Source organism: Pseudorasbora parva, chromosome 22, assembly GCF_024679245.1.
Source record: "Pseudorasbora parva isolate DD20220531a chromosome 22, ASM2467924v1, whole genome shotgun sequence".
NCBI classification, from domain to species: domain Eukaryota; kingdom Metazoa; phylum Chordata; class Actinopteri; order Cypriniformes; family Gobionidae; genus Pseudorasbora; species Pseudorasbora parva.
The window spans coordinates 14,649,865-14,721,953 of record NC_090193.1 but is presented as its reverse complement, the minus strand read 5'-3'; the positions used below and the strand labels follow the sequence as shown (position 1 = coordinate 14,721,953).

The 72,089-nt window shown below is 41.3% G+C and overlaps 1 protein-coding gene across 2 annotated transcripts; it reads right to left on the bottom strand.

Moving 5' to 3' along the window:
- Positions 1–39,264: 39,264 nt before the first annotated feature.
- slc1a8a (solute carrier family 1 member 8a) lies at positions 39,265–53,812 on the bottom strand. 2 transcript variants are annotated; one of them, XM_067431897.1, is made up of 11 exons: positions 53,544–53,812; positions 50,277–50,356; positions 49,943–50,158; positions 48,145–48,187; positions 47,122–47,329; positions 46,933–47,032; positions 44,570–44,803; positions 44,279–44,473; positions 42,740–42,874; positions 41,528–41,624; positions 39,265–39,429 (listed from the first exon to the last, which is right to left on the bottom strand). In XM_067431897.1, the coding sequence occupies exons 1-11, from the start codon at positions 53,796–53,798 to the stop codon at positions 39,265–39,267; spliced, it is 1,728 nt and encodes a 575-aa protein (XP_067287998.1). In that variant the 5' UTR covers positions 53,799–53,812. The 2 variants fall into 2 exon arrangements, with proteins under 2 accessions (XP_067287998.1, XP_067287999.1); XM_067431898.1 differs by having other exon boundaries at positions 41,531–41,624.
- Between the last annotated feature and the right edge of the window lie 18,277 nt (positions 53,813–72,089).

Below are 72,089 nucleotides of genomic sequence, written 5' to 3'. Positions count from 1 at the left end.
ACATCTGTCACAAAAAGAGCTTTTTCTGTAAAAAAATGTGTGCCAGCACCAAAGCATGTACACCTACACTCAAACATTTCCCCATGTTCCCCGGCCCCCTGCACTCAGGTGGCTGGAAACACTATCCTCACAGCCAACGAGCCCATACCCAAACGCGCTAATCTGAATAAAAGCACAAAACTTTTAATAAAAGGGGCGGTGGAAGCCGTACACCCCTCACAGAGCGAGTCAGGCTTTTACAGTCGTTACTTCCTTGTACCAAAGAAGGACGGCGGTCTCAGACCCATTCTAGACCTCAAACATTTGAACAAAGCCCTGATGAAGTGCCCGTTCAGAACGTTGAAAATAAAACAAATCCTCGTGCACATTCACCCGGGAGTTTGGTTTTTCACTGTGGATCTAGAGGATGCCTATTTCCACATACAGATATCCCCTCATCACAGGCCATTCTTGAGATTCGCCTTCGAGGGGTAAAATATACCAATACAAAGTGCTACCCTTTGGTCTATCTCTGGCTCCCCGCACATACACGAAGTGCATGGAAGCGGCGCTAACACCACTGAGGCTTTGGGGAATGAGAACCGAGTGGGTTCACTCAGGCTCGGTGCAATCGCTCCGCTCAAACACTTTCAGAGGGTGTTGGGTCTCATGGCCTCGGTGGCACCAGTTCTCAGACTAGGTCTGTTACATATGCGTCCTCTACAGCGCTGGCTAAAACGCCGCATTCCAGTTCATGCATGGCTCTCGGGCTGATTGGAAATCAAGGTAGATCACAGCTGTATGCTGGCTCTGGCTCCTTGGAAAAATCCCGTCTGGTATCAGACGGACATGAGCTTGGGCACTGTTACGAAGTGGAAAGTTACAGATGCATCCAACCTAGGTTGGGGAGCCCTTCACAAGGGCAGGCCAATCTCCGGTCTCTGGTCAGACTCGGAGAAGAGCCTTCACATAAACTGTCTGGAGATGAAACGGTCACGTTATCACTAAGGGCTTTCCTTCCGTACATAAAGCACCACCATGTCCTAGTCCGAACGGACAGCAAGTCAGTGGTAGCATATATAAATCGCCAGGGCGGTCTGAGATCGAGCGATCTACACACAATGGCAGAAAAGGTCCTAATATGGGCAGCTGAGAGCGACTCACGTGCCAGGCATCCTGAATTTGGGTCCAGACATGCTGTCCAGAGGCAAAGTGTCCCCAGTAGAGTGGTTTCTTCACCCACAGACAATTCAAACTATTTGGGACAGGTTTGGAGAGGCAAAAGTGGATCTTTTCGCCTCACAAGACAATGCTCAATGCCTAACATATTTCTCCAAGCACAGGGATGTGTTGGCCCACGAATGGCCCAACCTCCCTCTTTATGCCTTTCCCCCAGTCTCAATGTTACCTCAGGTCATAAGAGAGAATCAGGGAGAGCAAATGCGCTGTGCTTTTAGCCCCGCTGTGGAGGGATCAACCATGGTTTTCACTGCTGAGTCAGATGTCAGATACAGCTCCGTGCCTGATCCCACTGAGGAGAGACCTCCTCATGCAGGCGAAATGGCAGATCTGGCATCCCCGTCCCGATTTATGGGCGCTTCATGTCTGGCCCATCAATGGGTACATGAGAACCTCTCTGAAAATGTATTTGTGGCAAGGGGGGCGTGGTTCAGCGAGGTCTGCAGCGGGAGAGAGAGCCGCGGGACGAGCGGTAAGTGAGTGGGTTGGAAGCAGATTAATAACACCTGTCTCTTGTTCCAGTAATGGGCACGGAGAGGGTACAAAACACCGGTGGAACCGCAGACGAGGGAAAGAGAGAGATCGGACGGTTGATGCGAAACCCCAGAGACTGAGAGACCGGAAGCCGGAAGTACCGACCCGGAAGTGATAGTGGCTTATGTGAAACCACACTGTTGTGTGTGTGACTTGTGTTTTGAGTTAAAGTACGAAATAAAGTACAAACGCATCAACCGTCTAGCCGACCCCGGTGTCCTCTTCCTTCCTTATCATATCGAACTTGTTACACTGGTGCCGAAACCCGGGAAGGAAGTAGGACAGCGCCGCCATGCAAACGCCCTCCGCCTCGCCGTTTGCGGATATCATGACCTCCCTCGCGGCCCTCCACCAGGATCAACATCAGGCCATGCTGGACCTTCGGGCAGACCAAGAGCGCCGCTTCGCGGCCATAGTCCAAGGCCAGCAAGAGGACCGCGAGGGGTTCCGGAGCTGGATCGACCGGGAGGTTCGCGCCGAAGCCGCCGGGCTGACCAGCGCACCGGTCCACGTGCCCCTGCATAAGATGGGGCCACAAGATGATCCGGAGGCCTTTATTGATCTTTTTCAGAAAGCCGCGGAGGCCTGCGGGTGGCCCCGGGCACAGTGGCCGGTGCGCCTGATACCACTACTCACGGGAGAAGCCCAGGCAACCGCCCAACAACTGCCGGTGGCGAACCTCCTGGACTACGAAGACCTAAAGAGGGCCATTATTCAGCGGGTCGGTCGGACCTCAGAACAACACCGCCAAAGAGTCCGCTCGTTGGAGTGGGGCGAGGCCGGCCGACCCTTTGCAAAGGCCCAACAGCTCCGGGACTCGTGCCGCAAATGGCTACTGGCCGGTGGAAGCGACGTGGACCACATCGTTGATCTGGTGGTACTGGAGCAATTCATCGCTCGGCTACCAAATAAGACTGCCGAGTGGGTCCAGTGCCACCGGCCCACGTCACTGACGACGGCCATCAATCTGGCGGAGGACCACCTGGTGGCGTGCCCGGGGGTCGGCGAGCCCCTGCTAACCTCTCCCTCTCTCTCTCCTCCCTCTGTCTCTCCCTCTCGCCCTGTCCCTCTCCCTAGGTCCCGCCTTCCGGGGCCCCCTCGCATTCCCCCCAGAGGCCGGGGTGGAATAGGCCCGGGGCACTTCGGGAGTTCGAGGGCCCCGCCCAGGGGGGCGGGGCTGCTGGGGTCGGGCGGAGATAACGGATCCGGTTCCACCCCCTCTCCGCGCTTATTTTCCAACCCACTCCCCGCCGCAGATGTAACCAAACCTCGATCCATCAAAGCCTGATGCAGCCTGGGGCATTGGATACCGGCCGCGCGGTTAAGGTGCGGTGTGTGCACGGGGATGTGGTGGAGTATCCGCTGGTCCCAGTCACGATACAGTTTAGGGGAGAAAAGCATAGGATTGAGGTGGCGGTTAGTCCCCACCTCCGGCATCCGCTAATTCTGGGGACGAATTGGCCCGCCTTCTCGGCTTTATTGGGGTCGTTATGCGCGAATGCCGCTTGGGAAAACAAGGCTAGGATCGGGGCGGCGCGAGTGCAGCTTGGGGAGACTGACACGGGACCCTTGGGAACAGCTCCAGAGGAACCGAGCGGGGTCGAGAGACTGATTCTCTTGGACCGCGATGACTTCCCTCTGGAGCAGTCTCAAGATGAGACCCTAAAAAATGCCTTTCAGCAGGTCCGCTCTATCGACGGTCAGTCTCTCCAACCCGCCTTGCCCGTCACGTATCCTTATTTTGCCATAATTAAGGATCGGTTGTATCGAGTGACCCAAGACACTCAGACAAAAGTAGATACAACTCAGTTATTAGTACCAAAGAGCCGCCGGGAAATGCTTTTCCAGGCGGCTCACTCTAACCCGATGGCGGGCCACCTGGGACAGGCGGCCACACTGAATCGCTTAATGACCCGATTTTTTTGGCCAGGCATTCATGACAATGTGCGCAGGTGGTCCTGCTAGAAACTTGGGAGGAGGGGCCTTCTTTGGCGAAGAATGAAATTCAATATGTGCTGGAATTGCGAACAAAACTCCACACCTTGGGGCGGCTATCTAGGGAGAATTTGTTGCAAGCCCAGGACCGCCAGAGCCGGTCATATAACAGGGGTACGAAGCTACGCAAATTCACACCGGGAGAGAAAGTGCTTGTGTTACTCCCTACCTCGAGCTCTAAATTAATGTCGAAGTGGCAGGGGCCGTTTGAGGTCGCACGACAAATTGGAGACCTCGATTATGAAGTGATACGATCCGATAGGAACGGGGCACGTCAAATATACCACCTCAACCTCCTTAAAAAATGGAATGAGGTGGAATCAGTGTTGTTGGCAATGGTGATTGGGGGAGAGGATGATCTCGGGCCAGAGGCGAGCATCAAAGCACAATCGGTCGCGCTGGCCCCGGGGGGAGATCATCTCTCACCGTTCCAACTCACTGATTTGTCAAAATTACAGGCGGAGTTCGCCGACGTGTTCTCGCCCCTACCGGGACGTACCAACTTGATTCAGCACCATATCGAGACCGAGCTGGGCGTGGTAGTTCACAGCCGGCCGTATCGCTTGCCTGAACACAAAAAAGGTGGTTCAGGACGAATTAGGTGCAATGCTCGATATGGGAGTAATAGAGGAGTCCAACAGTGACTGGGCGAGCCCGATAGTTTTGGTCCCTAAGACTGACGGCTCGGTCAGGTTCTGTGTGGACTATCGCAAGGTGAATGCAGTGTCGAAATTCGACGCTTATCCAATGCCGCGGGTTGACGAGTTGCTTGATCGGCTGGGCACGGCTCGATTTTATTCGACATTGGACTTAACAAAGGGCTATTGGCAGATCCCCTTGTCTCCATTGTCCAAAGAAAAGACAGCTTTCACCATGCCGTTTGGATTGCACCAATTTGTCACGCTTCCTTTCGGGTTGTTCGGGGCGCCCGCTACCTTTCAGCGCCTCATGGACAGGATCTTGCGTCCCCATGCCGCATATGCTGCTGCCTATCTGGATGATATCGTGATTTACAGTCACGATTGGCAGCGGCATATGCAGCATGTCAGGGCGGTCCTGAGGTCGCTGAGAGGAGCGGGGCTCACGGCCAACCCGAAGAAGTGTGCGATTGGGCGGGTGGAAGTAAGGTATCTGGGCTTCCACTTGGGTCATGGACAGGTGCGTCCCCAAATTGATAAGACCGCCGCGATTGCAACCTGTCCGAGACCCAAGACCAAAAAGGAGGTAAGGCAGTTCTTGGGGCTGGCGGGATATTATAGACGGTTTATACCAAATTATTCGGACCTCACCAGCCCTTTGACTGACCTTACTAGAAAGGGGCTACCAGATACGGTCCAATGGACGGAGCGTGCCAGCAGGCCTTCACCCAAGTTAAGGCTGCTCTATGTGGTGGGCCGCTTTTACACTCCCCTGACTTTTCTCTCCCTTTCTTGTTGCAGACTGACGCGTCGGACAGGGGGCTGGGCGCAGTCCTAGCCCAGGAGGTGGAGGGGGGAGAGCAGCCGGTGCTGTACATTAGCCGTAAGCTCTCAAAGAAAGAGGCTAAGTACAGCACCATAGAAAAAGAGTGCCTGGCCATCAGGTGGGCCGTTCTCACCCTCCGCTACTACCTCCTGGGGCGGGAGTTCACCCTCTGTTCGGACCACGTGCCTCTCCAATGGCTCCACCGCATCTAGCTCTATCTGCATATCGCATACCGCGTATCTAGCTCTTCAGCCGTTTAAGTTCCAGGTGGTCCACAGGCCGGGTGCTCAGATGGCTGTGGCCGACTTCCTCTCCAGAAATGGGGGGGGGGGGGGCTGCAGGCCGGACGGCTCCCCGGCCTGAGTCGGGCGGTGGGGGTATGTGGCAAGGGGGGCGTGGTTCAGCGAGGTCTGCAGCGGGAGAGAGAGCCGCGGGACGAGCGGTAAGGGAGTGGGTTGGAAGCAGATTAATAACACCTGTCTCTTGTTCCAGTAATGGGCGCGGAGAGGGTACAAAACACCGGTGGAACCGCAGACGAGGGAGAGAGAGAGAGAGAGAGATCGGACGGTTGATGCGAACATAGATATCCATAATAAAGGCTAGATGTCTTGTGCGCGCTGTTGGCCAATGGAGGTCGCCGTCCGCAACTGGCGGCCATCTTGTCACAGGCAGCTCGCTCACTCGTAACAGTGTGTTTTAATGGTGCATGTACTTTTAAATAGCCATAAATTGCTAAATTTTCAACCGATTTTCAAACTGTTTCGATTGTTATAAACGTCAGAGATGTAGTTATGACACTACATACTTATGAATAATTATAACCATGGACTTCAATATGAAAGTAACATTGAACAGAACAGACAGGTGCAATAAAAAAGGTATTTATGTTAAATCAATATATAGGCTACTAAAACTGTGTACCGAATGGCAACATGAGAAATTAATTAATTATTAATTATTAATTAATTATATATATACACAAACACACACATATACAGCTCTGAATGTTTTTTCCAGAGCTAGCTATTGCTTATATATATATATATATATATATATATATATATATATATATATATATATATATATATATATATATATATATATATATATATATATATACATATACATTTACATTTACATTTAATCATTTAGCAGACGCTTTTATCCAAAGCGACTTACAAAAAAGGGTAGAGCAATAGAAGCAACGAAACAAACAAAGCCAACAACCTGTAAGAGCTGTAAGAAATCTCAATTAATTAGCACAGTACACAACTGTTTTTTTTTTTTTTTTTTAATAGCTAGCTACAACAAATACTCACGTACGGAAAATACAGAACACTGGATTTGGATAGCTATGATAACAACCCATTAGGACTAAGGCTGATGCCCCAACTGTTGTCGTTAATGCGGATTCAGTGGCCCAATGGGTTGGTTTTGTATGGCATTCTAGCTAAACGCGCAGCAATAGCCATCGACAGCAAAAACTCACGTACGCAAAATACAGAACACTGGATTTTGGTAGCTATGATAACTATGTAACATACCCGCCTGAAGGCACAAATCCAGATGAGAGACGTAGATATGATCAGTAAGTGCTATTCTGTATTGGTCAAGTGCAATAGGAAAAGTGCAATTGGAAAAGATGTGTCTTAAGATGTTTTTTAAAAATGGCTACAGACTCGGCAGCACGAATTGAGATCGGCAGGTCATTCCACCAGGTGGGAACGGTCCAGGAAAATGTCCGTGAGAGCGATTTCATGCCTCTTTGGGAAGGAACCACGAGGCGCCGCTCATTTGCAGAACGCAAGCTTCTGGAGGGTGTGTAAGTCTGAACAATTGAGTTTAGGTATAATGGTGCAGAACCAGTGGTTGTTTTGTAGGCGAGAACTAGAGCCTTGAATTTGATGCGAGCAGCCATTGGCAACCAGTGCAGTTTGATGAAGAGAGGCGTAACATGCGTTCTCTTCGGCTCATTAAAGACCACTCTCGCCGCTGCATTCTGGATCAGCTGCAAGGGTTTGATAGTGCATGCTGGAAGCCCAGCCAGAAGAGCATTACAATAATCCAGTCTGGAGAGAACAAGAGCTTGAACCAGGAGTTGTGCAGCCTGTTCTGATAGGAAGGGTCTAATCTTTCTAATGTTGTATAAAGCAAATCTGCAGGACCGGGCTGTTGCAGTAATGTGGTCAGTAAAGTTTAACTGGTCATCAATCACAACTCCAAGGTTTCTTGCTGTCCTTGATTGAGTTATGGTCGATGAACCAAGCTGAATGGAGAAATTTTGATGAAGTGCTGGGTTGGTTGAGAAAACAAGTAATTCTGTCTTTGCAAGATTGAGTTTAAGATGATGCTCTTTCATCCAGTCAGAAATGTCTGTCAGACAGGCAGCGATACGAACACTGACTGTAGGATCATCTGGTTGAAATGAGAAGTAGAGTTGAGTGTCATCCGCATAGCAGTGATAGGAGAAGCCGTGTTTCTGAATGACAGAACCTAATGATGACATGTAGATGGAGAAGAGAAGTGGTCCAAGGACTGAGCCCTGTGGAACCCCAGTAGCTAGATTATGAGACTTAGACACTTCACCTCTCCATGACACCCTGTAGGACCTACCAGAGAGGTAAGACCTGAACCACTGGAGGGCAGTTCCTGAGATACCCATCGTCTTAAGTGTTGACAGGAGGATCTGGTGGTTAACTGTGTCAAAAGCAGCAGACAGATCCAGCAGAATGAGCACTGAGGATTTGGAAGCTGCTTTTGCCAGTCTCAGTGCCTCAGTTACCGAGAGCAAGGCAGTCTCAGTCGAATGGCCGCTTTTGAAGCCGGATTGGTTGTTGTCTAGGAGGTTGTCCCTTTTAAGAAACATAGAGAGTTGATTGAATACAACTCGCTCAAGGTCTTTGCAATGAAAGGCAGAAGGGATACCGGTCGGTAGTTTTCTAAAAGTGCTGGATTCAGAGAGGGTTTCTTAAGCAGTGGGGTTACCCGAGCCTGCTTAAATGCTGTGGGAAAGGTTCCCGTATGAAGAGAAGTGTTGACAATGTGAGTGAGTGCAGGAGTGATTGAAGAAGAAATGGCCTGAAGGAGGTGAGTGGGTATAGGATCAAGTGGACAGGTAGTAGGGTGATTGGAAAGGATGAGTTTAGAAATATCTGCCTCGGAGAGCGTAGAGAAGGATGGAAGCGTGTTCGTGTTAGTTGTTGAGATGTGCTTGTCAGTTTGTGATGAGGAGAACTGTTTGCTGATGAGGGATGTTTTGTTTGTAAAAAATGATGCAAAGTCATCAGCTGTAAGAGTTGATGAAGGAGGGGGAGGAGGAGGACAAAGGAGAGAGGAGAATATTTTAAAGAGTTTGCGAGAGTCAGAGCATTTGTTGATTTTGTTGTGGTAGTATGTTGTTTTAGCAGTGGAGACATTTGTAGAGAAAGAAGAGAGAAGCGACTGATACAAGGTAAGGTCAGTATAGTTTTTAGATTTCTGCCATTTCCTCTCTGCCGCCCTGAGTCCAGAGCGATGTTCACGGAGAACTTCAGACAGCCAGGGGGCAGATGGGGTGGGGCGGGCTGGTCTGGATGAGAGGGGGCAAAAACTGTCTAAGGAGGATGTTAGAGTGGAGCAAAGAGTGTTGGTAGCACTGTTAGTGTCCAGTGCTGAGAACTGAGCAGGTGGAGGGAGTGAAGATGAAACCATAGTGGATAGGCGAGAGGGAGAGAGGGAGCGTAGATTACGCCGAAAGGTAATCTGTGTAGGAGTGCGTGTTGTATCAGGAGTCAGTATGAGGTTAAGAGTGATGAGAAAGTGGTCTGAGGTGTGTAATGGAGTAACTAAAGTGTTGTCCGTGGAGCAGTTGCGTGTGTATACAAGGTCTAATTGGTTACCTGATCTGTGAGTAGCCGTAGTAGATACTAACTTAAGGTCAAATGAAGTCAGTAGAGTGCTGAAGTCTGCAGCTAGGTGTTTATCAAGATGGATGTTGAAGTCACCCAGCAGAATCAGTGGAGTGCCATCCTCAGGGAAGCTAGAAAGTAACACATCCAACTCCTCCACAAAGTTACCGAGGTGACCTGGAGGACAATAGACCACTACCACATGGATTTTAACTGGGTGAGTAACAGTGATTGAGTGCGATTCAAATGAACTGGCCGGTAGAGATGGTAATGGATCAAATTTCCAATCATTTGAGATAAGCAAACCAGTACCCCCACCCCTCCCAATAGGCCGAGGAGTGTGTGAAAAAGTTAAATTGGTTGAAAGGGCTGCAGGAGTGGCAGTGTCCTCTGGTTTGATCCAGGTCTCAGTTAGGGCCATGAGGCCGAGCTGAGAATGAGTCCCAATAGATGAAATGAAGTCTGCTTTGTTTACAGCAGACTGACAATTCCAGAGACCAATTGGAATAGAGAGTAAAGTAGCAGAGGATGTTAGGATATAGCGCAAATTATTAGGATTGCGGCGTCTCGTGCGTACAGAGCGTGAATTATGAGTGCTAGTAGTTATAGTTGAGATTTGAAAGCACATGGTGAATACAGATCAGAGAAAAGGCCAGATCGTAATTTGAAAAGAACCGAACACCAATAATGAAAGGAAGATGATACTCAAGTGCCTTGTCGGGGTCCTTGCTCGCGAGGAGTTGCACAGGGAAGAGTTGAAGTCTTTACACTCGTCGGTCTTCACACAAGGAGGGCTTCACACTGCCGCTTCCGCTGCCGCGGACCATCACGCTATTTATACTCACTTGAGTATCGTTATTGAAAGCAGCTGGGAACGCCCCCAACAAACTGACTCCCAACGAGGCAAAGACCAAACAAATGCTAACTCAACAAATGCTAACTCCCACACACACCACCAGAATACACCAAAACTACTAATACACACCACTGCACCACACAGACACACTTATCCAACAACAAATGAACAAACAATCAAAAATGAGAAAAGTTACAAACACTTACACAGTAGTTGTCTATCAGTCAATCAATGCTTCACCTCTAGCCAGCTGCTAACAAACACACGAGGCTTTTAATACCTCGCTGGCCACGCCCCCAACAAACTGACTCCCAACGTGGCAAAGACCAAACAAATGCTAACTCAACAAATGCTAACTCCCACACACACCACCAGAATACACCAAAACTACTAATACACACCACTGCACCACACAGACACACTTATCCAACAACAAATGAACAAACAATCAAAAATGAGAAAAGTTACAAACACTTACACAGTAGTTGTCTATCAGTCAATCAATGCTTCACCTCTAGCCAGCTGCTAACAAACACACGAGGCTTTTAATACCTCGCTGGCCACGCCCCCAACAAACTGACTCCCAACGTGGCAAAGACCAAACAAATGCTAACTCAACAAATGCTAACTCCCACACACACCACCAGAATACACCAAAACTACTAATACACACCACTGCACCACACAGACACACTTATCCAACAACAAATGAACAAACAATCAAAAATGAGAAAAGTTACAAACACTTACACAGTAGTTGTCTATCAGTCAATCAATGCTTCACCTCTAGCCAGCTGCTAACAAACACACGAGGCTTTTAATACCTCGCTGGCCACGCCCCCAACAAACTGACTCCCAACGTGGCAAAGACCAAACAAATGCTAACTCAACAAATGCTAACTCCCACACACACCACCAGAATACACCAAAAACTACTAATACACACCACTGCACCACACAGACACACTTATCCAACAACAAATGAACAAACAATCAAAAATGAGAAAAGTTACAAACACTTACACAGTAGTTGTCTATCAGTCAATCAATGCTTCACCTCTAGCCAGCTGCTAACAAACACACGAGGCTTTTAATATCTCGCTGGCCACGCCCCCAACAAACTGACTCCCAACGTGGCAAAGACCAAACAAATGCTAACTCAACAAATGCTAACTCCCACACACACCACCAGAATACACCAAAACTACTAATACACACCACTGCACCACACAGACACACTTATCCAACAACAAATGAACAAACAATCAAAAATGAGAAAAGTTACAAACACTTACACAGTAGTTGTCTATCAGTCAATCAATGCTTCACCTCTAGCCAGCTGCTAACAAACACACGAGGCTTTTAATACCTCGCTGGCCACGCCCCCAACAAACTGACTCCCAACGTGGCAAAGACCAAACAAATGCTAACTCAACAAATGCTAACTCCCACACACACCACCAGAATACATCAAAACTACTAATACACACCACTGCACCACACAGACACACTTATCCAACAACAAATGAACAAACAATCAAAAATGAGAAAAGTTACAAACACTTACACAGTAGTTGTCTATCAGTCAATCAATGCTTCACCTCTAGCCAGCTGCTAACAAACACACGAGGCTTTTAATACCTCGCTGGCCACGCCCCCAACAAACTGACTCCCAACGTGGCAAAGACCAAACAAATGCTAACTCAACAAATGCTAACTCCCACACACACCACCAGAATACACCAAAACTACTAATACACACCACTGCACCACACAGACACACTTATCCAACAACAAATGAACAAACAATCAAAAATGAGAAAAGTTACAAACACTTACACAGTAGTTGTCTATCAGTCAATCAATGCTTCACCTCTAGCCAGCTGCTAACAAACACACAAGGCTTTTAATACCTCGCTGGCCACGCCCCCAACAAACTGACTCCCAACGTGGCAAAGACCAAACAAATGCTAACTCAACAAATGCTAACTCCCACACACACCACCAGAATACACCAAAACTACTAATACACACCACTGCACCACACAGACACACTTATCCAACAACAAATGAACAAACAATCAAAAATGAGAAAAGTTGCAAACACTTACACAGTAGTTGTCTATCAGTCAATCAATGCTTCACCTCTAGCATTGTATATATATATATATATATATATATATATATATATATATATATATATATATATATATATATATATACAATGTATATATATATATATATATATACAAAGTATATATATATATATATATATATATATATATATATATATATATATATATATATATATATATATATACTTTTATAATAAGAATATCACTATTATAATAAAATAATTTGTATTTTAAAAAAAAATGCAAACTAAGTTTATTTTAACTAGACAAAAGATTGGTTGTCATAAACTTGTTATTGGTGTCAATAAACCTATATAATTGAAGAGCTCGATTGTGGTCTCAGCCCCCTTGATAACGTGCACGTAAGTTAGCCGTGATACACAAGCTGCACGATTAAGTCGTTTATCGAAACGAAAAGCTGCCATTTCAACGTGTTAAAGCATCCAGATGTGTAGCCATGTTAATAAAGTTTGTAAGAAACCAAACCATTTGTAAATCCGTCAAGATTTCAGCGAGATAAGAGTATTTATGTTTGTACAGATCACTCCTCTTACATCAGGTTCACAGAGCCCGACAGAAAGCTTGCCTGTGACAAGATGGCCGCCGGTGATGACGATGGTGATCCGCCGTAAGACATCTAGCCTTTATTATGGATATCTATGGATGCGAAACCCCAGAGACTGAGAGACCGGAAGCCGGAAGTACCGACCCGGAAGTGATAGTGGCTTATGTGAAACCACACTGTTGTGTGTGTGACTTGTGTTTTGAGTTAAAGTACGAAATAAAGTACAAACGCATCAACCGTCTAGCCGACCCCCGTGTCCTCTTCCTTCCTTATCATATCGAACTTGTTACAGTATTAAACACTATTTCTGAAGCTAGAAGCCCCCGTGACCAGGCAGCTCTATTCAGGCAAATGGTCAGTCTTTTCGGGCTGGTGTTAAGCACAAAGCCTGACCCCACATAACTGTGAAGTGTCAGAAGTGCTTACTTTTTTACAAGAGCTACTGGACGCGGGTCGTTCCCCCGCCACGCTCAAAGTCTATGTAGCCGCTATAGCAGCGCACCATATTCAAGTGAACGGACTGTCACTGGGGAAGAACGATTTTATTGTGCGCTTCCTTAAAGGGGCTAGAAGGCTACACACGCCTCGCCCCCCTTCAGTTCCTGTATGGGACCTGTCTATAGCCCCGTTTCCACCACAGGAACTTTACCCAGGAACTAGGAACTTTGGGTGGTACTTCGTGTGTTTAGACCGCAGGAACCAGGGTATAAATGAAGTTCTGGGTAAATATTTCCCCCTCCAAACGGCCCTGCTCGCGGGGTAGTACTTTTTCAAAGTTCAGGAACTTTCGAGGGCGGGACTTGGGCGCTGAACATGCTGATTGGTTGAGCTCAGGCAGCATTTAGGTTCAACTCGGCATTTTTAAAAGTCTTACACGCCGCGCTCATGTTGACAAGAGAGGAAAGTTAATTTTTCTGAGGGGTTAACTTTTTATTTCGTAAGTTATAAGATAATGAAGATAATGTTGGAGTAATGACACAGCGTATATTTCCCCAGGCAGTTTTTTACTTTAACTGCGCCTGACAGAAGAATTATTATTTTTTCTGAGATGATTATTTAAACAAATAAATAGCTTATAATAACTAAATCCACTAAATCTTTCAATCGGTACACACAAAAATGATTACTGTCCGCTAGGGCTGTCATTTTTGAAAAAAATCTAATTCGAACGGATATCAAATATCAAGCAAGGCATTCGAATATATTCAATTATCTACAACGCCGTCATCTCCAGCAGCTGGAATGTGTTTACGGATGCCATAGCAACTCTCAACGGCCACCAGAGGACTTTACGGTTTTATAAAAGCTATTCATTTGTTGTAAAGTGTAATAATCATCTCAGAAAAAATTTATTCTAATGTCAGGCGCAGTTGAAGAAGTTGATTGTTTGCTTACGGCTTAGGGACAGTGTCATTATGCCAACATTATCTTCATAACTTCTTATGAAATAAAAAGATTATCCCTCAGAAAAATGTATTTTCCTCTCTTGTCAACATGCTTGGTGCATGAGCACGACGTGTGCTCTTCAGTGGGGCGCGCGCTGTTGTCACATAAGGACACACTCAAAAGTAATCCGGTCAGGTCATTTACATGGTGAAATGTTTCGTTTGATCGATTCATGAAAAGATTTATCCACCCATCTCAAAACGATTACAATTTCATTCAGTTTGGGCATTTTTATTACGATTGAGGTGTTTATATGGAGCATTTTCCTTCAGATTGGACTTTTAAACTGATTACAGTGCTCCATGTAAACGCACCGACAGTAAAAAAAAAATTCCTACATGGCACTTTAAAAACTGGATAGTTTATTTATAGTTCGATATTTCACGTCATCTTCGAATGCATATTCGAATATCGAATAAAAAGTGACAGCCTTGTCCGTCACTGGCTTGGAGGAGCAGTCGCGTGCAGTCCTACATCACCGGACTAATTTGCCTAATCTTCTCGGAACTTTATCGCGGTCGAAACGCAGACAGCTGCAGGTCTGGGGGGGAGAAAAGTTCCTGTAAAAAAGTTCCTGGTACAAATTGTTCCGGGTAATTTTGGTGGAAACGGGGCTTATGATCCTGGAGGCTATGAAGGGCCTGACATTCGAACCTATGCATTCGGTGAGCTTAAAGCTCCTCAAAAACGTCTCACTCAAGACCGCTTTTCTGCTAGCTATCGCGTCAGTTAAGCGAGTGGGCGACCTGCACGGGCTCTCAGTGAGCGCATCTTGTCTGGAATTTGGGCCAAATGACTCTCAAGTCGTCCTCAAACCAAGGCATGGATATGTACCTAAAGTGCTCTCAACCCCGTTCAGGGCAGAGGTTTTTTCACTTGTAGCACTCTGATCATCGTCAGATGAGGAAGACGCTAATTTGCTTTGTCCCGTCAAAGCGCTGAGAATTTACATAGAGCGTACCGCTGCTTTCAGGCAAACCGTACAGCTCTTTGTGTGCTTTGGCGGCCGCACCCGCGGATGCGCGGTTACAAAGCAGACCCTGTTGCTTTGGATAGTCAATGCTATCTCGCTGGCTTATGAGTCTAAAAATCTCAGCTGCCCGTTGGGCATCAAAGCCAATTCTACTAGAGGCATGGCCTCTTCATGGGCTTGGTCTACTGGCATTTCCCTTCGAACCTATGCATTCGGTGAGCTTAAAGCTCCTCAAAAACGTCTCACTCAAGACCGCTTTTCTGCTAGCTATCGCGTCAGTTAAGCGAGTGGGCGACCTGCACGGGCTCTCAGTGAGCGCATCTTGTCTGGAATTTGGGCCAAATGACTCTCAAGTCGTCCTCAAACCAAGGCATGGATATGTACCTAAAGTGCTCTCAACCCCGTTCAGGGCAGAGGTTTTTTCACTTGTAGCACTCTGATCATCGTCAGATGAGGAAGACGCTAATTTGCTTTGTCCCGTCAAAGCGCTGAGAATTTACATAGAGCGTACCGTACGAATTTACATAGAGCGTACTTTCAGGCAAACCGTACAGCTCTTTGTGTGCTTTGGCGGCCGCACCCGCGGGTGCGCGGTTACAAAGCAGACCCTGTCGCGTTGGATAGTCAATGCTATCTCGCTGGCTTATGAGTCTAAAAATCTCAGCTGCCCGTTGGGCATCAAAGCCAATTCTACTAGAGGCATGGCCTCTTCATGGGCTTGGTCTACTGGCATTTCCCTGAATGATATCTGTGCGGCGGCAGGTTGGGCCTCGCCGTCCACTTTTATCAGATTCTATAATTTAGATGTTCCTGCCTTGCAGGCTGGGCTTCCTGTTGTGTAGATAACCCTTAGGTTCAATAATCTGGCCTGGGTTAAGTAATAAGCATCCCCTTACGACTCACTGTTTAGTCATTCATTATTCTTGGCCCGACTGCGTCTGGTCTAAACACACATATGTAGATATATCTTATTACTACACATCTTAAGTGTCATTCTCATCAAACGGCCTGACTTAGGTCTGGCTCATTCTGGGACTTCATGTTACTGGCTCACTTAGGTTGGCTTGTGTATGGTGTCTCCGGGCTTCAGAGCCTTAAGCAAGCACGGCGTTTTGCATTGGTTCCCCATAGCGTTAGCAAACACAATACGAGAGAACTCTAGAAAGGGACCGCTTCGGTTACTAACGTAACCTCGGTTCACTTCAGTCGATTACCCCTGCCGAGACGGGGGGTTATATACCCTTGGCTATGCAAATTCTGTTGCCCCTGGCGGCAGGAATTTAGTGGGACCTGATTGGTCCGTCCTTCCCAGCAGCCTCACCATAGGTTGCTGCAGTTGCAGCGGCACAGCCAATCAGCACGCAGTAGCTTCCTGCTGAGCGCTGTGCAGCTGCACTGCGAGTTATAAGGCACATTTTTAGGATAAATTTTGCTTCAATATCTCGAGGAAAAGAATTCCCCATAGCGTTAGCAAACGCAATACTCGTTCCCCCTTCTCAGGGAACCGAGGTTACGTTAGCAACCGAAACATTTTATATTCAGTAATACACTTTATAACATGTGCATGTGATGATATACCCAAAAATATATTATACATATATTTACTCATGCAGTATATACACATACATAATTCAGATGTAACCCCCTTTGTAGCGTTAACATTTTCATAAGTTACTGTAATTTAACCTCTTACACTCAGGGCCAGCTTCCCATACACACATACAGTGGTCTAAATTCAAAAATTGTGTCATTTTACAGGAAACTGTAAACTGCTTTCAAATGGTTACATTAGATATATTACATTAGTTTTAACATCAAAGCGTGAAAAACGAGATATAACATTAATTGTATGGGAAAATTTGGTGTTGGTAAAATTGTCATGTTACTGGAAAGGTGGGGATGTTCCACAGATAAATGTGATAAGTGACAAAGTTTTTATATAATTGTGGAAAACTATGAGGTGATTATCAAAAAAGATGAATAGAATGATGCCTATTGGATGAGAAAGAAAAGCAAGTGGCACTTGGCCACCATTACAAAGAAGGCTAGATAAGTTTATGAATAGAGCAACTGTGGCAAAGAGTGTGGGGAGTAATGCACCTGCAATGAAGTCATGAGTTAGAACTTTATAAAAGTGTGAGCTAAGAAAGAGATGGTCAGATATTCAGCTGGCATCTCACTTTGTTGTTCATATAATAAAGTTTATTTCTTCTGAGACCTGGAACTTCGACTCTGAGAGATCTTCTTTAAAAGCACTGGAGACAATCAAGAACTTAGAATTTGCCACAACATAATTGGCAAGCCAGATTGCCAGGAGCCGGAAAGGGCTGGGCTGTGGCCCGTGGCAGCTTGGCACAAGACCTCACAAAACAAAAGGTGCGCCAAACAAATACAAGGTAAGCAATTTTGCTTATATTTTGTTTTGTGTGGTCCCTTGTGAGCTGCTGCCTTGGGTAACTACCTATTGCCTTACTAACGAACCTATAATTAATTATTACTAAACAAATGTTTGAAATACATGACTAATTTGGAAAAAAAAGACCTTTTTATTAGGGAAAGCGCTTGCGTAGATTAACACAAGCAAAAAGTGCTGTGTAGTAAAATAAACGCAAGTAGTGCGTTTGAATGCAAGAAGTGCATTCAACACAAGCAAGAAGTGCTTTGTGCTCATCTGCAGGAGAAGAGCGCGCGCGCGTGTGTGTGTGTGTGTGTGTGTGTGTGTGTGTGTGTGTGTGTGTGTGTGTGTGTGTGTGTGTGCGTGTGTGTGTGTGTGTGTGTGTGTGTGTGTGTGTGTGTGTGTGTGTGTGTGTGTGTGAGCCTGTTTATGTGGTTTATGAGGACACAAATTTGTATAACTACATGGGTATTACACTGGTATTACTCTATAAATGTGGTTTATGAGGACATATCAAATGTCCTCATAATTCAAATGGCCTTAAAAACATACTAAATTATGTGTTTTTGAAAAAGTAAAAATGCAGAATGTTTCCTGTGATGGGTAGGTTTAGGGGTAGGGGCAGTGTAAGGGGATAGAAAATACGGTTTGTAAGGTATAAAATCCATTACGCCTATGGAGAGTCCCTGTAAACCACATAGACCAACATGTGTGTGTGTGTGTGTGTGTGTGTGTGTGTGTGTGTGTGTGTGTGTGTGTGTGTGTAAGGGTGCACTTGTCTGGGAAGTGATCCTAGTTTGATTGAGTCAGACAAGAAGCGCCTGAGCTGTCAGGATAGGGAGAGTGCTGCAAAAAGTGAAGCGAGTCCAAGGGAGGAGGTAAAATAAAAAGTGTATATATTTGTTTGCCCCAGTGGGAGCGTGCTGCTGTGCAAGGCTGTTGGGAAGGTATAAAGAAGATAAAATCTAACAGCTGCTGTCAGACCCAGCTATATAGTCAGTATTTGCAACTGTTAGTATAAATTCATATCTAACTGAAGGACAAACAATAATATTGGCTTTTAGCGTCCCACACTGAAGAACTTAAGTGAACAGAGTAACCGGAAACATATTGTAAATAAATAATAACACTCAGACTGAAAAACACAAAGAAATACATTTTGTAAGAGCTGCTTTAAGAACCAAAAATATTCCCAGGAATTGTCTGTGTCAATTATTTGGCCATTGTCCAGACTGCAAGTGTTGTGATCCAGAAAGGGAGACACAGCCTTTGATGATTAAAAATTAAACGTCAATGAAACATCTCTTCTACCCTCCCAAAGCTGCATATTTAAAAGAGTATGGACCCGGGTGTATGAATGTGAGCATGTGTGTGTTTGTGAGAGCATAACTGTACAGTGTGTAAAAGCAAGTGTGTGAAAAGTAGAGCGACTGAGATATCAGACAGAGGAAGTAGATGTATGTGTGTGTGTGTGTGTGTGTGTGTGTGTGTGTTGAAGTCTGAGAGAACTTTGTCCTTTAACGTTGACAGGGAGAAATGTAGAAGAAGGAATATAGCATATAGAGAATAGCTAAGCTACAAGAAAGTAATCATAGAATCAAAAGAGATCAAGAAACATTTTTGTCTGGAAAGTGAATATGTGGATGCAAAGGGACAGAGAATGGAATTAAAAGATGAAAAGAAAAATGAACTCTTGAGAAAACTCACAAAAGTAAATAAAAATTGCAACAAATTAAAAAGAATGGCCAGATAGATTGGCATTATGAGGTCAGGCAATGTATGACCCTGGCATTTGATTAAAAAAGAAAAATTGTATTATAAAAGGTCAAAAGTAAGAGTGAAAAGGGAGAAGCAAAAAGGGAAAAACAACAAGTACAGACCTTATTTATAAAATAAAAAAGAGGGAGAAAATATATTTAAAAATTGGGAGACAGGTCAAAGGGACAATAATGACAAAACTAAAAAAGAAAACAGAACAATAGTCTACTCATGCACCACCTTATGACCCTTTGGAGAAGCAAATGTCTGCCATAACAGGAACAGTAGAAGTTAGAGGTAGGGCTGCGTGATACTGAATAAAAGTGCAACATGAATTAACCTGTTAAATCATGTAATATTAGGTAAGTGAGTCGATTTTGATTTAATGATCTAAAACAAAATTTAATTATATTTTACAACTAAAATGATGTAACCTAATGGGCTTATATGAATACTTGCCAAGACGAGTTTCAGTGTTAAGCTAGTCACACATAAGTTACAGTCACATGCCTGCAGTGGTGTAAGGCTGGATTGCCTACAGTGGTTCAGGCTGCACCGAATGACTGAAGAAACTATAGAATGTTACCAGAGGTGGGGGAGGAAGTGTAAACTGAAAGAGCCAGAGTAAAGAAGCCCAGAGAGGAAGAACCAGAGAGCAGGTCCTGTTGTGTCTTTCCTCTTAGCAAGGCAATAATGACCACTGGCGACTTAAATTCAAATAAAACTAACTGTTTACTGAAGATTAGGAACAGGATTACAAATTGTTACTGAGAAACAGCCTAATTTCTCTGTTATTTGCTCTCTACCCCTAAGCATTTTGGGTAGACTTTTCTTAAAGTTGAACAACATAATAAACAGCAATTTAAATGTTTTATGTTGTTAGTGAAGACAATTAGTTAAACATTATAATATTATTCTAATCACAAAGTCAGTTGTGGCAACAGTCTGTGTCTCCTCTCTTACAAGGCTTGGTCTGAAGTGGTGTTGAACTGGCAGAAGAGTTTGGTTTGCTAAACTGTGTTGTTGGTCCAATTGAGTGTTATGAATTGTGATAGTAATTTTATCTCTCACTGTCCAAAGGGACAAACTTATCAGTCCTTGTTTTTTGGACTTGTTTAACCAACACAGATTTTTACTTCAACTTGATGGATTGACAGTGGACAGTTGAAGGTGTTCAGTAAAATACATTTTTTATTATGGGTGAGGATTTGCATTTTTTTTTACATGGGGATGGTTGTTTGGAGGTCATTTGTTGAGCCAGTGTATGCTTGCCAGATTCCACATGCTTTTCAAAATATAATTCCTATATAATTATATATCAATAAATCAATTAACTTTATTTATATAGCGCTTTTACAATCACGATTGTGTCAAAGCAGCTTCACAGTGTCAAACAGGACAATACTGCAACAAAATTATTTGGCTGTACAGTCGTTCTGGAGAAAACAGTGATGTTATCAGCTTATTTTAATTAATCATATAGCGACAATGTTGGCAGATCAGTATTATAGTTTATAGAATTAAATAAAACCTAATTCATCAATTTTCTTTTTATATTTAGTTGAATAACTTTGATCATAATTTTAGCGTCCCCAAATGAGCAAGCCATGCCAAAGGCGACAGTGGGAAGGAACCAAACTTTTTATGATGTTACGAGTACATCAGGTTATTGGAAGTGTTTTCCAGGTTCCGGCTGACCTAGTTAATGCAGCATAATAATCAGTCAATTGATTGGAATAATGAAAGTTAAAGATGTTCTATGTGTATGCCATTGTAAAGAAATGCGGTTTTTGTCTAGATTTAAACTGAAGGAGTGTGACTATTCCAGAGTTTTGGTGCTAAGTAGGAAGAGGATCGACCACCTGCAGTTGATTTAGATATTCTAGGTATATCAACTGGCCAGAGTTTTGAGTCCGCAATAGACGTGATTGAGTATAATGTGTTAAGAGCTCGCTTAAGTACTGGGGAGCTAAACCATTTAGTGCTTTGTAAGTAATAAGCAAGATATTATAATGTATGCGATGTTTAATAGGGAGCCAGTGCAGTGTTGACAGAACTGAGCTAATATGATCATGCTTCCTGGTTCTTGTAAGAACTCGAGCTGCTGCGTTTTGGACTAGTTGGAGTTTGTTTATCAAGCGAGCAGGGCAACCACCCAGTAGAGCATTACAATAATCTAGCCTTGAGCTCATGCACGTATGTACAAACTGATCAGCATTTTGCATTGATAGCATGATAGAATGCAGTTTTACAGATGCAAGAAACGTGGCTTTCAAATGAGAGATTGGTATCAAAGAGCACATCCAGGTTCCTCACTGGCGACGAGGGCTTGACTGTCGTGTGCGCTGGGAAGAAAGAACAGTAAGATCCAATTGCGAAATAAAAATATATTTCTCTCAGTAACGTAGCAAGAACAGTCTTTCACAAGAAAGTCAGGTAGATCAGTCTCAGGTGATAATGTGGCAGTGAAGCAGCACAGTCCGTGCGGAGAGGCCGGCAGACACAGATGTTCCGTGAGCAGGGAGGCAAGGGCAGACGCGGTCAGGCGGAACCGGAACCGGAACCGGAACCGAGGCGAAGCAATCCCACGAAGACCACAAATACACAGGAACCTCAAGACACACTGCAACGATCTGACAACAGACTGAGTGTGAGACAGGAATATATGGGCCCGGTAATGAGCTGCAGCAGGTGAGAGTGATCGGTGATGAGTAATCAGTGACCACGCCTCCAACAACACCACACAACAAAGGCAGAAGGAGACAGTGAATTCATGAACCGTGACATTGACAGAGCAGTTATCAAGTGTTGGACAATATTCCAGGTTACTACTTTTAGAGCTTTTCTGTCCAATAATTAAAAATTTGGTTTTATCTGAATTAAGTTGCAGGAAATTACTATTCATCCAATTTTTTATATCAGCTATGCATTCCGTTAATCTTGTAAATTGGTAAGTTTCGTCCGGGCTTGAAGAAATATAGAGCTGAGTATCATCAGCATAACAATGAAAACTAACGCCATGCTTCCTAATGATATCTCCCAGTGGTAGCATATACAGGGTGAAAAGCAACGGTCCTAACACTGAGCCTTGCGGTACTCCATACTGAACTTGTGATTGGTATGACATCTCTTCATTTATTGCTACAAACTGATAACAGTCAGATAAGTACGATTTAAACCATGCAAATGCAATTCCACTAATGCCAACATAATTTTTGAGTCTATTCAAAAGAATATTGTGATCGATAGTATCAAATGCAGCGCTAAGGTCGAGTAACAATAATAGAGAGATACAACCACGATCAGATGATAGGAGTAAATAATTTGTAACTAATGAGAGCAGTCTCAGTACTATGATACGGTCTTAATCCTGACTGGAATTCCTCACATATACTATTTCTTTCTTAAAAGGAACATAATTGTGAAGACACAGCCTTTTCTAGTATTTTTGATAGAAACGGTAGATTCGAGATTGGCCTGTAATTGACTAATTCTTTAGGATCAAGTTGTGTTTTTTTTATACAAGTGGTTTAATTATAGCCAACTTAAATGTTTTTGGTACATATCTGACTTAGGTATGGTCACAGAACTACAAAGGAAGAGGCTAAATGATACAAAAAGGGACATGAAGTCCTGTTAATTGTATAATATGTAACAATGGGCCTATAAGGGGCAGCAATGAAGGTTGAAAAAGGATATTTAATTGAAAAAAAAGTTTTAAATTCCAAATTAAATTTCACAATACTTTGTATGTAAGTAGAGGATGGAACTTAAAATATTTAGGACCAATGATGAAACAGATTCAGATTCAGATTATTTTATTTAATGCCATGTGAGCATTCAAAGCTATTTTCATGGCAAAAATTAAACTACAACAATACAAATATCATATAAATACAATAAAAAACAAAACAGCAAGTCATATTATACAAGATGTTTTAAATTAACATATGATAAAAAATCCAAAACCTTTTCAGGCATAATCTCCCAATGATGAAACAAGTAAGGGAAAGAACTAAATGGGAAGCCATAGACAATCATCTAAAAAAAAAGGATTTTATTAAAAATAAAAAACAATTGGATACAACAGTATCCAGAGTGAAACCACTGTCACACCATGACACCAGGCCCTTGAATGCCATCAGACCAAATGCATCGGATGAGGAGGGAAACACTCAAAACAGCAGCCCAGTCAGTTCAAATGATCGATGATATGAGCAGAAGGACTTCATACTTTCTTAAGTGGACACAGAAACTCATTAACCACACTGAAGACAGAATGGGAGAACAGTTGGGGGCATATAAGCAAAATGACATGGCAAAACAGACAAACGTTAAATGTGTCATTCCCATGAGAAATGAGGTGTCTTTGTAATATTTAAAGCTAACTGTTGTACTTATGTTCCAAATAGTAGAGCTCCTGGTGAATCACTCAACGAGGCAATGAAGGAACTAAATAATAACTGAAGAAATCACTGAAAATGTAGGAGATAAGCATATTACTGAACTTTGTATTGGTTTGACAAAATATTTGAATCATGGGAAATAATAATATCAGTGGCTGTAGGTATTTTTGTTTTGTTGTTCTGTTGTGTTGTGTTTTATCTCAGATCAATGCTGGCCAGTGCTGCTGTCAAACAGATGATCAGCATATCTGTAAGAAGATCGGGAGTGGATATTGGTGCCAGTTCTGGAATGTACCCAATAGGCCCGGGACTGGACGAGCTGGATGAGTTTCTGTAAAAACCTGGAGTAAAGTAAGGGAAGGGGAGCAATGTAATTTTCATTTTGTTTAAGCTTTTGACTATGTTTTCGAAGAGAGAGGGAGTTAGCCCCACTGTGTATTTTATTTTGGGTAAAATAGAAAGCATCTTAGAAATATGGGTAGAATAGTCAGGAAGAGTAGGATGGTGTTTTTGTTTGTTATTTTCATAAAAGTGAAATTTCCCATACATGATTCATTATTTTCATTCATTATTTTCACTCATTATTATTAGACTTAATGTTTCAACTGTAACTAAGAGTGGATGACTAAAGGTCTGAAGCAGGTCATTGTCCACGAGATGATGCAATCACTATATATACATATACACATTTATACATAAAAATAAAAAAAACAAAGAAAACCTTTTTACATTTACTGTAGTTTGAAGTGTATTGTAAAATCCTGCGAGAGCAAAGAAGGAGGGATCAACGAGCACCTCAGTGCTTAGCAACTGGGCTAGACTCTACTGGTGGTTTAAAAAACCTGCTGTCAGCCCCAACACCAGGTAGCCCTCTAGGCTGGGCCGGAGTACACCTGGCAACGGTGGAGCAACCCAGATAGCACTCCAGACCACCGGAAGCGTCTGAGAGTTCCTCTGGCATCGTGAGATACATGGTACTAACACATTTATGGTATAGTCACTGAAAAAGTTAATCCACTGAATTAATGAAGCTCTGAAATAGTATACTACTGAAATGAATATAGCACACTGATTTATCAAATGATTTGTCACAATGATGTTCCCCTATGTATTAGTTAGGGAAATTAGATATTTTACTTCCTTCTAGCCAAAAGAGAGGGGAGATGTTTGGTCTCATTATCCAGCTGGATTATGTTCACATGAAGGAGGTCCATTGGAATAAAAGCAGGAATGGCTGATCATTAGCCATAGATAGATTAACTGAAAGAAGGCTGAATTTATGGGGACATACTCTGGTAGAAGGGAATAGGTGTGGGACTTAGACTAAGTTCCAAAGAGGGGATGTGTATAAGATATTGGTGTGAAGCGCTGGGACTGGAAGGGTGGGGATGTTCCACAGATAAATATGATACGTGACAAAGTTTGTATATAATTGTGGATAAAACTATGAGGTGACTATCAAAAAAGATTAATAGAATGATGCCTATTGGATGAAAAAGAAAAACAAGTGGCAGTTGGCCACCATTATGAAGAAGGCTAGATATGTTTATGAATAGAGCAACTGTGGCAAAGAGTGTGGGGAGTAATGCACCTGCAATGAAGTCATGAGTTAGAACTGTATTAAAGTGTGAGCTAAGAAAGAGATGGTCAGATGTTCAGCTGGCATCTCACTTTGTTGTTCATACAATAAAGTTTATTTCTTCTGAGACCTGGAACTTCGACTCTTGAGAGATTTTCTTTAAAAGCACTGGAGACAATCAAGAACTTAGAATTTGCCATGACATACTAATAAAATAAACCATGCTTTTCAGGTAGGTCTAACATTAGTTTTTAGGTAGAGAAATTGAATAAAGTAATCAAATGTAAAATAATTGAATATTTCACTGTTTAAATTAAAGATTACTCCTTATTAAACTTACACAAGCTATTCAATGAAGAGCAGTGAGTGATGTTCTTATCTTTAGTTTGACATTAAACAGAGTAAAGGTTACTGCCACTTTAAAACCTAATGCAGGGATATGCGTTGTCTTTCTCGACTGTATAAAGTTCACTTAAGGCAGACTATGTCTGCTTGGATACACACCAAGATGGACATGTTGAAAATGATGACGATGACAGTGAAATGTCTGTTCATATTCGGACATACAGCAGCACTCGCATGCACTGAACAGTTTACAAAGAGAGATCGTTTTGCCAACATTTTTTCTTTTATCATCACTGTTGTAATGTATCACTGAGAAGCCAGCACGTGTATCCATCAACAGAAACATACATGAAGCATTATTTTCAAGTTACAACCCCTATTAAAGATGCGTAATTAGATGTGAAATGATCCGCGGTGCAAGTGTGTGCCTGCACCTTTTACATGGCACCCCTGCTTACGTCAGACAGCACCCTGGTTGGGAAACGCTGGTATAGACTCAGTTTCTAACCCAACTTTGAGAATAAAATAAATAAATAACAATAGTTAATCTATCGCCCAATAAGTCACGGCCCACCACTTTATAATATATATATATATATATATATATATATATATATATATATATATATATATATATATATATACACTGAATATATATTTGGTTACATGGATGGTTACATGGTGGTCATAAAGGGATGGAAATGGTCAGAAACAATGCTCTGGTAGTCCATGGCATTTAAATGATGCTCAATTGGCACTAAGGGTTAGGCCCTAAGTAAGGGTTAATGTGCCAAGAAAACATCCCCCACACCATTACACCACCACCGGCCTGCACAGTGGCAACAAGGCATGATGGATCCATGTTCTCATTCTGTTTACGCCAAATTCTGACTCTACCATCTGAATGTCTCAACAGAAATCGAGACTCATCGAGACCAGGCAACATTTTTTCAGTCTTCAACTGTCCAATTTTGGTGAGCTCATGCAAATTGTAGCCTCTTTTTCATATTTGTAGTGGAAATGAGTGGTACCCGGTGGGGTCTTCTGCTGTTGTAGCTGCAGAAGGTTGTGTGTGTTGCGGAATTTTCCTTAGTCATAATCATCAAAATTAAAATAAATAAGCATTTGGAGTATATCAGTCTGTGTGTGATGAATGAATATAATATAAAAGTTTCACTTTTTGAATGAATTAAAAAAAAAAAAAAAATTATTTAGATGCCTCTAGCATCAACAAGGCATTTCCGCCCACAGGACTGTTGATGTTTTTCCCTTTTCACACCATTCTTTGTAAACTCTAGAAATGGTTGTGCGTGAAAATCCCAGTAACTGAGCAGATTGTGAAATACTCAGAGCAGTCCGTCTGGCACCAACAACCATGCCACACTCAGAATTGCTTAAATCACCCTTCTTTCCCATTCTGACATTCAGTTTGGAGTTAAGGAGATTATCTTCACCAAGACCACACCCCTAAATACAGAGCCGATCCTGAACTCCCTGGGGCCCTAAGCAAAATTCTGCTGAGGGGCCCTCCTACCTGACTCGTAAGCTATTTAAACCATTTGCCATTGCCATGCAGTTACACCTGACACCTTAGTGCTCCCAATACAATCCTTCCTCCTTTGAACAAAACAGTCAAAGAATGAGGTTCAAACAAACAATATTTATTAAAAAGTATTTTCTATATAATCTTAAGATAGTACTTGCTGAAGAAGACGGCTTTACTGTTGGTGAATCTGGCTGTACTGGGTCTGTGCTAGTACTGGCTGAGGCTGGATGTGGATCATCTGAGTCTGTGCTTGTACTGGCAGATGATCCAGCATCTCCTCTACGTACAAACTTAAGCAAAGCACCTGCAAATTATAGATAAAACAATGTATAAGCAGCATCAGACCCATTCAAACTGGCTCCCCCAGATTTCAATTTATACATTTTCAAATATAAAACACTATTTATAGTATGGTTTGGCTCTAATGTTTAACAAACTAGTGATTCATATATCAAGAATATGAGTGATGACATCATTGTTGATATCAAAAATTCACTTTTGTACACATGTAATCCCTGATATCAAAAAGACATTGTTACTAGCAAAAATTCCATACCTTATATCAAGAAATCACAATGTAAACAGTGAACATTTATTTATTGACATTAAAAGCAATATTTGATTTATTGTTATTATTCACTGAGGGATGTGCATCCATATTGACCAGTATGTCCAGCTAATTAATATCAACATTTGAAATTCAATATAGCCTATAAATCAATAGTCAATCAATGTCAAATTGTCAATACATTGCTTTCCATCTTACATAATTTGTGCAGTAGTTTAGAGTTTTAACTAAACATTGTCTATAATCATTGTATTGTTCTAAAAGTATGTAGCTTATGTGCACTTATCATGATGAGGAGGAGGACAATCATGCCCATATATTGTTCTGTCGATCTGGTCTCCACACAGACATTTCTGCTGGAAAATACATCCGTTTCGTGCACGCGTATATGAACGCAATGTTCATGCGCGACGCGAATATTTCGGAGCTGCAATAAACAAACACTGTTGCCGTTTATCAAAAATAGCTTGCTTGTCTAGCTTAGCAAGACAACAGAAGAGATGCACATCAACTTTAGTGTACTGTTATTTGCTGATATCAAACTTGGAGAGGAGAGAACACAAGTTTACCTGATTGTTGTTCCTGCTATTCACTCTCATGGTGGTTTTTTCCCTCTTTTCATGGCCAGAAGGATAATTCCGCTTAATTTTATCATCAGTGTTTAACAATGATTGACGCGCTTTGACACGAGGGGGAGGCGGGGCCTTGAGTAAATTGCGGGGCCCTACGCAGCTTGCGTAGTATAGGGCTGTTCGGCTCTGCCTAAATACATTGAAGCAACTGCTATGTGATTGGTTAATTAGATAAATCAATGCATTAATGAGAAATTGAACATATGTTCCTAATAATCCTTTATAGAACAATGGCAAGGAAAACTAACTTTACCGCACTTCTAGAGCCCCCTCATGGTCAGGATTATTTCCATTGTGTTGTGGTGATCCGTTGTGTTGTGGCTTGATTCCGTTGTGTTATGTTGATTCTATTGTGTTGTGGCGATTTCATTGTGTTGTGGTTTTATTCCGTTGTGTTGTAGTGATTTTGTTGTGTTGTGGTTTAATTCCGTTGTGTTTTTGACGATTTCGTTGTGTGTGTGTATATGCATGTATGCCTGGGCTTTTGCAAATAGATCTATGGCTGTAAATAACTGGGTTCTATTGATCCTCAGCTCTGCTTTGGAACAAGGTCAGGCCTCTTGTTTGTCCTTGCTGAATTAGTTTATGTGGTCATAACCTCTGAATGGCTAATTTGCCATTAATGTTCTTTGGGATCATCATCCTGAGCTTTTAAACCTGAGGCAAGCAGCTCCACTAATTAGACATAAGCTCTGCTTGTTTGTTGTTTTTTTCTGAAACCAAATCCGTTGTTAACACTCTAACCATCTGTTCTCATGTGCATGCAGTCTTTAATAACATCACTTGACAACGCTGCACTGAACAACACATTATTATTTTTTATTTCAGTATTTTTATTACAAACATGTTGCAAGTTCATTACACAAAATATAATACATATGTAAAAAAAGAAACAAGAAACACAACATTTACAAATCACTGGCTCGTGTTGTTGCATGTGAGGCTAGATAATTGGCTTTTAACTGTGCACTTTCCTGTGTACTTTTGTTTCCTCCTATCTCATTTAAAGGGATAGTTCACTTTGAAATTAAATTGTTTTATATGTTTTAGCTTACCTCATGGGCATCCAAGATGTAGGAGTATTTGTTTCCCCAATAGTTTCAATTTGGTAATTTTAGGTCAAACCGTTCTTGTCTGTGCCTCACATAATGCAGGTCTATGGTCACCACCTCAAAGAGCATACACAGAGAAGTCCAAATTAAACAATCCCCCATCGTAAGTACACACTGATGGCCTAAGACACGAAACAAGCGGTATGTGTGAGAAAATAAACAGTATTTATATTGTTTCAATCGGACCACTACGTCCGACTGATCCGAGGGTGCGCGTGCGTGTTTCCGGTTATGACATACGCAAGTTCTCCCTTTAGTCTGCGCAAGTGCGGAAAGCACCGGAAGTGGATCTTTTGCGCGTGTACGTCTCTCATTGTTTACACAGAAATTTGGGAAGTGTTACCTTTCACTGTGAAGATCTAAACATATTTAGACGTACAGGACATCGTAATGGAAGAAGATTTCGATATATTAACAAACAACGTTGAATTTTTTTCACAACCATATTTATTTGAACCAGAATACACTGATCAAGAATGTGATACCACTTCCGGCACTTTCCGCACTTGCGCAGACTAAAGCCAGAACATGCGAATGTCACAACAGGAAACACACTCGTGCGCCCTCGGATCAGTCGGACGTAGTGGTGTACAAGAGGTAAAAACGATATAAAAACTGTTCGTTTTCTCACACAAACCACTCGTTTCGTGTGGTTGCAGGCCATAGTGGTTGCAGGCCATGCAGGCCATAGCCCTGCATTATGTGAGGCACAGAAAAGAACGGTTTGACCTAAAATGATCAAAATTTAAACTACTGGGGAAACAAATACTCCTACATCTCGGATACCCATGAGGTAAGCTAAAACATATCAAAATTTAACTTCAAAGTGAACTATCCCTTTAAGATGTTTTATTGAATGACGGTATTTGCAGTTCTGGCTTGTTTTGTCATACATACATTTCAACTGTCTTTGTAAATACAAGTATTTCCCTTCAATCTGGAAAATAGCGCTGCCTAAATGTATTCAACTCTAAGACACATTTATCAATACTGATAGGCCACTTTAAAATCCTTACCAACTTTCAACTTAGTATAGCAGGTGATTTCACATATCAAAGGACCAAAACACTTTTCCAAAATTTCTTTACAGAAGAATGACACTCTGCAGTTCATAATTCACTGAAGTTTGTTAAATAGTCCATGTTTACATTACAGTTCACATTATTCCTAAATGTTCCTCTTTTGTATACAGGTGTGGATCAATAATTAGAATATCATCAAAAAGTTGATTTAAACTAATTCCATTCAAAAGTGAAACTTGTATATTATATTCATTCATTACACACAGACTGATATATTTCAAATGTTTATTTATTTTAATTTTGACGATTATGACTAAGGAATTCCAAATTCAGTATCTCAGAAAATTTGAATCTTACTTAAGACCAATACAAATAAAGGATTTTAAGAAATCTTGGCCAACTAAAAAAATATGAACATTAAAAGTATGAGCATGTACAGCAAATACTTAGTTAGGGCTCCTTTTGCCTGAATTACTGAATTAGCAAACCAGGTATCGAGCCACCAACCTTTCAGCTTGTGGTAGAAAACAAATTCTACCAAATATTTTCCTTCCCTTCGCCTCTCCATTAATGTGCTTGGACACAGAGCTCTGTGAACAGCCAGCCTCTTTTGCAATGAACTTTTGGGTGTCTTGCCCTCCTTGTGCAAGGTGGCTATTGTCATCTTTTGGGCTACTGTCAAGTCAGCAGTCTTCCACATGATTATGTAGCCTACAGAACTAGACTGGGAGACCATTTAAAGGCCTGTGTTTTGAGTTAATTAGCTGATTAAAGTGTGGCACTAGGTGCCTTCAATATTAAACCGTTTCACTATATTCTAATTTTCTGAGATACTTAATTTGGGATTTTCCTTAGTTGTCATATAATCATCAAAATTAAAAGAAATAAACATTTGAAATATATCAGTCATGTGTAATGAATTAATATACAAGTTTCACTTTTTTCATGTAATTAGTGAAATAAATCTACTTTTTGATGATATTCTAATTATATGACAATCACCTAAATATGGTAATGAAATTGAAAGACTAACATCTGTGTAGGCATTTCACTTCAAGATGCTTTGATAGTATGTAATTTTTAGACCTGTAATATATTTCAATAAGGTGTTACTATAGAAATATGGTAAATTGCTGTCTTTTTAAACTTGTATTATGTTAGGTTTTGAAGTTAAGTTTCAGTTTTGAAAATATTATGTAAACATGCGCAATTTTTTAATTAATTGTAAAATGTAACCATATCATTTGGAAGATGTATTCACTAAATGCATTTTGTGCCAAAGCAATGTTGAATAATCTTTAATTTAGTGCGCATAAACTGATCACTGTGTGAAGAGTTTTGAAAAAGTGACCTAAGTAGCCTATTGAGGAATACATCTCAGTGACTGGATTCCCAAAAGACTTGGATTCCCATGCAAAGTTTCAAACAATAAGTTTGATGTTTGATGCAGTATTTTTGTGCCAAAAATACTCCATCCAGTTTCTCACAAGTTTTGGAAACTTTTTGTTTTCGAGTATGGATCTGCGTGACGTCAGCAAGGGCTGAATGTCCTTCTACGGGCCATATGGGCTCTTCTCCCAGAAGGGCGTGTGCATAACTAGAGCGAGAGAGCAAATGCATGTCTATTAACACACTTTGCTTGGCTTTAGGGAAGCAGTCACAAGACTTCACAAAATCATGTCTCCAAAAAGTGTTTTTGCTTGTCAGGGCAAGTCAATCCTGTACAGCTTCCCAAAGAATCCAGCGTTAGGGAGACAGTGGATTGAGTTAGTTTTGTCGGAGCGTCAACAGAGTTGTGCAAGTGTTTTTGCTTGTTCCCTACATTTCGGCAACAACTGTTTTTATAAACAAGTCCCAGTTCGACGCTCGTCTAATGCTGAAAGATGGAGCTGTCCCAGCGATAAAGGTTCACGGTCATGCGGTGGTGGCGGAGGCGGTGAGTAAAACTGCTTCAAATGTCTTTGTGTTGTTAGTTATCATCGAGTAAGTAAATAAACAGCATGATCTTGTATAGTTAATTTATCAATGAAGCATGCAATGTATGCAGTGTGTGCTTAAATACTTTTGTATAGCTGACCACTATAGGTGTCTATTTGTTTACTGTAAAACCACCCCAAACAACAATCCACAGAGTAGGAAAATATGTTTAACTAAATACATTTTTTTATATTAAACCTAGTTTACCATGTTCACACAAAGCCCCCCTCCCCCCCCCAAAAAAAACAGATTGTTTTAGTCTTCTTTTTATTTACTTCTCAGAAATATACTTAAAATGCACTTGACTTGCACTGATAGAAACGTTTAAATATATTTGGCCTATACTTGTACTCAATCTTTTGATCGAGATTACTTAATTATACTTTTAAGTATTTCTAAGTACACTTGGCTTGTAGTTGTGTTTACTCTTTTGATTGAGTAGCCTATTAAACACTTTTTCACATAGTTTTAAACTTATAAACGTCTCTGTTACGTATGTAACCCTCGTTCCCTGATGAGGGAACGGAGACGTAACATCCGTGACTGACGAGGGAACGGAGACGTATAGTCAGTGACTGAATGGGGGTTTCACTTAGAAGCCTATCATCTTCGAGATCTAGAAAACTCCCAATGGCAGTGCCAATGCCATGGGCATGTGGGATTTGCATGCTTAACTCCACCACCCACGTGGGTATATAAGGAAGTAAGGTGATATGATTGCATTATGTTTATCTACAGAGGAGCCAAGGCTGAACTCTCAGCTGTTCCAGCGGTACAGCGGATGTGGCAAAGGGAAGTTACGTCCCCGTTCCCTCCTCAGGGAACGAGGATTACATGCATAACTGAGAGCTGGTCTGAGGTCCTGAAACACTGCGTCCTGTCTACGTAAGCACGGAGCGCGTCTAGTGGACAGAGCAGTGCCAAGGCTGGGTTTTTCTCCTCCAAAGGCAGTGCTTGCAGGTTTACCACCTGGTCTCTGAATGGAGTGGTGGGAACCTTGGGCACATATCCAGGCTCAGGGTCTCAGGATCATGTGAGAATTGACCAGCCTGAATTCCAGGCACGCTTCATTAACCCAAAATGCCTGCAGGTCCCCTACCCTCGTGATAGAGGCCAATGTCTTCATAGACAAGAACTTAACATCTACTGACCACAAAGGCTGAGAGGTCACAAGAGGGCACGAGGGGAGTGCGAGGAGGATGTGGTCTCCTCGCTCCCCTTTAGGAACCTGATGATTAGGTTGTGCTGTCTTACTGGTTTGTTCTCCAAGAGGTCATGGTAGGCAGATATTGCGGCCACATAAACCTTGAGGGTGGAATCAGACAGCCTTCAAACCAACCCTTCCTGGAGGAATGATAGCACAGACCCGATCGGGCATTTTCAGGGGTCTTCTTGGCGAGAAGAACACCAGGTGATGAAGAGGTTCCACTTCAACGCATAGGCGTGTCTCGTAGACTCGGCCCTAGTGGAAGTGATGGTAGCCAGCACCGGAGGTGGTAGGGTACTCAAACCTGCCGCGTCAGATCCAGGGGCTACACGTGGAGGTTCCAAAGATCGGGACGTGGGTGCCAGAGGGTGCCCCATCTCTGAGAGAGGAGGGGCTGTCGCAAGGAGTATGAGTTCCGAGAACCAGGTCCAGCCACACCAGTACCAGGCGACCAAAATTACCTGTTCCTTGTCCTCATTGACCTTGCACAGAACCTGTGCCAGAAGGCACATATTTGCGCAGGCCCCGTGGCCAACTGTTTGCTAGTGCATCCATGCAGAGCGTGCCTTCGGTCAGGGAATAGTACAGGCTGTAGTGGGAAGAGTCGTGGGAGGCAAACTTGCAAATCAGCTGGACCGTCTGGGGATGGAGTCTCCTTTCCCCAGGGAGTGGCTGAAGCCATGAGAGCTCTTCGGCTGCACAGTTCAGGATCCCCGGGATATGGAGAGCACAAAGGGACCTCAGATGCTTCTGACTACATAAGACGAGATGGCGGGCGAGTTTAGACATGCGGTGGGAGCATAGACCACCCTGGTGGTTTATGCATGCTACAACGGCCGTGTTGTCTGACCTGCCTAGTACATATTGACCCTTCAGCAACACTCTGAAGTGGTGCAGGGCGAATTGACATGCAGGAGGCGCTGGGGTCCTGTCCAGGAGCCTGTGGCAGCATGTCCATTGCAACAATATGCCTGGAAACTCGTTCTAAGGGTATACCGGCCCTTAGAAAGCTGAGATTCGACCACTGTTAGCGTCTGTCTGCAGGCCTGAGTCACTGGGACCCAGAACGTGCCAGACTGCCATGCCCATCTTCAGGACTCAATCACGAAGCCAGTGCTGAAGTGGTCTCATATGAAGCAATCTGAGCGGCGTCACCGCGGCAGCAGATGCCATATGCCCCAGGAGCCTCTGAAATAGTTTCAGTGGAACCAAACTCTTGCTCTCAATCTGACGAAGCCCTGACAGAGGAGACCAGGGAAGGAGGACACACGTTCATGCTCTGACAGGGGGCTGGCGACAGAGAGGGATGAGAGTGGTGTGGCCTGGGGGTGGCGCACACTGCCAACACCCGTCTCTTGGTGCTCAGGGATGGGTTTATCAGTTCTTTCTTTGACCACATTAGGGTGCTGCTGACCCATGGACCAGCAGTGGAACAAAAGATTCTCCCCTGGCCCTCCACCGGTGGAAGCAGCGACCCTGTTATCGTCTCCTGGAAAGAACTGCCCATCTCTGAGCTGTCTGCTTCAGGATTGCCGCTTAACCTGGCGTTTAGCGGGCTGTGGGGCTGGACCAGAAAGGGGGGCCTTAGTGCGGCGTGCTCCAAGGTGTTGGCCGGGTGAAGGCTGCTGCTGTGGCCATGTGGGAGCGGGGGGAACACCCTCAGCAGCATGCAGACTGAGGCAACTGTGCCGACTGCGTTTTAGTTGCAGCAGCTGACCGCCATCTGCTTTTGGGCAGATGAGAACTGCCCGGAGAGCGAGGTCGGTCGCGGCACACAGCTCATCTCTGAGCCCTGGGTCAGTTCCACCCTCGTGAATGTCGCATAGCAACTTGGCCTGGTAGACCTGTAGGGTTGCCATGGCATGCAGAGAAGCAGCGCCCTGCCCTGCAGCTCTGTAGGATTTCACCACCATGGAAGATGTGAACCTACAGGCCTTGGAGCGGTGCTTTGGGTCAACATCCCAAGCCGAAGCACTCTGCGGGCATAACTGCATTGCAACAGAGCGTTCGACTGAGGGAACCCCAGTGTATTCTTTGGCCGCCGCCCCATCGAGGGCGGAGAAGGTCGCCAAATGGTTGCGGAAAGACAAGGGCCGCGCAACCTCCTAATGCACTTCCGGGAAGAAAAGAACGTGGCGTGACAGGACGAGTGTCCTGACGCGGTTTCCCCAAGAACCAATCATCCAGCCAGGCAAGCATGGCTGTCAGTTCTGGGTCTGACTCGGGCAATGCTGGCACACCCGAAGGCGGCAACACAGCCGAGTCATCATCCTCAGAGGACTCTAGCCCACCTTGAGATGCGGCGATCGACATCTCGTTGTCCTCTGGAGTGCTGAACTAAACCCGCAGGGCAGCCAAAGCCGAAGCCACAGGCTCAATCTAGCGCCCGCGGGTACTGGGGGTGTGGAACAAGGCATGAGCGTCGTAGATTTGTTCCACACAGTCACCCTCAGGTCACCCTGGCCAACAGCCAAAGTGTGTCCTCTCATAGACGTCAGATTGGGGTGTGGCAAGGGGACTCTCGCAGAGCCGATCCTGACCTCCCTGGGGCCCAAAGCAAAATTCTGCTAAGGTGGAAGAATTTGACATCATTGTTGATATCAAGAATTCACTTTTGTACAAGTGAACATGTAATCCCTGATATCAAAAAGACATTGTTACTAGAAAAAATTCCATATCTAATATCAAGAATTCACATTGTAAATAGTGAACATTTAATTATTGATATTAAAAATGCATAAATTGTGAATGAATAAAAGCTAAAATAGCTTGCCATAGCATGCTACAGTGTTTTATATTATGCATGTTAAAACAATATTTGATTTAGGGTTATTGTTTACTGTGGGATGTGCATCCATATTGACCAGTATGTCCAGCTAATTAATATCAACATTTTAAATTCAATATAGCCTATAAATCAATTGTCAATCAATGTAAAATTGTCAACTGCCTTATGTGCACGTATGATGAGGAGGAGGACCATCACGCCCATATACTGTTCTGTCGGTCTGGTTTCCACACAGATATTTCTGCTGGAAAATGCACATTTCATTTTGTGCACGCGCATAAGAACACGTTCATGCGCGACGCAGATCTTTTCAGAGCTGCAGTAAACAAACACCGTTGCCCTTTGTTGTTTAGATAATTGTACATAAATAATTGTATTTCTCAGGCACAAAGACACAGAACACAGCCCTGAAAGCGGCTGGCATTATCTAGCTTGACAGACCAAGGGATGCATAGCCTGCCTGTCCATCTTAGCAAGACAACAGAAGAGAGATGCACATCAACTTAACTTTAGGGTACTGTAATGCTGACATCAAACTTGGAGAGGAGAGAACACAAGTTTACCTGATTGCTGTTCCGGCAATTCACTCTCATCGTGTTTTTTCCCTCTTTTCATGGCCAGAAGTATAATTCCACTTAATTTTATCATCATTGTTTACAACATTGATTGATGCACATTGACACGAGGGTAGGCGGGGCCTTGAGTAATTTGCAGGGCCCTACGCAGCTTGTGTAGTGAGCGTATAGGGCTGTTCAGCTCTGGACTCTCGTTCCAGGATGGAATTCATTGAGACTCGACCGCAGCACAGAGATGGCCATGTTCCTGCATTGGGAACACGACTTATCCACAAACGCTGCCTGAGCGTGTTGAAAGCCCAGACACGTCAGGCAGTGATTGTGCCAATCAGAAGACGGCAGAGACCGACCGCACCCAGAAGCACACGGGTGAGACATCCTGAAAAGGACGGGCCACATGTGAGCTCTTTTTGTGAGAGGATAACCTCGCAGTTGATGCCAAAGCGACCCAGGACCACACACCAGCTGGATACTCTATCATCTGATCAGCAGGCAGGAAGTATGTGATCACTGGAACGCTGGTCTTGTCTCAAAGAACAGACAGTAAATTCAGAAGGCTTTTGGAGTGAAAAGGTATGTAACCCTTGGCTCCGAAGCAAAAACATAATACAATCATGCCAGCTTACTTCCTTATGTACCTACAGGGGTAGGCCGAATTATGCATGCTTATCCTGTATGCTCATGGCATTGGCACAGCCATTGGGCATTTTCTACATCTCGAATATGATAGGCTTCTAAGCGAAACCCCAATTTATCAGTCACTGACGTTACTCAAAGTGACTGAATGAAAGGGAACTTGCATTGTTTTAAAATATTGATATAAAGAAAACAGATGTATTCCTTATTCTGAGTATCTGAAGTGTTGTGTAGCCTAGACCACTTGTAGTGTACATAGGAATTTACTTTAAATCTACTGCCATTGAATGTTCCGGCTATCCATGATTTCACTGTTATACATTAGGTATTACGCATCTTTTGAAAGTGTACAGAATCTCTGGATAAAAACACAGGTGAAGAGGAAGCAGAAACGAATGATATAAGATTAACGCAAATGTAAAATAATGCAATTATCAAACATTAAACAGTATATTTTATTATGTATGGCCTTTTGTGTTCTATTTGAACCAGTTTTTTTTATGTTGTGATTAGTTAATTTGCTTTTTACCTGTGATCTGGTAATTATCTCATTAGCTCCTTTATTTAGTTCCTGCTTATAATGCTGCCTTCACGTGCACTCGGAATTATTGTAAATTATTGAGTTTCCTAGGTAAAAAATTGCACTAATGCCCTCCCATTTCGAATACGATTTTGCATGTGATGAGCTCATAATTACAACTTTGAAAATTTAAATAATCAAATTTCCGAAAGTTATTTTTCTCAGCTTTTTTTTTAAAATGTTGCTTTAAAATATATATATTTTTTAAATAAAACTTTATTTATTTTTTTTATAAAAAAAGGAAGCACAGAGCTTCAACATTTAAAGAGTTTATAAAAAATGAATACCTTAAAAGGAACATAATAGTATACACAAAGTAAAAAATAATATAGAAATAGTAAACTGTAAGCATGATGTCATGTTCACTTAAAGAACTTACAAGTATACTTGCAGTATAAAACTACTAAACTAGTAACTTACTGAGGGTATATATCAAAGTGTTTTTCATAAACTGTAGTACAAATGCAGTACAAATGAGAAACATAGTTGTGAACTAGTTGTGCACTTAAAGTAAACTTCTGGTACACCTATAAGTACACTTATATATATATTAACGTATACTTGTATACTAAAAGTTGGCCAATTAGTCCCAATCAGTATTGAAATAGTACACTTGCAAGTATACTACTAGTATACTGATATTAGTATCCTTACTACAAAAAGTATACTTAAAAATATACTTGAACATTCCTTAATTATACTTCTTTTTCATAAGGGCAAGGCCAACTCACCTATGTTCCTCGAAAGTTTTCTTGCATACCTCCACCACCGCAACTCCTCACTATTGGTTAGTTCCTATCCCAGCCAGGGATATGGGGGGAGTACTCTGGGCTCAGGCCAAATATCAAGCTCAGGGCCCTCCCATCAGACAGCACACCAAATGCTTCTACTCTTTTAGTTTGATCTGGTTATTTGTAAATGTGAACTCATGGAACTTGTCAATAACAAAAATCCTGGAGATTGAAGAACCAGAGAAAGTGTTTGTTCAGTACTTCTTTATGGCACAGTGATATAAGCATAGCTCCAAAAGAGCTTTTTGGATATCTGTAAGGCAACCATGATGATTCAGACTTGACATATATTGTAGTAGACTGTGGGTCGTTCAAAAACAGTGTCCCCGACCACCTCAAATATACAGTCTTTGCCGGCCAGCAGTGGTACTTCAGTCAAAGGCACATTCTCCATGTTATGCGCTGTCTGGGTGTCCTGTGCAGCTCCGTTGGATTTTGCCTGAAAAAAATATATATATATTTACCATAAACAAGCTTGTGTGTTCAGATAACAAACTAAAGTTTAATCTTGATGCCCCAAAAAGCCTTTGACGTATGACATGGGCTTGTAAATAGCTTAGTGACATTTAAGAGTATCTGCAATAAAAAGGATACAAAAAGTTTAAAACACATGTACCAAGTTATTAGAAATGTACTCTTTGCATTTATGTTGGTTTAATGTGGTTTTTGAAAAAATGTAAGTTTACACATCTTAATCATTATTATAATAACATGTCCATCATGAAGAGTATATATATATATATATATATATATATATATATATATATATATATATATATATATATATATACAGTCTTGTTCAAAATAATAGCAGTACAATGTGACTAACCAGAATAATCAAGGTTTTTCGTATATTTTTTTATTGCTACGTGGCAAACAAGTTACCAGTAGGTTCAGTAGATTCTCAGAAAACAAATGAGACCCAGCATTCATGATATGCACGCTCTTAAGGCTGTGCAATTGGGCAATTAGTTGAATTAGTTGAAAGGGGTGTGTTCAAAAAAATAGCAGTGTGGCATTCAATCACTGAGGTCATCAATTTTGTGAAGAAACAGGTGTGAATCAGGTGGCCCCTATTTAAGGATGAAGCCAACACTTGATGAACATGCATTTGAAAGCTGAGGAAAATGGGTCGTTCAAGACATTGTTCAGAAGAACAGCGTACTTTGATTAAAAAGTTGATTAGAGAGGGGAAAACCTATAAAGAGGTGCAAAAAATGATAGGCTGTTCAGCTAAAATGATCTCCAATGCCTTAAAATGGAGAGCAAAACCAGAGAGACGTGGAAGAAAACGGAAGACAACCATCAAAATGGATAGAAGAATAACCAGAATGGCAATGGCTCAGCCAATGATCACCTCCAGGATGATCAAAGACAGTCTGGAGTTACCTGTATGTACTGTGACAGTTAGAAGACGTCTGTGTGAAGCTAATCTATTTTCAAGAATCCCCCGCAAAGTCCCTCTGATAAAAAAAAGGCATGTGCAGAAGAGGTTACAATTTGCCAAAGAACACATCAACTGGCCTAAAGAGAAATGGAGGAACATTTTGTGGACTGATGAGAGTAAAATTGTTCTTTTTGGGTCCAAGGGCCACAGGCAGTTTGTGAGACGACCCCCAAACTCTGAATTCAAGCCACAGTACACAGTGAAGACAGTGAAGCATGGAGGTGCAAGCATCATGATATGGGCATGTTTCTCCTACTATGGAGTTGGGCCTATTTATCGCATACCAGGGATCATGGATCAGTTTGCATATGTTAAAATACTTGAAGAGGTCATGTTGCCCTATGCTGAAGAGGACATGCCCTTGAAATGGTTGTTTCAACAAGACAATGACCCAAAACACACTAGTAAACGGGCAGAGTCTTGGTTCCAAAGCAACAAAATTAATGTTATGGAGTGGCCAGCCCAATCTCCAGACCTTAATCCAATTGAGAACTTGTGGGGTGATATCAAAAATGCTGTTTCTGAAGCAAAACCAAGAAATGTGAATGAATTGTGGAATGTTGTTAAAGAATCATGGAGTGGAATAACAGCTGAGAGGTGCCACAAGTTGGTTGACTCCATGCCACACAGATGTCAAGCAGTTTTAAAAAACTGTGGTCATACAACTAAATATTAGTTTAGTGATTCACAGGATTGCTAAATCCCAGAAAAAAAAAATGTTTGTACAAAATAGTTTTGAGTTTGTACAGTCAAAGGTAGACACTGCTATTTTTTTGAACACACACCTTTCAACTAATTGCCCAATTGCACAGCCTTAAGAGCGTGCATATCATGAATGCTGGGTCTTGTTTGTTTTCTGACAATCTACTGAACCTACTGGTAACTTGTTTGCCACGTAGCAATAAAAAATATACTAAAAACCTTGATTATTCTGGTTAGTCACATTGTACTGCTATTATTTTGAACAAGACTGTATGTGTGTGTGTGTGTATACATTTTGTTTTATTATTTTTTCATAACGTAATAGATTTGCATTAAAAATGAGTTTCTTTGACTCAAATGCTATAAAAAGAAAATGAATTAAACTTACCGCTCTGTCAGGTGGAAAGTCTTTCCGACACAAGTGGCCAATGATTCCAGCAGCCAGAGCATCTCCTAGTACGTTGATCATTGTGCGAAAGCGATCTCTTTAAACCAGAAGGGATGGAAGACTTTATTGATCCTATCATCACTATTTTTGCCTACTGCATTGTTTTAATAAAATTCTTTATTTACTCCACTGTGTATAAATATTTACTCTTATTAATATTCCCTTTTATAATAGTTACTGTACTATTTATATTTAATTTACATTTTATGATCAATTGAATTATTTTAATCATGACACTGAATACATACAGTCGGCATCTGGTCATAGTTGGGAGCGTGGTCTGGCGTTGGCGAGGGTGGAGTAGGCGTGGGGGAAAACACTGCAAACATCGTGTGTATTTGAATTACAAAAATGTCGTATTGCGAGTCATTGACGCCTACCGACTGGCAATGGTACATTGCAAAATTAACTGCAATAGGTTATGATTGCCCTTATTTAAATAAAAACTGGGTCAATGACCCAACCAAATGGCCGGAGGTGTCGTTTCCAGACATTTTTTGTTATCTGGTTGAATAGACATTGCAGTAATTGTAGCAGAACATTATAGGCAGCACTATTTTCACTAAGTGTAAATAGAATCTAGTTGCTATTTACACTAAGTGCAAATAGCAATAGATGCTATTTACACCAGTAGCATTTCTTTGCCATATAAATGGTAATTACATTTAATTTATTATTTATTTTGACAGATACATACTATTTTCACCTTCAGCTGATAACGCTAATGTGAATGAGACATCCCTTATGAAAAGCAACTAAAGGAATCTTGTAGTATTTTTGGACAAAATATTATAGTAATCCTATAGGAATACTATAGTATTTGGGGAATCTTAGAAATCTTATAGGGTTACAATAGTCCTTTTTCTTATTGCTTGTAGGAAATTTTGTCTTCCTTTCTGGTTCTGTGTGATTATTAGGAAGGATGTAGAACTTCAATTCATAATTTGTTTGTTTATTGGCGGTACAGAAAATGACAAAGCAACTCTCCGGCATGATTGTCCCGTGTATTTCAATTAGCATCAAGGATAATGTTTTCCCCCACGGGCTAAATTCACATCACGTGACGGGCCGTTCCCGGAGCCGTTCCCAGACCAACAATCTGTATGTATACAGCTTTTTTTCAACAGATAAATTATAGTTATCTCAACTTACAAGATCCAATCAATGGCCACTATCAGTGTGATGTCATCCGGTGGCAATCCAACAGAAGTCAACACAATCACCATGGTTACAAGGCCTGCCTGAGGGATTCCAGCAGCACCTATACTGGCAGCGGTTGCTGTTATACTGGAGGAAATCAGAATAGTATGATTATTATGATTTTACTCAATTCCTGATCACATCAGATGAGTTTATCTAGTTTCCGTAAACTATTAAAACTAAATTAGAAAAAAAACATTGTTTGTCTGTAGGACAGTAACCACTATAGATGGTTTCAACGGCAGCAACATAAACAAACGTTACTGCAAATGCATGCTTTTGTGGCCCAAACTTAACCTCCGGTAGATGTCAATAAAAACCGAGGCTGCGATATCATCTTTCATTTTAATAGTGCAACAATTTATATGCTTTTGTTGTTTCATCATGTTTGTTATAAATTATCTCCCATTTCTGTCTGCAATATATAGTGGGGGAAATGCCCCCTTAAAGGGTTAGTTCACTTAAAGCTGAAAATTATGTCATAATTACTCAACCTCATGTTGATCCCAACCCGTAAATATCTTAAATTGTGTTCCGAAGATAAACGAAGGTCTTATGGGTTTTGAACAATATGAGGGTGAGTAATAATGACAGAATTACATTTTTGTGGGAACTAAACCTTAATTAACCCTTAACTAACCGTTAAAGGAACTGTTAATGCCATTTTCTGTACAGTATCCTATATGCGTGCACGCTCGCTTTAATGTTGGGAAACTTAAACTTTTAGATAAAGTACCCTATTTGAGATGTATTGTATATGAATACATCACAGAAATCATGGGCTCTATGGACAATGCCATTAGAGGATAAAGCAAAAGTTGTTTTACACTCTGGGATAAAGGCCTATTATATTACTAATTTAATATTTTGTAAACATGTAAATCCGATCAGTTATCCAGATGGTGACCACTTGATGTGAACAAATGTAAACGCGCCATGTCCTTATCGACTGATGAGCCGATCTACTTGATTGGATCACGGCGATCACATGTTAACGGCAACTGTAAACACAGCCAGAATAAGTTACATCTACAGTAGATTATTTATGATAACAAGCTGAATTAATAACAAGTAAATTACATTTGACAGACAGTCTAAATTTATGACTGGATATTTATGAAGGATTCAAGGCTTTTTTGCTGAGTTGCACACACTGTTTTTGTGCTAGCGTAATATTCTCTCTGCTAGATTGTAAATCTTCATATCATGTTATCCATTAACGGTACGTCAAAAATGTGTTTATACTGAGTAGTGCGTCATACTATCCATTTGCCAGACCGATAAACAAACACAGACCGGAAGTTAACTTTGGGCCAGGCGTGTAACCGTGGTCAATGCGTGTGCAACCGTCTACAGACACGTGGGATTTATCCTCCCACCAATATCAAGAATATTGATTGATCAAAACAGGATTTAAAATGGCTGATTCTTACATTTTCATTTTGCCAATCCTGACAATATATTGTTACATCTCTGCTTGTCTGTGAGTACCTGATGGTGACCAGTTGTCCGAAATCCAGTTCATACTCATTGACCTGGGCGATGAAAATAGCAGCAACTGCTTCATAAAGCGCTGTTCCATCCATGTTAATAGTGGCACCTACTGGCAGAACAAACCGGGCAATCTGCCTGTCCACTCTGCAGTTCTCCAGCAAACATTTCATTGTAATGGGCAGTGTTGCTGAGCTGTAGAAAAGAGTAGGATGACTCACTCTTACAAGGTAAAATCATCTTTCTACTTTATGCAACTGTTTTTTTTTTTTTTTGAGGAATTCATCTTACCTTGATGACGTGGCTAGGGCAATGACCATGGCTTGCAAAAGCCCTCTGATATATGTAAAAGGATTTTTCCGCGTCAGAATGAAATAGAAGAATGGAAGTAGGATGAGGCCATGCACAAACAGGCCTGCCAGGACCGTCACCCCATACCAGCCCAGCTTTTTCCCAAGTGTGGTGGGATCACTCATGTCCAGGATTTTGCCAGCCACAAGGAAGATGATCCCAAAAGGAAAATACCTATTGAAAAAAATGCAGTGAAGAAGTTAGAGTCTGCCAGAAATTAGTAGTATGATTCTCAAGAATATCACTTATGTTCTGCAGAAGAAAGAAAGTTATACAGATTTGGAATGACATGAGAGTGAGTAAATGATAACAGAATGTAGAGTACATTTTTGGGAACACTGCTATATGCCTAGGTATTAAATTCAAACACCATTCACAAACCTTTTACTTCTGTAAGGTATATACAGCAATCCTTAAGTTAAATTTACTACTTTTTAATACCTTTTTTACTACCTTCAGAATATTTTTTAAAACCATCACGACACTGAATTGCAAGTGTTAATCAGCGACCTTTCTATCACACAGATTTTGACATATATAACATACACAAAAGAATAGATTTAGAATCAACACCAGGAGGAAATCTGTTATAAGTTATGATTCAGACACAGTAAAATACATCTCAACATTCACAAAGGTTGGTGAAGGAGAAGCATAACACATTTGATTTCAATGAATAATTGGTAATTCAGCAATTCAATTATTTAGTGGGTTTTTTTTCCAACAACAAAACCTGAGCCAAATATTACATTTCTTTAACTGTAATAAGTTGTTAATTTTAACGAAATACTAAAAACTAGTGCTGTCAATCGATTAAAAACGTTAACTAGATTAATCACATTTTTTCTGTGATTAATCGCAATAAAAAAAAATTGTTTTACGTTTTTAACATATTTTTAATATAATAATTTCACAGTTAATCAAATTAATGCAGAAACAACATAAAGACAGTATATTTTAAATACTTGTTTAAATGGCATCTTTATGAATGAAGGCCAGTATTACTGATATTAATACAGCTACTGATTTTTATTTTATTTTTTAGATTTATTATTAGGCTTCAAAAATATAACAGTTATTAATTTAAGTAAACTTAAAACAATGCTAACATAAACCCATAATAAATGTCATGTTTACTCCTGCCCTTCTTGTCTTAACAGTTAGGAAATATTCAGAAATTTAATAAAGTTATCATTTATATGCAGTCTGTACTGCATAAACTATAAAATAAATAGTTAATCCTTATTAAAGCTACAAAAGTTGTTTAGTCAACAGCAGCCAGTCATTTTCTCTGTTCCCTTTGTTCTTTAACTTTACTGACAGGAAGCTTTATTGGCTGCTGTCCCTTTAAGAGCAGACAGACACGCGGATCTCACTGTTTATATAAGCCTACTGTCTATGGATCTCGCCTCATTCTCTCACAACTCTTTTTGTTCATTTTAGACTTTATATAAATCATTTAAGATTGCCCTTATGAGGATAGTCGTTGAAGATACGCCTTGAAGCAAGTCTAAAATAAAACGTAAGCCAGCCACTTCTGTTGAGCGCGCAGTGTTCTGAGATGATGCCGAACGACCACTGAATATGACGTCTGCATCAAACATACGACAGCATCATAAACATGAGACGGAGACGATATGCTAAAGCCCATATTTAAACGAACTAACGCGAACGCAGATAGAATTTCAATCAGAATAGGACACCTGATAGTCTGAAAAAATAATACCTAATTTGGAAAAAAAAAATACCTCTGAGACCACATTTAACACTTTTAATGGCCTTAAATTTGACAATTTTGATTTATCACTTTTTAATACTTTTTAAAACCCCGCGGACACCCTGTATGCGATATGTGTGATGTAGGCCTATTTCAAGAAAAACAGGCTATGCAATGGAAAAAATGTAGGAAGGTAAAACATTCTTTGATAAAAAAAAAAAAAATGTAATCTTTCAAAAATGACATTCTTATTCTTATTCACTCACATTAAAAATTTTAATAAATAGGGATTTGGTGATTTCAAATAAAGACATTCCCAACTATGCATGTGTTGACAGCATTGTTAGCCCTACACTACCCAACAGCATCGAGGAGTGTGTGACAGCTTTTAAGTTCAGCTGATCCATAAGCCTTGCATGTGCCAAATGTCAGCATCGCTTTAACACACCTTCATGCTGGCAGTCACAATGCATGTGCCAGCTGCATGCTGGAAAACTTCCTCTCAGATTCTCAGAGTTTTCATTTTAATAACAGTTTTGTATGAAATTGACACAGTGAACCTTAAACAAAACTATTTTTTTCTTACCATACAGCTGCATTAATGATCTTCATCACACATTCATTGATGCACTGGCAAACGTTCACCAGAGGAGCTCCCCGTTCGCCCATTTTACCAAGTAAGAGACCTAAATAAAAAGCCCTTTGTTATATTAATGCTTTTGATCATGATTTTAGTACATGAATATGCCTTATTAGGTGAAGGCAGATGTTTTACCCATTGTGGCCGAAAAAATAACAATGCCGAGTACATTCATCTGCTGACTGCTGCCTGGATGGGTCTTATACTTGATGTCTGGAGCTGGCGTAAGTTCCAACAGCACCGTTCGACCCTTTGGATTGTCATCATCAGGCATCAAGTAGACAAGATTTGGGCGTCCGGTGTTCACTGGAGTTTTTAGGATGGGAATAAGGTCTGTTTTATACTGAAAAAACAAAAAATATAAAAATAGGTTTAAAAATAGAAAATGTAAGTGTGCAATCCTTGGTGACAATGTTGTCAATATTCTAGTCAAGTCACCTTTATTTATATAGCACTTTTTACAATGAAGATAGTTTCAAAGCAGCTTCACAATGGTAACAGGAAAATAATGCAACAAAGTAATATAGTTAAATATTTAGTGTCCCTAACTGAGCAAGCCAAAAGCCAAAGGCAACAGGGCAAGGATCACAAACTCCATCAGGTGACAATGACATAATGGAGAAAAAAAACATGGGAAGAACCAGGCTCAGTCCGGGTGCCAGTTCTCCTCTGGCCAACCGAACAAACAGTGTATGATTATGATTCCGGCGACATTACAAGCTGCTAGGAAGTTGCTAGTAAAAAAAAAAAAAGTGTTATATAAAAAAAAAGTCTAATGTATTTTATGTCCTGTTTTATCATCCACCTGCTAAATCTTTCCACAAAATAAGCCACACGATTTGAGGTCAAAAGTTTTAAGCTACATACTGAAATACTGAAACAGTTCACTCATATTACTATGAATGAGAGAAAGTGTTACACTGTGTCAGTGTCAGCTCTGATTAGGACTTGGGGCACTTACGACTGCACAAGCGCACTGGCTGAAAAAAACCTTGATTTTAACAATGCTATTTAAAATAAGAAATAATATTTATGGCCACCAACTGACTTTCCTTGAAAGGGACTTTGGTATTGTTCATGTAAGTAGTACACGCACAGTTTATTTTAAAGCTCACTTAGCAAATAGGTGGCATTTAATGTGTTAAAGTGTTTACTCACCTGCTGGAATGTGGCTTCAATGAGATTTGAGGGGATCATATTCCTGGGGATAAAAAAAAAAAAAAAAAAAAATATGCCAATTTATTAATTGATTCACATTATGAATATTTAGGACATAAATCCCTTATGATATTTCATACACACTGCAGGCTTAAGCACCAGCTATTATCAAATGTGGCAGAAGGAGACTAATAGCAGAGGGCAGAGGGGGGTGGGGGAGGGTCCTTCTTACTTTGTACAGATTACTAAAAATACCCTAATCATCCCACTGCTTTAATAGGATTGCACTCTATGGGATGGCCTAGACTCCCCAGACATTGGGCAACTGTTTCAAATGAATGGCAATGGCAGTGACTCATCAAAATGAGGAGCAATTTACCCCAAAGCTAATCATTTTAGCAATGAAAAAGCTGATATTAAAGGGATGATTCACCCCAAAATGAAAATACGGTCATAATTTATTCTCATGCTATTCCAAACCCATGTGACTATTTTCTTCACCATACCACAACAGTGTTATTTGTTATTTGTGTAATATAAATAGCAGTGATTTTATATTTAAATTAAAATGTATTTTTAAAAAATGTAATTTAGACAATGCACGATTCGACTGAACTCCTTCAATACTTATTTGGTGCCTTTGTGTAATTTTTTGAAGTTGGAGTACTTTGATTAACATTGTTTGTAATTGCATGTAAATGTTCTCTTTCTGTGTCATATAGAAGAAAAAAATGTATACAGGTTTGAAACAATATGTTTGTGTGAAACAACCCTTTAAGATATTTTCTGTTCCTGAATCAGAACACTAACGAACCCATAATAAGTCTAAACTTTAGGCAGCGGCTATTTGCAGCTGTGTAAATAGAATCTAGTTGCTATTTACACTAAATGAAAATAGCAATATATGCTATTTACACCAAGTGCAAATAACAATAGATTATATTTACACTCAGTGAAAATTAAATTTTCTTAGTGAAAGATGATATTTACACTGCAAGTGCAAATAGCTGTAGATTCTATTTACTAAGTGAAAATAGTAATATATTCTATTTACACCATATAAAAGTAGCAGTTCTTTGCCATATAAATAGTAATTATATGTCATTTATTATATTATACTATTTGCACCTCAGTATTGTTGTACATTAACAGGATGCAATAATAACAGAGTAAATTATTATTTTTATTTAAATTATTAAATGGAATGCCACCTTAAAGGGACAATAAAAGCCCTCTTATACCCATCCCTACCCCACCCAATAAATGCTTTTATTATTATTAAACATTTTGTTTGGCACTTAATTTCCACATTTAGAACATTTTCTTAATTTGTATTTAACATAAATGCCTTTTCAATGTGATTTGTGATGTGAAAAGAGAGGAGAGCAAGCTTTGCAATAGGCAGATTCTAAGCCATGTTAATCACAACGAAACAGTGATCTATTAGCAATGCATATGCTTTACTGATTGCGCCACTGAGGATGTTGAACAATGGGTGGTGGACGTTAAATCTTGTTTGGCACAGCCAGGCATTGTTAGGCAGAGCTAGTGCGGATAGCACTTGCCAGCAAGGCATGCTATTTGCACTTAGTGTGAATAGACACTCTGTAAACAGCAAACCATTAATTACCACTATCAGATCAGATAATAGTAGAAATAGTTTGAAAAGAAGGCCAGCATCTAACTTCATATCTAAGCCCACTCCTAAATCTGCTTGGCTGATAGGCATGTTGGTCCAGGACCAACAAATATGTTGTTGCTTCTTCACAAAATTTCACATAGTCCATTTTGATTGTACCTGACCAGATCCAGCAGGGCATCTGCAGATGTTATGACCTGTCCACCTCCCAGTCTGTTGCTCTCCATGTCTGTCCCATAGCCAGGTTTGATGATTAGAACAAGTGCAATGCCAACCACTACCGCAATGAAAGTGGTCCATAGGTAGTAGGTGACTGTTAGCACCCCCATCCTGCAGCAGGCCTTTGACTCCATTGATGACAGTCCAGACATTAAACTACAGACAGTAATAGCTGATATAAGAAGATGTTTACAGATTCTTAATGTAGAACAAAAGCATGTTGTCTGAAAGCTTTTAAAATGTAATATGCAGATATGAATGAATCAAACTCCACCTGGAGGTGATTAGGGGGAGAATCAGCATTTTAAGTATCCGCATGAGCAGCTCACCAGGGAAGGAGAAATAGATTTTTGCCTGATTACAGAAACAGAGAGAGTTTTTCAGATGTTGATCATACTTTGAATCAGTAGTAACATCACAAATCAAAGATTTTAGTTTTATTCTCAATGTTTTTAAAAGTATTTTTTTTAAGTATGAAAAGTATTTTTTAAGAAATACAGCAAAAACGGTAATTACAATTTAAAGGGGTGGTAAAACAAGATTTCACTTTTCTAATTTTAGCTAGTGTGTAATGTTGCTGTTTGAGCATAAACACCATCAGCAAAGTTACAAGATTCAAAGTTTAAAGCAAAGGGAGATATTTGCTTTTTAAAAATCTATTTCTAAGAAGTAGGAACTACAGATATTCCTCCAGGGTTGCTGACATCACCAGCCCTAATATTTACATAAACCCCTCCTCTGATAATATTAAATAAGGGGGGTGAGGCCATTTTTTTTTGCTGTGGAGAAGAGTTAGTAGGTTGGAGTGTTGTTGCCGCAATGCTGACGAAACGCTGTGTAGCAGGGAGGGCGTGGCTTTGAGGAGTCTGTGGAGGGAGAGAGAGTGTGGAGCCGAGCGGGGTGTAAGTGGGTCAAGTGCAAATGAAAAACACCTGTGTTTGATTGCAGTAATTGGCATGGAGAGACTGCATAAAGCCGGGAGAGAAGACAGAGAGAGTTGGACTGGGACTGCGTGTGGCTGCTGACAATACTGGAGCGGACAAAGCTGTTGCTGACAGAAAGGAGAAAGTGTTTCTGAGTGTTTGAGCATAACGCCCACATGCGTTCTTTGTGTTTGATATTGAGTATTAAAATCACAAGTCCCAGTCAAGCCGACCCTGCCTTCTTCCTTCCCCACACACATACATACGAACCAAACTACACACTGTTATATTCATCTGGAATGCAGGTCCACTTTGTTTCTGCCTTCCTAGGGATGGGAGATTTAGCGATCAATGGCTAAAAATTATTTTATCTTAATTTCTTAATTATTACCCAAATCTCACTTGCTGTGCTGCACATTTTACAGAGGAAAGCTTCCACAATCTTTGCGAGTTCAATGCAGGATTCACACAATGGCTTGTCCTGAAAGATGGAGTACTTCCAACTTTAAAAGGGTGATGAATTGAGAAATCAACTTTTCCTTGAGCTTTTAATATATAAAAGGTAATGGTAATATAAGAATATCCTGTAAGTTTCAGAGCTGAAAACTTCATTGTTAGTCAAAGAAAATCTTTTATAGACACCAGGCCCAGAAAACAATCATGTGTGGCATCCTGACGTCACACTGCTTCAAAAGAATAATAAGCACATCTAGTTCAGTAGCCCTGTCCACCAACTCATGGAGCTGTTTGGATCATGCTTAGCCAGCAGGAATAAACATGCCGTAGAAGACTGCAAGATTTTGCACTTTTCCTGGGTGTGGAAGAACACAGTTGCTTCATTCAGATCATAATATTAGGAATGTGTGATACTTCATTTATTTTTAATTAAGTTCCAGCTCAATGTGGTGAAGACATTGTATGCGTATTCGTTTAATTGTACTGTGTAATTGTTTGTAAACAAGTCGCAGGTCGAGCTGGATTTGCAGACATATTGAGATTAAATCACAATACTGTGGCTTCTGTATTGGATCTGACAGGAATGGTGCAACACACTAATGTGAGTAAAACATATTTTTACAATGTAATAGTAGTCCCGGGGCTATGTGTTTTCCAGACTGGCAACCAAAACGTACGTCTGTCGGCAGGTGGTGAATCTCAAATAGTGAAATAATATTCCTTTCTTGATCTGGGGGCGCACATGTGTGTGTGTGCGTGCGTGTGTCTGTGCGTACGTGCCCTGACACGCGCGCACACGGTTTGCACCTATATCCACCGAATGGGTAGGCCAAATAATACAAAAATAATATTTCAATCAATCGCAGGTGGATGAGGAATAAATCATTGTGTTTGTTTAAGAGAATCAAAACAATCCCTCCCTTATGTGAACTGAACTGACAGGGGAGCTGAAACGTATTAAATGTGCAAATATTATCCAATCCTATTTGCATATTTCTGAGGGACAGGCTAAAAATGAACAATAATGCAACAAAAAAATTTAAACGAAGCATGAACACGTTACAGTGCACCCCATAACACAATCAAGCCTTCGAAAGAATGTGTTTTACCATCCCTTTAAAATAACTATTTTCTATCTTATTACATGTAATTTTTTCCTGTGATGGCAAAACTTTTAACAGCCATTATTCCAGACTTTACAGTCACTTGATCCTGATTTCTTGCTCAAGATACATTTCTTATTATGAATGTTGAAAGCAGTTATATATATATCCTGATCTGAAATGAGATGGTAAGTTTATATATATATATATATATATATATATATATATATATATATATATATATATATATATATATATATATATATATATATATATATAAATATAAACTTACCATCTCATTTCAGATTGCTTTAATGAGGTGAGATAAATGCCAGCATTTAATACTTCTTATTGGAAGTATGAGTATGTTATTGTTGGTCTGTCTCTCTGGGATTAGAACACTGAGCACAGATGTTCTTAAGTAGCCAAGTAATTCCTAACATTTAAACCCACATCCCTCCATCCATCACAACAAAAATCCACAATAATGTTCAATATCGTTATCTTTGGATTTTTATCTTTGGAGTTATAATAACAAAAAATTTAATGAAAATGGACAGATCTAGTTGTGTCATTTATGGACACGTGACCTGGGTGGTGAGTCCTAGCCATTTTTATTTATTTATTTATTTATTTAATATAGGGGCAAAGGGTAATCTATTTGAAGTAAAACCAATTTTGCCCAACATGAAATTCTCATCACATAGTTCTTCATTCAACAAAAAACAAAAGACAAAACAAAACAAAGCAAAGAAAAACTACAATATATGAGATTATATGAGACACCATTATATTTGCATACCTTCTAAATCGTAAACATTAAAGACATTCTAAATGCTCAAAAATTACATTAACGAAAAAAAAACTTAATGAAAAATAGAGAGACCAATTAAAATCGCGACTAAATGTTTTGACTATAATCATAAATCTGATCAAAAGAACAACTAACTACTTAGACATACAACAACTGACTTGTATAATTCTACCCGTGGGTGCATTTTCAGTGACATGTCCAATAATTTCCCTAAAATATTTTAAGGGAAAGTATAATAAGCCTACCTGTGTGGAAAGGGCCAGGCCCCTCAGCATAAAGCCGAGGACGCATCCTGTGATTACAGCTAGTACAGAGAGCGTCAGCAGCCCATTTCGCCTGATGTAGTCCTTCACATACTCCCTGACACTGACCGAGAACGTGCTGGCCAAGCAGTCCTTTAGTCTCTTCAGTGGAGTTTTTGCAGGTCCCGCCGGAGAAAAGAAGGTTGCAGGCTCGGGCGGCGCCTCCTCGACATCTGCGGGTATCAGTAGCTCCTCCATGCCGAGACGCTGCGAGTAACGCAGGAGGGCAAAGCAGAGGTAAACTTTTCTAACGAGGGATTAAGCCATCATGTATCCATCCAGCATCTCAAGACCACGGTCGGGAGGAATTAGGAGGCTAAGAGGATAAGTACGTAGTAATAAAATCTAACACTTCCCTGTTGACAGTGGCTCTGTGCCATTTAGATTTTTGGCATGAGGTGATGTCAAATAACCCCCACTTTGTTTATTTACTACTGTAGTATAAGAGGGCCAAATAGTATTGTGTTGTGTTGTACGCGAACCTAATCCATGGTGGAGCGAGGAAAATTATCTATGCCTCTAAAGCCGTAGGGAAAGTCAGCACGTGCCTTCTTCACCTAATCTTGTTACAACCGAGTGTTCATTACGAAAATAAACTAGTTTTTCCATGGAGAATGGGCTTATAGGGAGACTTCAAAAGGCTTGAAGTTCAGTAGCCTACTCTTGACATAGCCTGTCTTTTTGTGGTTTAACAGAAATTTAGACCTGACCAATGACCATCAACGTGGTTATTTATTGATAGTGCTAGTGTTTTTTCCCCTTATAAAAAGTCTCAACATTTACAAAAACATGCATTCTTAAAATTGTGACTTGAATCTTTGGATGCTTTTGAATAAAAGTTTACTCTAATTAATTTAATTATTTGTTCATTGACCTTTTCTGGTTTGTGTTGAGTCATTTGAATTAAATGATTTGTTGAACAACACAAAGATTTATTTATTATTATTTATTAAGTGTGCCTACTATGGTGGCTCTGAAGTGCAAATAAATTTAACAAATCAGAAAACACAATATTTCTTTATTTCTTTATTTAATATAGGGGCAAATGGTGAAATGGAAAGAGCAGTTAAGAGAAAGCTGTTTTGTTGAGGCTGGAAAATAGCAAGCTAGTTTTGAAAGAAGTTCCTTACCTTCCTTTAGAGCAGAGTCTGCTTTGCCATGCGAGATGGCATTAAATTATGTCATGTGTTGTAAAGCACATAACATTGCAATAATAATGAACAGAAACAATTTAGAGAGCTCTGACTTGTACCACCTGACTGCTGGATATTATTTTTTGTCGTTGATAGTGTTGCCATAGAAACACATTAAAATCAAGTCTGATTGACAATTAGGATGTCACAGGTTGCTATCTCTTAATTATGAATTTACAACAGGGTGTAAACACAGCATAAGCTTAAAGGTGGCTGCTGTTTGATTGCTGTGCTCAGTGACTGCGGCTGCGGCTGCATAAGAAGTATGACCAAATTCAAAAAACTCATAAAAGAGTAGGCAAACAGTACAGGACTATGATGCATGGAACACGATGACAACGTGTGATGTCTGTTCGAGCAGAATTAGCGGAGGTATGGAAATACATAGGTTGACAAGAAGGTAGGACATTGTATTATTGGACTGAATTTTTTTGGGCCTGAGATTACTAAAGGTTAGATTATTATAATGCTCTACTGGGTGGTTGCCCTGCCCACAACAATAAACTGCAGCTGGTCCAAAACGCAGCAGCTTGAGCTTGAACCAGGAAGTATGATCATATTACCGTAAGCTTGATCATATTACCGTAAGCTTGGTCATTTATATATATATATATATATATATATATATATATATATATATATATATATATATATATATATATATTTATATTAGTGGTGGGCCGTTATCGGCTTTAACGTGCTGCGTTAATTTCCCAACCGGGGTGCCGCATGATCAGGGGTGCCGTGTAAAAGGTGCTGTCACGCACTTGCACCGCGGTTCATCTCACTTCTGATGACACATCTTCAATATGGGTTGTAACTTGAAAATAATGCTTTATGTATGTTTCTGTCAATGGATACACACGCTGGCTTCTCAGTGATACACTACAACAACAGCGATAATAAAAGAAATACATGGGCAAAATGGTCTCTCTTTGTAAACCATTTAGTCATCACCCGGGTGTAGAGCTAGAAGACGCGAATGAGAACTTGCGCTGTGAGATCGGTCCACTCATCCGAGAGCGCGCACACGTCTCACAGCGCGCAAATATTGAGTTCTCTTTTAAGTCTTGTGCTTGAACCAACCTCCCGCGATCTCTCTTGAAGCCAATACGGAAGTAATGTAAACTGCAATTCCTCAACTGGCCACTAGGGACAGGCTCCAGAAGGGAGCATAATCTCATTGAGCCTTATGTTAAAATTCTCAACTTTAAAACAGAAAAAAAAAACATGTTTACAGCCTGGTACAAATTGTGGTTTTGGCTTATAAGGCTTATTTTGATCTTCATGACAACTCCGAGGGAGGTGAAGTTTTTTATAACTCATTCGTTTACATTATATAAAGCCTTAAAGTTCTGCATAATTAAGGTCGTGGTTACAAGTGGATAGCCATTTATCTGCCGTCTATAGTCATTGCGTCACCTCAGCTCCGCGCACATCCCGCCTTTTTGCCCATTTTCTGTTATGCGGGAGTGACACACGATGACTCGCTCACAAGATGGCAATGCCCAGCTCGACCCTACTTAAAGCTTCAGAACGGCTTATTGCAATCCTATGGGTCACGTCACGGACACTACGTACATATTTTTTTACAGTCTATGGCTTGAACGGACAAACTCACACAAAAAGTATGTCAACATGTCCATCTTGATGAGTATCTGCCTTAAGTGAACTTTATACAGTCGAGAAAGACAACGCATATCCTTGCATTAGTTTTTAAAGGGGCAGTAACCTTTACTCTGTTTCTTAAAAGAGAAGGACATCACTAAAAGATCAAGTTTCATAAGGATTAATCTTTAATTTAAACAGTGAAATATGCAATTATTTTACATTTGATTACTTTATTCAATTTCTCTTTCTAAAAAATAATGTTAGACCTACCTGAAAAACCTGAAAGCATTTATTAGTATCTCTGCTCAATAGTATTTGTGCTGCTGCTTGTATTTAAGTTATTTGTGCTTATTTTATTTATTTTTATTTGACAGTAGTCCATTTTTCCCTGAACATAGTAAATACAGAACCGTGAACCTAAAACCGTGAAACAAACCGAACTGCAAGCAATCTGTACCGTTACATCCCTAGCCTAACGTATGTGAGAGGGTGCCTCAAAAAAATCTAAATTTTTAAAGAGTGTTACGTATGTAACCTTAGTTCCCTGAGAACAGGGAACGAGACGCTGCGTCAGCTGACGCTACGGGGAACGCCTTCAGCGTGACAGGTGTCTGAAATCGCTATCAAATCACAATCCTACTGACCGTCGGCAGCTGGTGATGTCATCACCGTGCGACCAGGAAGTATAAAAAGGCACCGTGCCAACATGACAACATCCGCTTCGTCTGAAGGGACTGTGGGCAGGCACACCTTGAAGCATGGCCATGTGACGCAGCGTCTCGTTCCCTGTTCTCAGGGAACTAAGGTTACAAACGTAACCGGGGACGTTCCCTTTCGTAAGGGAACTCGCGCTGCGTCAGCTGACGCTACGGGGAACGATATACCCACGCCGCCATGCTGAGGGGAGTGCACGCCCCTTACTGGCAGTGAGAACTGCCTGGACGAGTGTTCGCGGAAAGTCTGAACCACTCCCCCTCTAGCCACACAGGCTGCCAGTGACATCATTCCCTACGGTCATAGCCCAAGCTATATGCCTAAGAGAGAACCTAACCAAGTTTTAACTGAGGTTTCCTACTCTCGGCTTGCTCGAGGGCCTGGGACCTACTACTTTCGAAGGAAGGAGTCCCTTAAGGGAATGTGGCTAGGGGACCCGAGGGCGCCACCAGCCGTCACTAATTCGGGAAAAACCTTCACCGAATGCCACCAGGGAGGCCTCACCTGGCATCACTTCTGTGGAACACCCCAGCTTGGCCAACCCTGTCTGTCAAAACAGAGCCTCCGGACATCGCTCTACTTATGAGCATCCAGACTGAGGGACTGCAAACTGGCAATGTCCTCCTCAGACCGGAACTCGGAGACGGGAATCCTGGAGAGCAGTACTCAGCTTAGTGCTTCTTACCCTTGCCATCGAGGGGAGTCTCTTCTGCTCGATCCTAGGATCTACTGAACACATTTATTACAGGGGTGCTCAGGAGGCCTAAAAAAGGCCTATGGACTGATCTACCCGGGAGGCCCCGAGGGCGGCCTGCCCGTCTGATCAGACTCAAGCGGCCATAAGCTCGCAGACGACCCTCAATGAGGGGAGCTCTTAATTCAGCTTGGTAGGTAAACCATGCTGTAGGCTAGCCAGTCCCTGTCCTGAAGGGACTGCGCAGCAGAAACGGAGTCTCGTTGTGCTAGGGCACGAGCCCGCCACTGAGTTATACCGGCCCAGGCCGGGACCCAACGGCAGGCAGCCGCTAGCTGTCAGCCCAAAGCCAGTTCTACATTCCCGCTTAGGGGAACCGTTTCCCCTCCAGGGAGGCCATGAGGCGCCTCCACCCAGCACCGTTAGTGTTCGCTATTAGCTGTTATCTGTTAAGAGCCGCAGGAAGGTGGCTTTACTGGTTCCTCAGGAGGCTCATGAGGCTATAATGCCAGAAGCCACCCATGCTAATGGCTAGCTTGTCACCGAGACCTTTGGTCCGGGAATCCTTTCCCAAAAAGGTCCAAAAAGGCCTAACAGCATAATACACTGGCCTACCGAGTGTCCAGGCTCGGGGGGTTAACCCTCAGGAGGCCATTAAACATTTCTGTGCTATTAAAAAAAGTCCATTCAAATTAATTATTAAAAATATATTTTAAATTCAGTTTTAATGAAATACATTTAAATTGCACTAAATATACTTAAAGTTGTTCCATTTTAGCACAATTTAATATAAATATATTGCAAATAGCTTAAAACTGATCTTAAGCATATCTTAAAATACACTTAATATACTTAAAGTTGTTCAAAAATAATACATTTAATATGCATTTATTATAGTGTAATTTAAATACATATGTCCAAAAAAGCACATTTTAAATATATTTCTTTCCGACAGCAGTCTGGAACTGTTTTTCTTCGCGGAAGCTTTGCTAAAGAGCTAATAAAATGTTTAAATTCAAGACAATATTTTGTGTCTAATTTACTTGAGACAAGTAGCCCTATAATAAGCGGGATAATGACAAAAAAATTGTGTCTTGTTTTCTGGTCCATAAATAAAAATGCAACACAACGGTCTGCTGTGCAACTCAATTGAACTGAACTCAATTGTCCTATACATCACTGTAGGTCCACACTAGAGGGCAGGCTTATCACAAAACTATGATACTGTCACAAACGCCGGTGAAGATTCCACCGTCGGCCACCAGAGGTCGAACTCCCCAGAGTACTAACCTCATATCGGACTTCATTTCCCATACACCCTCTCTCTGGACTGATTACTGCACACCTGTTCTTAATCATCATGCCTACATAAACTCTGCTCACACACACATTCATTGCGAAGTCTTGTTTGCCCCGGCTACATTTCTGAGCGTTATTCCCTGTGTTTATTCCTGCCTGTGTTTGACTCTGCTTTGGATTCCTGTTTACGACCCTGTTCTGCCTGCCCTTGATCTTTGTTTGCCTGGACTCTGATTCTTGCCTGTTTGCTGCCTGCCCTGACCATTTGCCTGTTATGACCACGATTGATGCCCTGTCTCTGATATTCCTGTTTGCCCTGGTTTACCGACCCACGCCTGCTTGTACTGTGAGTTTGTATTCTTTTAATAAACTGCACATGGATCCCAATCTGCCTGAGTCCGTGTTACAGAAGACTTCGCCACCTAAAGATCCAGCAGTTCTTATGCACTTCTCCCAGGAACCAACAGTACAAGCTAATCAACTCATGATCCACCAACAGCAACTTAGTTGTTTGACCAACACGGTGGAGGAACTGGTAAAGGCAGTCCAGAAACTTCATCAAACCCCAGCGGTCTCCAACACCTCAGTGCTGCAGCCTAATCAGGTAGTACCACCAACACCTGTGAACACGATAATAAGCAACCCTCACCTGGCGTTTCCTGAGAAGTTTGATGGTACTCCATCTAAATGTAAGGGCTTTCTCATGCAATGTTCAATGTTTTTAGCCCAACAGCCCTCTCTTTACTCTACTGATGCAGGCAAGATCTCCTTGATGTGTTCACTTCTCACGGGCAAAGCACTCGAGTGGGCAACGGCGGTCTGGGATAATCAAGCCTTAGAACAAGTCACGTACTCTCACTTCATTCAACGCTTACGCACTGTGTTCGAGCATTCTGAAGGAGGATGGAGCGCGGGGGAGCAATTGCTTGCATTACGTCAAGGGAACAGTACAGCTGTGGAATTCGCTCTCAACTTCCGCACACTGGCAGCGCAAACCATATGGGTGGATGACACATTGAAAACTTTGTTTCGCCAGGGTCTTAACTATGAACTACAGTCGGAACTCGCTTGCAGAGACGAAGATAAAACCCTAGATCAGTTCATCGAGCTGGCTATCCGCCTTGACAATCTCATTCGTTCACGGCGATGTCCAGGAAATTCTCGATTTAATGGTCCATCAACCAATAACGAGGAACGCATGCAGGTCAGAAACTCTCACCTATCCACGGAGGAGCGGGATCACCGAGTCAATAATCACCTCTGTCTGTATTGTGGTCTCGCTGGACACTTTAAAGCTGACTGCCCGAGCCGACCTCCACAGACACAAGCCCGAAGGGTGAGTTTACTGATTTCTGCCATCTCTCAGAACAACTGTTTTGATCTACCCATTACCTTGACATATGAGACTAAGATGATACACACCAAAGCATTAGTCGATTCTGGGGCCGCAGGCAATTTCATTGATGAAGAGCTGGCACGGCAATATGGCATTCCTCTAACCCCCTGTAACTCTCCCTTGGCAGTGGCAGCGCTAGACGGGCGCCCTCTGGGGTCTGGTCATGTGCAATACACCACTGCCGAACTCAAGCTCCAAGTCGGCGTTCTTCACTCCGAACTCATCCGTCTCTACGTCATTCATTCTCCACACAACCCGGTCATTCTGGGCTTCCCATGGCTTCAAGAACACGACCCGCAGATATCCTGGCAATCAAAAACAGATCGTTGGAGCGTCACCTGCCATGCCAAATGTCTACGCTCAACGCAACCACAACCCAGCAAAGCCACAGCCCTGATTAACGCCGTAAACACCATTCCAGGAGTCCCACTGGAGTATGCCGATCTCCTCGAGGCTTTCAGTAAGTCCAAAGCATCACAACTCCCACCGCATCGCAACAATGACTGTGCCATAGATCTCCTACCAGGAACCATGCCACCTAGAGGACGCATATTTCCACTTTCTGAGCCTGAGGATCGAGCCATGAAAGACTACATAAAGGAAGAGCTAGCAAAGGGTTTCATTCGACCATCCACGTCACCGGCTGCAGCCGGCTTCTTCTTCGTGGGAAAGAAGGATGGAGGTCTGAGACCTTGCATTGACTATCGTGGCCTTAATGATATTACAGTTAAATTCAGATACCCGCTACCTCTGGTCCCAGCGGCTCTAGAACAGTTGAGAACTGCCCGATTCTTCACCAAGCTCGATCTCCGCTCCGCCTACAACCTCATTCGTATCCGGGAGGGGGACGAGTGGAAGACCGCCTTCTCCACAAGCAATGGGCACTATGAGTACCTCGTCATGCCCTTCGGGCTGTCCAATAGTCCTTCAGTGTTCCAATCCTTCATCAATGACATCTTCAGAGACATGCTCAATCAGTGCTTGGTGGTGTACATCGATGACATACTGATCTACTCAGACACCATGGAGGAACATGTTCAACAGGTCCGCATGGTTCTGCAGCGTCTGATTAAGCATCAGCTCTATGCCAAGGCTGAGAAATGTGAGTTCCATCAGTCATCGGTGTCGTTTCTTGGGTACATAATCAGTCCGGAAGGAGTGGCGATGGACGAGAAGAAGGTTCAGGCAGTCCTGAGTTGGCCTCAACCTGCTACACTGAAGGAGCTTCAAAGGTTCCTGGGGTTCGCCAACTTCTACAGGAGATTCATCAGGAATTTCAGTTCAGTCGCTGCACCGCTCACGGCCATGACCAGAGGGGGAAACACCAAATTACGGTGGTCAACAGATGCTCTCCAGGCATTCAACACATTAAAGAGTCATTTCACTACCGCTCCCATTCTACACCATCCTGACCCACACTTGCCGTTTGTGGTAGAAGTAGATGCCTCCAGCACCGGAATCGGTGCCATTCTCTCCCAACGACAAGGTAACCCACCTAAGATGTTTCCATGTGCTTACTTCTCCAGAAAACTTTCAACCGCTGAACAGAATTATGACGTGGGAAACCGTGAGCTCCTGGCTATGAAGGCTGCGTTTGAGGAGTGGCGACATTGGCTGGAAGGAGCAAGACATCCGTTCCTAGTACTAACTGATCACCGGAATCTGGAGTATCTACGTTCAGCTAAACGATTGAATCCCAGGCAAGCCAGATGGGCACTTTTCTTCACTTGCTTCAATTTTACTATTACATATATCCCAGGTTCAAAGAACACCAAGGCAGACGCCCTATCCCGACAATTTGATCACTCCCCTCAAAACACTCAACAAGAGACCATCATCTCTCCCACCTTAGTCCTAGGCCCTGTTCAGTGGGATATTATGTCCGAGATCACGCAAGCACATGCACAGAATCCACCTCCTGCAGAATGCCCTAACGATCGAACATTCGTTCCACCAGAACTCAGGGAAAAGGTCATGCGCTGGGTTCACTTGGCCATGAGCTCCGGTCACCCAGGGATTACAACAACAACACGACTGATAAGAAATCGATTCTGGTGGGAAACACTACAGAATGACGTCACTAGATTCATCAACTCTTGCCACACATGTGCCACAGCCAAGACCCCGAGACAACTTCCAGCTGGACTACTGCAACCATTACCCATTCCCCAATGCCCTTGGTCACACATTGCCATTGACTTCGTCACGGACCTACCAATATCACAAGGTAACACCACCATATTAACTGTTGTTGACCGTTTTTCTAAAGGATGCCGACTGATTCCCCTGCCGAAGCTTCCCACAGCCTTTGAAACCGCTGAACACCTGCTCCACTACGTGTTCCGTTACTACGGACTTCCGGAGGACATTGTGTCAGATCGAGGATCCCAATTCACGTCAAGGGTATGGTCCGCTTTCTTTCGATTACTAAATGTGAATATAAGTCTCACCTCTGGCTATCACCCACAGTCCAACGGACAAACCGAGCGACTAAACCAAGAAATCTCCAAGTTCCTTCGCATGTACTGCCAGCAAAATCAGACAGATTGGAGTCGCTTCCTTCCCTGGGCAGAATACGCACAAAACTCAATCCTTAAACCTTCCACTAAACTCACGCCTTTCCAGTGCATCCTAGGATTCCAGCCGCCACTGTTTCCCTGGTCAGGAGAACCATCTGAAGTTCCCGCTGTAAACGATTGGTTCCAGCGCAGCGAAACTATCTGGAACCAGACTCACGTACACCTTCAACGAGCCATAAACAGGGTCAAGCAACAGGCTGATCGACATCGTCGTCCCCATCCAAACTACACACAAGGACAATGGGTATGGCTATCCACCCGGGACCTACGTCTACGACTCCCATGCAAAAAGCTCAGCCCCAGGTATGTGGGACCATTCAAAATTATCAAACAGATTAACCCAGTTGCATACCATCTGGAATTACCTGCCACTTACCGCATCTCTCCCACTTTCCATGTGTCACTGTTGAAACCGGCCGGTGGTCCGAGGGTGGAGCAGGAGCCCGGCGAGGCAGGCCCCCCACCCATGATCGTGGAAGGCGAGGAGGCGTTTGCTGTGCGGGATTTGCTAGATTCCAGACGCCGGGGGCGCCAACTCCAATACCTGGTCGACTGGGAGGGGTACGGTCCGGAGGAGAGGTCCTGGGTCAACTCAGAGGACATTCTGGACCCCAACTTGATCAATGAATTCCATAGGACTCACCCGGAAAAACCGGCCCCGCGACCGCGCGGAAGGCCCCGGCGTCGGATGTGCTCTCGCGTCAGGAGCCGCTCGCAGGGGGGGGGGCTCTGTCACAAACGCCGGTGAAGATTCCACCGTCGGCCACCAGAGGTCGAACTCCCCAGAGTACTAACCTCATATCGGACTTCATTTCCCATACACCCTCTCTCTGGACTGATTACTGCACACCTGTTCTTAATCATCATGCCTACATAAACTCTGCTCACACACACATTCATTGCGAAGTCTTGTTTGCCCCGGCTACATTTCTGAGCGTTATTCCCTGTGTTTATTCCTGCCTGTGTTTGACTCTGCTTTGGATTCCTGTTTACGACCCTGTTCTGCCTGCCCTTGATCTTTGTTTGCCTGGACTCTGATTCTTGCCTGTTTGCTGCCTGCCCTGACCATTTGCCTGTTATGACCACGATTGATGCCCTGTCTCTGATATTCCTGTTTGCCCTGGTTTACCGACCCACGCCTGCTTGTACTGTGAGTTTGTATTCTTTTAATAAACTGCACATGGATCCCAATCTGCCTGAGTCCGTGTTACAGATACCCAATAGTACATACATTACACTTAGCAAATAACTTTTATACATTTCATATTTGAAGTAGAATATTTAATCAAATCACTAAGAATAATTTATATTGACAAATGGTTAATGCAATTACGTCATTTTTACTGATTGATACGTTTTGCTGTTGTTGTTTTGTCTCTTTTTTTCCAATACCAATTAAAAATGTACATGTTGGAATGTTTCACTGTGCAAGAATGATTGAAGTTTTTTTTTTTAATACGTAGGCTACTTTTGTTGAAAAATAGAGGAGTTTGCATATGCTATTGAGTATTATTACCCCTTCAAAATAACAGAAGACCCCGACTGATCACTCTGTCAGGGGCAATTCTGCGATAATAACCGGCTGGATGTACATTATCCCTTAATTCATACATATTTTGTTTATGAATGGATATGGCGATGGAAATGTACAAAAATAATGTTTTTGGTCCCACTTTATATTAGGTGGCCTTAACTACTACATTAAACAAATAGGTAGGCTATGTTTTTATTGTGTTTATATTGTATTACAAAACACGTTTGCTGATATTGAGGTGGGATACAGGTAAGGTTATGGACAGGTGTGGTGGTATGGGTAGTTTTAAGGGTAGGGTTAAGGTGTAAGGAAAGTGTCAACAACAGTGTAATTATAAAATGCAACTACAGAAAATAATTGCAGATGTAATTACATGCAGGTGTTTTTTTTTTAAATGTAAGTACAATGTAAAAACATGCATGTACATAATAAGTGCCTTGTATCGAATTATTAATTTAAATGCAAGTAGTACGTACATAGTAGGTAAGGCAACCTATAAAGTGAGTCCTTTTTTGACTCTCCTTGCTATAGTTATGGAGTTATGAAGCTTTACTTTTTTGTATGTCACTCATAAAAAAATAACTCCAAAGGCCAACTCTTTGACCAGCACCCTGACTTCTTCAATCAATCAATCAACTTTATTTATATAGCGCTTTTACAATCACGATTGTGTCAAAGCAGCTTCACAGTGTCAAACAGTATAATATTGTGACATAATTAGATTTGGCTGTACAGTCGTACTGGAGAAAACAGTGATGTTATCAGCTTATTTTAATTTATCATATAGCGACAATGTTGGCAGATCAGTATTATAGTTTATAGAATTAAATAAGACCTAATTCATACATTTTATTTGTATAATAAGTTGAATAACTTTAATCATATTTTTAGTGTTCCCAACTGAGCAAGCCAGGCCAAAGGCGACAGTGGCAAGGAACCAAAACTCCATCGGGGCATGATGGAGAAAAATAAACCTTGGGAGAAACCAGACTCAGTTGGGGTGCCAGTGCTCCTCTGGCCTATTAACACACCGTGTAAGATTATTATTCTGGCAACCTTACAGGTCAGAAATCATATTATATTGGAATATTCAAAATTTCAGGGTATCACGGAAGAGAAGATTTATTTAGGATGGGGCGTCGATTACACAAGAGTATGAATACATGAAAGATCGGAATTATTGTGCCGAAGACGGGTTTTGAGCATGTCGTGCTACTTTACTATGGAGCTGATCATGGGCGTGGTAGTGGGGGGAAAAGTGGACCTGACTACCCAGGGCCCTGTCTAGGGAGAGGGCCCTTTGAAATCCCATAAAAAACACTTTTTTTTTTTTTTTTTTTTTTTTTGTAGCCTAATTCGAATTTATTGGCCCCTCCAATTTATGTCATTATTCATATATTGATAACACCAACTGAGAGAATGAACTGAGAACTGCTTGTTGCTGTAAGTAAATTATGGGCCAGGCCAGCTAACGTCAGGTTGCCAACATTAACCACTTTCAGAAACAACCAGTGACACACCAGCAGTAGCAGCACTGGCCAGTCCTGGCTGCTATTCTGGCGATGAGGCTGAGAGCAGAAATGAGGAAAGACAAGGTGAGATCATTGCTCAAAGGGCGAGCTCCCCCCTTGCTTCCTAATTGTGAGCTGTTTACCTTAAATAAGTAAGCCTTTTGATTCAATGTGTGTGCTATTGCCTAGTGCTATTGGAGTGGTGGAAAATGTGGCAGCGCAGTGTAACGCTACTAGCCCTACTATATCTTATACTGTGTGATATATTCTCAAACTCCTTAATAAATTATCTGCCTATATTTCTGCACATGTAGATGTGCCTACTGCGTTCACTGTGTTCTCAAGTGCACACAGGTAATATTGATTTGAGCAATAAAGCAAATTATCGTTTTTGTTTGGTGAAAAGCCCTAGCATTGCAGCACAGTGCTGTGCTTAAAAGCTATAGTCAATGCTCAATAAATATGTGATGTTATCAAAGCCAATGAATAGGATTGCAAAATTCTGGGAATTTTCAAAGTTGGAAAATTTCCATGGAAGTTAACAGGAATATAAGGGAATTCATGGGAATTTACAAAACTGAAAGGTTATTCCTTTAACAGGGAACTTAAATATAGTTAAGGACATTATATTGTAGCATAATATTGGCTAAAACAAGCAGATTTAATGCAGCACACTTCAATATCTCTGCTATTAAATCACATGCACACTGTGGGGCTACTGGGGCCACGCCCCCTACATGCACTGTGCATTCCTCCATCACATGCACTGATGATTTCTTCAACCCTGGAGTACTGAGGACACACTTGAGCTTGCAAACTACATAAAGTGTAATGATGAGTAATATTTTACTCAACATTCATGTTTTTGTTATTCTGTGGAAGAATGAATGGTTCAGTATAAGAGTTAAAGCTTTAAAATTCTACTCTAAAATAAATCTGATAAAAGATCATGTTGTTTACATTGTTTTACTATTTTAAAAAATATTTTTTTAATATTTATGTTTGGATATGATAGTTTATTGAAATTATCACCAAATTCCAGTTAATTTCTATTAATTTCCTTTAATTGCCATATTTTTTGTGGAAAGTTTTCAAATTTGAATATTTCCAAAATTCCTCAGCAAGTTTCTGGATATTTACTGGAAGTTTACCGGAAATGTTCCTTCCCTTTGCAACCCTACCAATAAATAGTTATGTTATCTTTGTATTTGTTCGTAATGGTAGATTTCAAGCTCTGTTAAGTGCCCTATTGTGGGTACTTGGACACTTGGTTGACAGCCTAAAGCTAAGTCCAAACTGTCAACATAATACTCAATGCTTGATCACATGTTTAATTATTTTTAGCGCTTTATCTTGCACTGAAATGGCCTTGGAATACAAAGTGAGCTTGCTTTAACAAGTAGGTTGTTGTTTTTTTGTACGTTAAGAGGCTAATATCTATGTTTTGTGCTTGTTGATGTAGACAGTTCTTCACTTGATGCAGAAGACAAGGCAGGGTGCGAGTCTGATGATGTGAGAGAAGGTGAGCTCATAAAGGCAACTTTTATTATACTACTATTATAGTACTATTATCAAGTGAATTATTACATGTGAGACTACAATAAGGTTGAGGCTAACATAAATAATGTATATTTCATGCTTGTAGATGTACTTGAGAGGCTGGGGAGAATGAAAAGGAAGGGCAAAGTGAGGGAAATGAAGAGGCTGGGGAGAGAGAAAAGGAAGGGCAAAGTTTGGAAAATGAAGTGTTGTCATCAGAGGACCCAGGACTGTGGCCAGAGAAGCTAACTGCTCAGCAGAGAGATACTCTAGTTTGCAGACTGGCTAGTCAAAGTGGAGACCTGACCAAAGTGGCACCCAAAGACAAGGATGGCAAAGCATTCCCTAGCTATCTTCAATACGTTAAGTCGGCCAATGGGCGGGAGAAGATTAGGAGGGACTGGCTGATTCACAGTGCCCGTGCAAATGCTCTATTCTGTATCCCATGCCTTCTGTTCTGAACAGCAAAGATGGACTTAAGTTGGATAACATCAAATGGCAAAAAAAATGTATAGAAAGTTCCCTGAACATGAGACGCACACTCCCCATAAGCAGTGCTATGTCAAATGGAAAAGCCTTCAGCACTCATTATTGGTAGCTACAGGAGTTGATGGGCACCTTCAAAAACAGTTCCAGACAGAAGCAGAGAAGCATACCAAGATCTTAGAGAGGCTTTTATCACTCTTGGTAACACTTTATAATATTGTTCAGTTGTAAGTAATTTATAAGTGGTTAGTTAATGATGAACTAATCATTTACAAAACATTCATAAATGATTATCAAGTGATATGCTAACATTTTATGAATGTTTTGTAAATTCCGTTACAAGTCATTTACAAGTGATTAGTAAATAATTAACTACTGATTTATGAAACATGACTACGCGTTCATTAATGATTAATAAGTGATTTGTTAATTATTTTACTTATATTTAGTAGATTCAGTTAAAAGTAATTTACAAATTGATTAGTTAATGATGAACTAATGATTTACAAAACATGACAATGCATTTCATAAATGTTACTTTTTTGTATGTTTTGTAGATTCAGTTATAAATTATTTACAAGTTATTAGATAATGATAAACTAATCATTTACAAATCATGATTATACATTCATAAATGATTAATATGCTAACAATTTACAAATCTGTCATAAGTTAGGCCTATCTACCTTCCTACCTTAAAGAACTCATTACTCCACAAATCTCAGCACGTTCTCTTCGCTCCACAAACACACATTGACTCAATTCCCCCTTGGATTAAGACCCGCACCACTGGGGACAGAGCCTTCTGCGCCGCTGCTCCACGCCTGTGGAATGCCCTCCCTGAACATCTCAGGGCTCCACAAACAACTGATATTTTTAAAACGGAACTAAAAACTTACCTGTTTAGGCAAGGCAAGGCAAGTTTATTTGTATAGCACATTTCATACCCAATGGCAATTCAAAGTGTTTTACATAGAAATTAATTAAAACAGTGACAACAAATGCATGAGAAAAAAGAGTACCATATTGACAAATAACAATTTAAAACTAGCATAGTTAAAAACAGTTGTAAATACAATAAGAAAATAATAATAATAATTTTTAAAAAATGGTCAGATCCACAATAATAATATCTGATATAAAAATAAACATTCTTCAGTTTACAGCCTATATACATGTACCATCTTTATTAGAGCACCTCACATTCATTTCTTTCTCAAACACGTTCATAACATCCATTTTAATCACTATTCCCTGATTTTTACTCAGGAACCTTCTTGTTAAACCCATTCTCACTCATCATACCCTCCACAGATTTACACATACTCAAACCTTATTGTCAAACTTACTATTTCCATCAAACCCAGTTTTCACTCATCATATTTAACTCAAAAGAACATATAAAATAAACAATAACCAAAAATAAGAACAAAGGTAAACTAAAACAATTATAAAAAGAATAAAGAGATAAGATAGGGTGCAATCAGTTGGACATACAGTGCTCAGAGCTCATTCAGTAAATGCACAGCTGAACAGATGTGTTTTGAGTCTGGATTTGAATGTGGCTACTGTTGGAGCACATCTGATCTGTTCAGGAAGCTGGTTCCAACTACGGCTGGCATAATAGCTAAAGGCAGACTCTCCTTGCTTTGAGTGAACTCTTGGTATTTCTAACTGACTTGATCCTGCTTATCTGAGTGATCTGTTGGGTTTGTATTTAATCAGCATATCTGCGAAGTATTGAGCTCCTAGCTCATTGAGTGATTTATAAACAAGTAATAGTACTTTAAAGTCGATCCTAAATGTAACTGGAAGCCAGAGTAAAGACCTGAGGACTGGTGTGATATGGTCATATTTTCTGGTTCTGCTCACAATCCTGGCAGCAGCGTTCTGTATGAGCTGCAGCTGTCTAATGGTCTTTTTGGGAAGGCCAGTGAGAATAGTCATTATAATAGTCCACCCTACTGGTGATGAAAGCATGAACGAGTTTCTCTAAGTCTTGCCTGGAGATAAAACATCTAATTCTTGCAATATTTTTCAGATGATAGTAAGCTGATTTAGTTATTGCTTTGACATGACTACTGAAACTCAGGTCTGACTCCAAAATCACTCCAAGATTCCTGACTTGATTTTTTGTTATCAGGACTTTAGCCTCAAGATATGCGTTCACCTTGAGAATTTCATCTTTGTTTCCAAATGTAGTGATTTCGGTTTTGTCTTTGTTTAACTTTAGATAGTTTTGGCACATCCAGTTGTTAACTTCATCAATGCATTTGCACAGGGAGTCAATGGGGCTGTAGTCATTAGGTGATAGTGCTAAGTAGAGCTGGGTGTCGTCAGCATAGCTGTGGTAAGCAATATTGTTATTTTTCATTATTTGGCTCAGTGGCAGCATATACAGGTTAAACAGAAGTGGTGCTAGAATTGACCCTTGTGGGACTCCGCATGTCATGGATGTCCACTCAGACTTATGATCTCCTATACTCACATAATAACCTCTCCCTTCTAAGTATGACCTGAACCATTTGAGGACCATCCCAGCAAGCCCGACCCAGTTTTCCAGCCTGTCTAGAAGTATGGTGTGGTCAACAGTGTCGAATGCAGCACTGAGGTCCAGTTGTACCAGAATTGATGTTTTGCCTGTATCAGTGTTTAAGCAAATATCATTTAGAAAGTCTTTCAATGTTTAAATTAATTAATTATTGTTATTTTATTGTATTTATTTGTCTATTTTCCTCTATCTGTAGCACTTTGAGATTTTAATCACTTTAAAATGTAAAGTGCTTCATAAATAAAATGTATTATTATTATTATTATTATCTTTAAAAAAATAGCATTTCATAAAATAATTAAGCAGATCCTTAGTAAATTGTTATTAAGTTACTAGTTAATATATTATTAATCACTGAAATGTCAATATACCATTATCTCAATAAATTGTTAATAATGATTAAACCATTAGTAAATGATGAGTAGCCTATATAATGATGCATATCCCAATATATCAGATCAAGACGCATTTAATTCTTTGCATTTGTAAAAGTAGACATGATTTTATAAATAAAATAGGCTTTTATTGCAAAAACTGACCAAAAACAGTATAAAAGTATTAGCTCATGTTGCATTCCAAGTTTTCTGAAGTCATACGATATCTTTATGTGAAGAACAGAGTTGATCTTAAAGGGTCATGAAACCCCCCTGCTGCAGCAGTGTTTTTTCACACCTTCGATTTGAAAAAGCTTGTTAAAAGGGGAGTGGTCGACTGTGAAAAGGTGGGATGGTATTGTGTGAAAAGAGGGAATGTTTGCATAAATAGGGGAGTGTCAGTAGGTGCATTAAGATTAGCGATACCAACAGCAGCAGTTACAGCGGTTCTAAGACATGTTCTTGGTTCACGTTGGCATAGTTTACCACAGAGAGATTAAATGAGGGATGAGTACAGCGAATGAGAGAGCTATGAGTGGCGTGCAGCAGAGATCGCAAATCATTCAGCTCTTCAAAGTTCAAACCAGCATAATTCAGTGAGAATGTTATAAATGTTATTCTGCATGACGAAATATTTTGCAAACGTGATAAAACTATATTTGTCCAAATATGCACGCTGTTTGGCAAGATGAACAACGCGCCGACGTGATAAGAGAACGTGAACCACCCAACATGCGATGTGATAGAGATGTGTAATTCTAGATCGGGGTAAAAGCGAAGGGGTTTGAGGCTTCAGTCTCGACCGCGCATCTGAAGCAGAGCGACGCGCGCTGGGTTGCCGTGACGATCCGCGCTGTCTATCACTCGGCAGCTAAATCTATATTTGTCCAAATATGCACACTGTTTCACTAAGAGCCCGAACACATGCGGTTTAGTGCATGGCTGTGACGACAAATAAAACGGAGAGGACGTGGCTTTTGTTCATTAGCCTACAGATTACAGATTGGT

Bases quoted from the DNA above. Each gene is read 5' to 3' on its own strand.
- slc1a8a (XM_067431897.1), bottom strand. From the start codon at position 53,798: ATGGAGGAGCTACTGATACCCGCAGATGTCGAGGAGGCGCCGCCCGAG. The intron at 50,357-53,543 runs GTAGGCTTATTA...TTCTGTAATCAG, and splicing joins GCCTGGCCCTTTCCACACAG to GCAAAAATCTATTTCTCCTT. The intron at 41,625-42,739 runs GTAAGTTGAGAT...TCTGGTTTAAAG, and splicing joins GTGGCCATTGATTGGATCTT to AGATCGCTTTCGCACAATGA.